This window comes from Anas platyrhynchos, chromosome 2, assembly GCF_047663525.1.
Source record: "Anas platyrhynchos isolate ZD024472 breed Pekin duck chromosome 2, IASCAAS_PekinDuck_T2T, whole genome shotgun sequence".
Lineage (NCBI taxonomy): Eukaryota > Metazoa > Chordata > Aves > Anseriformes > Anatidae > Anas > Anas platyrhynchos.
Window position 1 is genome coordinate 144,919,242 of NC_092588.1, and position 72,089 is coordinate 144,991,330.

A 72,089-nucleotide genomic window follows, 5' to 3' on the forward strand; every position below is an offset into this window, starting at 1 on the left:
CCTTTCACCAGGTTATTTTTCATTTTTGTTCTTGTAGAATAGTGGTGGTTTGAGGCTGGCAAGCAGCTGAAATGTGGTACTTGTCCTGGGGCTAAACCTAGGCAAAATGTGCCAAAGCGACTGTGCAGGGAGGTGGTGTGTGAGCTGCACTCTACTGAGCAAGCCAGAGCCCTGGCAGCAGAGCCAGCCAAAATTGCCATTGAGGGGGGGTCACTGGGAAACTCAGCATAACAGCCACTGCACACCACCAAGTCCTCGGCAGGGCCCTGGGGAGCAGCTAGTGTTTCCTGCCTCTAAAACTCTCCTGGAGGTCCCCTTCCTTCCCTTTGGGTCCCCGAGGTATGTGTCTCATGGCCCTCAGCCACACAAAGATTCAGGCATGTGGCTCATAGCGCCAAGAGGAATGGCCACCCTTGTAGTAAAACAAAGTTCATCTGTGTTTATGGAATTCTTTCAGCATGTTGTTTTTACTGAAGAGAAGCCATCCCAGTCTGTCTCCTCTCCCAGCGAAGGCCACAGAAGGCTTGCTTCAGCCCTCCAAACATTCGCTCTCTCTTTGTTGTTTGTGCACATACACCTCTGCCACCTTGCCTTATGCTCTGCTCTGATTTTAGAGATTAAAAGCAATGGACTGATAAAATGAAAGGGAAAAGGATTACATGTTCTACTGAGGATTTACTTGCAAAATACATTCAAAGGTTTGCTAACACCTTTCATAGCTGTTCATAGATGTTTAATAAGGTTGTAAGCAGTCTAACATGTCAACAGGTTGCTTTATCCATGGTTCATCACTACCAATAGTACTGTATGCCAGAACACTTACATCCAGCTGTGGCATGGCCCCTTGTGTCTATTATGTATTCAGACATCATTAATAATTGATTAACCCTTTACAAACCACTTAGATGTTGAATGTCTCTAAAGTGGAAACGGGAACTGATCAGACAGAGGCTTGTCAAGGAGGCTATTAGGCAGCCTCCTTCCTGTCCAAAGAAACCACATCAATGATCTCATGTGTTCATTCAGGTAAATTCTGCTCCATTTTTATTTATTTAATTTCTATAAATTAAACAGTTTAACATAATAATTATTATAAATAAATGTTTATTAATTTGTACTATTTATTTCTTCTTTGTCCTTTTCTCTGTTTATTCAATAAAGTTCGCAAGTATTGTAGGGGATTTGGGTTGTATTTTCTGTGAAAGGGTTTTCTACCTATGTTATTTATTAGTTCACTCATCCTCCATGACCTGGTCTCCTCATGACATACCAGGAGTTGTGTACATGCACTCAGAGATGAGTGAGTTGTAATGATTTCCCCATACAAGGTTGTTGGTGTGTTCATTTTCAAAACATGTTACTATAATACAACAGCTGAGCTCTAGAGGGAGAACACATGGAAATTGGACAATGGCTTTGTCTGAAGTCCTGTAAACGTGAGCTAATGGAATTTATCACAGGTGTAAAACATCATAGAATTTATAGGTGTGTGTCTACCAGTGACCAAGACTTTGGTGTCATCGTTCATGATGTGCCCAGGCTATAATTCTTCAGAAGAAGTGCAAGGCATACTCATCCCTATAGGTTCTGACAGAAGGACCTCTCACCTCCTCTCCCAGGCACCATCTCCTAGGCAGCATGCCATAACCTGCCAATGGCAGAGAAGGGATAAGCACACATGATTTACAGTAACTTTAATGGAATTCACTTGATGGCTTAAAAGCTTTCTATATAACAATATTAGTTCCTACTGACTCCTAAACAAGCCTTTTTCTAGTTAAAAAACACAAGCCTGCAAACTGGGAGGCACCAAAGGGACTTGGTTCAACAAGAGAGGCTGAGTTGCACAATTGAAAGGTATTGCTGGCAGCATGCTCGGGGGATTTGCTATGGAGGTTTCATAAATTTAAAATAAAGCACCTGCTTCTATGTTGAGTCCTTCTGTGTTTCTGTGCTACTGAATGCTCCTTTGAAACCAAAGATATTGATATATTCTACACTGCAGGGAAATCAATAAAAACTTTAATCAAAAAATTAAATAAAAACCAAAGCTACAGACATTACATGGTAGTACTTTTGGAAGGAGCAAAATGATGTTTTATGGTTCCGCTGCATGTGGACTTATTTACAAAATAAATAAATAAATAAATAAACATTAGCTTCTTTAGTACTATTGAGGTGGAGAATAAGGACCTTCCCATCACTGTGAGTTGACATCTTAGTGGACTTTACTGCAGTTGCAAAGGAAGAGTAATGCCTAGGTCCTTCAGTGATTTAAATGGTTTTGACAGAAGGAATTAGCTTTTAGATCCACCTTTATTGCGGTCTCTGAACTTTGTTAAAAGTTTGTGCCACCATCCTATTCCATTCATCACTGTGAAATAGCAAAGTATATTGTACAATGAAGTTGCACACCTGAATCACATATACATTGCAGTAATGGACATGAAACTGAAGATCCTACATTGTATCAAGCAAAATTTATCTATAAATACTTTTTGGCAAGTTCTCATATAGAACTGTGCAGAATAATATCAAGTAAACATAAAGCTACATTAAGAGTCCTTATTTGTATAAAACCTAAAAATGTTTATATGTGTAAAAAGATTAAATCCAAGCATTTCTTAACAAAATGTACCTGTTTTTAAACAAACATATTACTTTGAAAATGTGTTGTAAAAGCACAAAATTGAGTCCTTTTGCATATTAACATGAAAACACTTTCTGAGAAGAATAAAGTTGAAAAAATTCCATGTCCATGTTCTTCAGGAAAAACTTCACCTCAGGTTTCCTTTTTCTAGCAAATATGCTTTTAAATGTGAAAGATTTTTCTACAGAATTAAAACCAAAAATAAAGTAAAATAAGATAAAATGCATTTGTACATAATTCTACTGTATTCACCAAAGATTTTCATTTCAATTTCTGCAAGAAACCAATGACTTTATTGATAAAGAGAGAGATTTTCCACTTATAATCTTCATAATACTTGCTATGATTACAATTATTTGCAAAATCAGAGAAAAAATCTGATTAATCTGAAAATTACTATGAATTTGACCCATCAGATGACATATCTTCTACAACAACAGAAATAACATAACCCGGATTCTATGAAACTATGGTAATTCTTTCCAGTTCTGATCTGACAGAAACCTGTGGAAAAGGAATAAAGGGAAAAACAAATATATATATATATATTTATATAATATTATATAATATATAAATAAAATTAAATATTTATACATATATAAAACAAGCAGAAGCAGATATTTCTTCCACCTTAAATGAGTAGGCGTATACAGGTAAATGCTGTATACAGGTAAAACCAACAGGTAAATGCTGCTAGAAGAATGAAAGGAAAGATCATTTTGTATTTAAGACTATTTAATATTTTGTAAGATAGAAATAAATACAAGCGCTCATTCTAAACATAGGAGTTTTTTGTTTTGTTTTGCCTTTTTTTTTTTTTAACTCTTTAGACAATTACTTCAAAAATATGAACAGTCAAATTAATCAACAGTGGCAGCAATTCTTCTCCAAGGAGTGTCTTTAATCTGTAGGTTTTATAATGGGAGAAATGGGAACTGCAGGTTATAGCCTTTTTTTCTAAATTGGTTTTGGACTTACTCTAGAATGATGGACAGATTCCTAGTTCTTCATATGGATGGGATTTTTAACACCAATTCCTTCTCATAATCAAAGGCAGAAGGAGAGTAGTGCAACACTTTTAGTTAAGCTTACTCGTGCCACATTTAGGTTCATTTATTCTGAATATGTTTAGAGATATTATTCTTTTCCTAATTATCACAATAGTCAGCCAAGAGTTGTTCTTCAGGGGTTACTTTGAATTCAGGGACAAAGAGCAGGAACCACCTGTTGAGAGATATGTCCATGCAGCCATTTCCAGAATGGGGACTAGTTTCTTGAATGTTGCTTTTCATGGAAGTAACCTTAAGGGCAGAACTTATATAAGAATCCATTAGGGACAGACACAATTGGATCTATCATAGCATATAATGACTTTCTGGGCTACATGTCACTTTGCTTTGCATCTTACAGGCAATTTGTGAATGGCAGTTGGCGAGACAAGATCTGCTATATATATTTTCCCGTAGAATATTGAACGTGACACAAAAAAAGTCTGATTTTAAACTCAAGATAAATAATAAAAAATAACATAGAAAAGCTGTTAGTAAATACTGCAAAAAGGAAGTGCTTGAGGGTGTTTTCTGATAGTGTAGTTATTTATAAACCTTTCCCTTCTACATGCTAAAAGACTCATTAAGGATGGGGATTCTGGATAAGAGCAATAGAATGTATTGTGCAGTGGGTAGCATGAAGTAAATATTCAATAGGCACTGGAGAGTCCTTGTTCAGGGACCAAGCTCGGGAAGTGATGTAAACTGTTCACAGAGCACTTAATTTGATTCTATCAGAGATTTATTTCAGCATGTGATTGATGGAAACTGACTAAGTGGTAGTGTGGCAAAAGTACAAAAGCTATTGAACTATTAATGTTATTTATAAGGACAGGACTAACTGTGATAAGCAAGGACCAATATGAAATGTTTGCTTGCTTATTTAGAATGAAAACCCTTCCTTTGCGAGGAGAAAGCACTATTGCACGGGCTTAATGGAAACTATATTAAAATGTAGACATACCGGAGTCAACATAGACTCAACTCCACGCTGTATGATGGTGTGAAAAGCAGGTTAGGGCTGAAAGTTTTTGCAACAGATTTTGGAAGCACATTATGGTCAAAATGGTAAAAAGCCATTAGCACAAAGATGCTGAACTCTCTTGGATTCAGAAAATGTTGTTCTTCATCTGTGACCTGTCAGCTGCACTGGGCTTTGCCATTTTATTTCTCTGTTAAGGATGGCAGAAATGGTAAGCAAAGTGGAGCAGCAATCAGTATTCTTTGTATTTGACAACTATTTCATCTCCCAAAGAAATCACCCCTTCCTTAGGTCCACATTTCCTGAGTGCTTGGAAAGCATGACAATATAAATATATGCCAATCAAGTGGTTAGCATAATAACATATTGTGAAATTATATGTAAACATCAAACTACATTGATTGGGCAATTTCCTATCCAGTTATTCTTGAATTACCACTTCCCTGAATATGTCTTTTAGGAATGTCTGGGCTAAAAAGCAATCTGCAATGTTTTATTCTCTTTAGACCTAATTTATTCAAAATATACCAACTTCCACGTAGTGGTCGATATATTGCAGGCTGCTGGGCCAGCAATAGCAACCTAAATTGGCAACCGACTGACCAGCTACAGAACTCAAGGAAGAATACGGGTAATTGATTTTTAAATATTTGCATGAAATAATTCAACAACATCTTGCATGTGATTTACTGCATGAGCTCAATCTCTAACCCATTTAAAACCATTTCCCTGAACTCAAGCAGAGGGATCAGACATACCAGCATTCCTAGTACTGGAATCCTCATGGTACCATTTAACTTGTAGAAGGAAGGAAGGTTTAAAGTCGCAGGTGGCCTCACAATTCCTGGGAAAGGTCCCACTTCCCATGCAGGTCTCCTCAGCAGCTACACAAAGCCAACCAAACTGTCAATCAAAAAGTAGTGATTAGAAGTTAGTCCAAACATCTGCCTTTCTTGTGTGGTTTCCCTGGGTGTTCTGCTTAGATTCTGTTGCATAGAAATACATGACATGAAAGAGTTTGTTCACTTCACAGAAAAAGGCACAGCAGCTTCTTGGACTTCTGTCTTATTTGCTTTAGCCAGCCAATCGTCTGCATGACAGAGAACATTTTTTAATTTGATGCTGGCGCACTGATTAACAGCTCAGGTCCCTTTACAGATATATATTTCTTAGACTTGCCAATCAGCAAGATTAAACAGTAAGCTTGTAGTAATTTACTTATAAAGAGTGAGCGGGTGACAGCCTCATATCAGCTAATGTTGGCATATTATCTACTAAAGGAAAAATGAAACCAAATATTTTGTCTCCTAAGAATCAAAGTAGGAAAGAACAGGAGGAATGTGTGGCATTCTTCCCCAGTGGATAAGGCAGTCATTGCCCAGATAATAATTAGATCTTTTTCCTTCATTGACATTGTAGGCTGGATTTATGCAGAAAATAAAGTATTTGAAGTAATGTGATATCCATGATCTACTTTTAAGTTTATTCAAAGTTCATAGAGGCCAAGGAGAGTTTTGTCTTAACCAAGCTTTGATTTGAGAGCTCTTTTGCCCCAAAAAGTCTGCATGACTTGGATATCTGGAATAGTTTTTTTTCTTTTTTTTTTTTTCTTTTTTTTTTTTTTTCCTGTAAGAGCAGGCTTTCTGACAGTTCTGGTAGGCAACAAGGTCAGAATAACATCTAAATATCTTCCAACTGGCTAGATACTGATTCTGACAAGAATCAGGATGTGTAGAGACCATTTAAATTTTCATAACATTTTAACCATATTTTCTCAGAAGCATCCACACAAAAAATCCTGGGTTTGTAGTTCAGACCCAACTGTACCTCATCTGTCATTAGAACCACATAAACTCAGGGATCTCTGGAACTTAGGGAAAACACTTATGACAGAAGGATCTCCAAAAGGTTCAGGTGTACATAGAATTAGTTCTGACTCTCCATTTTGTTCTGTATGTCCAGATCCCAGTCACTAGCTGGAACACTGAGATCTCTTGGCCATGTCTGTTGTATCAGAAGAATGAAATTGTAAAATAGATAAAAGTACCATGACTGTGATCTTCCTTTCCTCACTGTTGGCTTTAATTGGACTATCGACCAGCCTCAGTGGGGCCACACAGTGACCGAGTTCAGACTCCCAGCTGTTGGACATGTCCAGCCCTGCCTGTATCCAATGCATCCAGCATGAGCATGAACCCTACAAACCAACAAACCTGCCTAGGCTTACCCAGGGCAGCCCCAGTGGCTCAGTGTCATATCTGTTAACAAGCCTCAACAGGCAGGCTTGGTGAGGCTGGGATGGATACCTACATGACAGTTTGAACATTTGACTGTGACTATACTGTAAAATCGACAGTCATTGAGAACAGGATCAAGACTTGGTCCCCACTGTTTAGAGGTACAGGATCCCTAGTGCTGCCTTGACCTGTACAGCAGCAAGCACAGGTCAGGTGCTTGCACTGGCTAGCATGTCTTTCCTGCAGGCACTTGTAGGAGGATATCTGGCTTTGTGGAAGAAGAGAGCACTCTCTTCCTTGTTTTGTATCCTGCTCCTGTGGCTCGTACTGTTTATGTATACACATGTAATGAAACTTCATTGCATGGTGTCTGAAATATAGGTTTGATGCTAATTTTTCTTGTCTGGTCTGTATTTTAATTTGACCCGACATATTTTTCCCCTTGCAATCATACCATCTTGAGTGTCTGTTATAGTGATAAAATGTCCCATGTGCTCTGCCAGAAACTGTCATGTTCCCATTGTTTTGTGATTACAGGCAAGCTGAGTCATAGTGGCATTCAAAACAAAACAAGAAAAGGAAAAAAATGTCATGTCTTCAACACTTCAGGCAAAAAAGAATATAATTTAGAAAGGTACATCATAACATTACAGGAGGTCAGAAATAGATCTCTTGCCCAGTTTTTTAAGATGAGACCTGTATGCAGACTCAAATTACATTTGTCAGGAGTGCCATGCTTATTGAGCGATAAGTAAACTGGAAGAATATGAGATAAAGATAATGGACTAGTCACATATCTTAGGCATTTAAGTTTGCTATCATTTTTTCCTTTTATGGATAATATGATTTATTTTCTTGAGGTGCTGCACTCTGTGTTATTTGTTGAACATTGCAGCTGCTCGCCCTATCTTGGCTTTTTAATTTTTCTAATTGGTGAGCCAATAATATAGGGAAGATGGAATGTGCTACACAAGTGCAAAGCACTGGCCAGGCTCATTGATTTTAGTGGAAATTAAGGCCTACATCTATATTTTATGCTTATATAGCACATTCCTTTTTCCACACTTTTCCATTTATGGGATAACATTGTCACTGGAGGGAACACATCACATTCACTTCTGTATTATTTAGCCATGTAATGTGATAGTGATAAGATCAAGATGTTTGGCACTAAAATCCCAACTGTTTCAGCAAGTGCTTCATGGTTGCTTGGGGTGTCATATCTGTTAACAAGCTTGTTCATCATCTTTGCTTTTTCCTTGTGGAACAGGTAATGAGTGGTAACTTGTTCATCTTTTTCTCTAGTCATCCACTGCCTTGTTACCAAAACAATCATCCTTCATTGAATAGCAGTAAATCTTTCCATAAACTGGATTTTTTTTCTTCATGCTAAAATCTATAGACTAATTCACATAGTAGATTTTCATGCAGAACTCTCTGGTTTTTAAATACAGGACAGCTGGGAATCCCCAGCCCAACACATGCTATTATAATCATAGATCAGTCACTTTACCAGTCTCTTTTTCCATTTCTCTCTCTATAAAAGTGGGACAATCTGATATTTACCCTCCTTGTGGCCTTGTTGCATGACTTAAGAAATGTTTACGGCACAAGACTGTTACTAGCATAGCATTATTTACTCCTCCAAATGTTGATTAAGGACACTGAAATTATCTGGATTATAACAGTACGGTATAAAAGGAAATGAAAATGAGTCTTTAATCACTCTCTCTGTGCATAAAGGAAAACAGATAAGACCATCCCCAAACTCAAACTGTAAATGGGACCTTGCCTACTGAGTACAATTTTGTCACACATTTTGACTCTGGATATTGCATTGTGGCAAAACCTCTTTGCTGCCTGCTGCTGTCAAACATAATGAAAAGGATAAAGACAAGGAAAGTTAATGGCCACTATATCTCATATGGGCCTTGCTTCCACAGATCTGGTAACCTTGTCTGGAGCTGCTTTCACTACATGCAATGACATGCTGTGGCTTCAATTACATGGATGCTGCTGTGTTGCTGCTCTGCCTAGTGACACTAAGATACTGCTTGGATAAATATTGTCTCCTGAAGGATTTCACTGAGTCAAGAGTGATGAAAATTTCTTCTGGATGAGACAAGTTAGCATTGCTATTGCTGACTCAAGCAGTGGGGGGATCCTTTGTGTGGTGTAGAAATGCTTCTTTGTCCAAGTCTGCAACTGTTCCCCTGCTCAGGAGGCACAGCCCCAGCTCTGTTTCTCCTAATTTGGTTGGTGTCTATCTTAGCTTGCTGTGATACTAGCACATCAACCCATGTTTCTTTGTCCTCTCTGAGAAACTGTGCCACTGCCCCCACTTTCATTCACTTCTTAAGAAGCCCAACAATTCTCAGAAATCTCAGGAAATCATAATGAATGTGAAAATGTGGAAAGCTGAGAAATAGTGTCTGTGATGCCTTCATGAGCCTTATAAAAATCATACATTTACTGAGTGTTTTAAAAATCTTCAGTTCATTACTGTTTATTTCACAAACTGTGTTGCTCCTCTCCCCCCCCCCCCCCCCCCGCCCCAGTCTTCCTGTTATGTATTTGATCCTTGGGTCCCTAGCAAGTGCATGTTAACAACGTGCATGTAAGATGCTTCATATTACAGATGCAGCAGTGTGCAGTGCAGATCATAAAGCACCATTAATTGAGTACCAACTCTCTTTCATTCGGAGTCTGCCTTTGTCAGCTTTTCCCCTCTTGCAGCTCAGAAAAAGCAGAGGAAAGTTAAAGGTTTGCCATGGGATCTCCATTACTTCCCTACTCAAATTTCCAGTTATTATGCTAGACCTCCATAAAAATCATTCTTTCTACTCCTTTGTGCCAGATCTGGATGACCATAATCTCTTAAAATGTTAAAAGTTTCTAGCCCCATGAAATACGAACCACTCATCTATGTAGGCTTCAGCAGCTGGTAACTGAATCTGGTTTGCCTCTCTATATCCTCATACCCCTACCCTTTTTCTGGGATGCTACAGCTACACCTATGTCAGTAAACTGAGTACGATTAGGGCATGCCCCAAGCACTGGCACACACTATCCATACTGTAAAACTACTAATATGGTACGTGACATGTCTTTGGATCAGACAATCCAACATTCTCTCAGACAAGTAGTGGGCATGACTCAGCATTCAGCATGGGCTAGAGACTGTTCCCATTTCTCCATGTAGATACATTTACCCTGCCTGGGAGTTAGACAGAGTGAGAGAGAGGTTAGGTAGACATGAACTGTGCTGTATCAGTTGGCTACAGGTGCATCCACATCAGTGTTTTAGTTCAGATATGAAGCGTGTATTAGAAACTAATTTCCTGATTAAAGTTTCCTGTTACCCAAAATCCCATCCTGAACAAAATACAGGGTGCAAATATTCTCTGTCATTGAGGGCAACACTGCACCATGAAATAAAATGATTGTAAGTTAGTGACAGTATCCTAATTTCCAAGCTACTAGCTATGGCAAGTAAAACAAAATAAAATGTTACTGTTAAAAAAAGTATTTCAGTGTCTCAATCTACCTTTGAACATTGGAGGCGACCTTCATTACCATGTTGAGCTTTGGGGCTTGAATACAACATTTTATATTCTTTTTCCTCATGTTCCTGTAACAGTGCTATCGTGTATAAAATAGTTAAGGTTTTAAACGCGCCATCTAAAAACTCAAGGCTCAATATACTAAACCTTTGTGCTCCAAACAAAAGATGTCTAGGTTAGATCCACAAAAGATGCATCAAGTTCAGCATAAAAAAAAATCATTTAATAGCTGCACAATAGTTCTCACTTGGCCACAAAGATTAAGCAACCTTCAATGGCAAGTTTGCAGTGACGTCACGGTCCTAATTGGTATTGCTGGTACTATATCCTCTAGTCACTTATTTGAAGGATCTACTGCTTAGAACAAAATTTCCATAGTGTATTCCAATGGGATCTCCTCTCCAGATGTTATTTCCAATTCACACCATTATTTAAAGTCCCATGTAATCTCTGTGAGGTTGTAAGAATTTTTCTTTGAAATATTGCTGCTGTGTTTTGTATAATGGACAACAGTCCTCAGGACAGAGAAATATTGATTGAAAAAGAAAGCTTTCTTAGAGGATTACCTGATGAATGGATATCTACCTAAAGTTTGGTAGGTCAGTTTTAGGGACAAGTACCATGCTTGTCCTATGCCCAGCATGGGGAACAATTTAATTCAAATGCATATCTCTGGGAGGCCATTGCAGAATTTTCCACTGCTACTTTGGGCTAGCACTAAGATCAATGACCCTGTGCCAAATGCTTTGTTTTTCTACAGTTCTTCTGTTGCCAGTCCTTATGTGCCCTCACAAAGGATATTGGACAACCAAATGGGAGTATGGAAATGAGTACTAGAAGATAGGAGATACTTCATGCAATAGATCTAGAAAAAGATAGCCTGGAACATGTCTACAAGACAAGTCATCATTTTGCATTGTACAAAGATCAGATATCTGTTTGGTATAGTCTGTACTCTGAGGAATTATCACTTAGGTCCAGTCCTGGACCATACATACATGGGACTATGAGAACTCCTTCTCTGGCTGTCTGTCTGCCCAACAGATGGACATGATAGATCTGGCTTTTTGTCTTTTTTTCTTCTTTTTCCATATCCAGTTGGCAGATCTTGTAATTTGCTGGGATGACCCTTCCAAGGGCTTGATATTGAACCTGCCATCTGTCTAATAATGTGGCCAGCTGGACACTAACACCAAGATTCAGTTCCAGACTCACATTTTCTTTCTCTGGCCCCATTTTGATCTGTTTGTTCTTACTTTTATCTGGACCCAGTAGACATGATGTTGTGCAAAGTCTCATAAATTCCTTAGCCAACATTTTAGTTTCTGGGTATACTTCATGATGGCAGGGGCATTGTTTTCCTGTCTCCTCAGACATTTTTTCATTGGATGTGGACCACATAGGATGCCAAAAAGGGGAAACCCTGATGAAACTATTCTCTCTGTTAATAAGCAGCAATATCTTCTGGTTGAAGCAATTGGTTTACATAAATCACTTGATCATTTCCCTCTGAGTTTAATTGAACCACTGCACTAACTCATCAGTTTGATTCACATGACAGCACACACAGATTCTTGATTCATTAGAAGCACATACTATTTTGTTGTTCACTTACAGATCATCCTTTAGGACGTTCAGAACATTTGAGTCTGACAAAGACATTGGGTGTTATTGGATCCAACTAAGTTACTGAGTAGCAGGTCTGACTTCAAAAGACCATAAAAGAATTGTATTCTGCATAAGCTTGCTACAGGACCCCATCACGTTAAGGACACTGCTGTTAATGACATGAGAATTACTGCATCTAGGTGTCTTTGCTGGGTACACAGAAGTGACCACACAGAAAAAAAAAAAAAGACCCTAGATGTCAGGGAATGAGAGAGTGGACTGCTCAGTAAAGGAAGGCAAGTCAGGAGCTGAGAACAGCAGCAATGCAAGCAGGGCATGGCTCTCAGTAGCCTAGACCTGCAGCACCCCAGCAATGTGGGCAAAGCAAGTCCAGGGACAGAAGCTGGTTTCAAGTAAGAGTTAAGATTACCTGACAAGCCTGTAGTGACCAGGAAGGTCTGAAATCAAACAAGGAGACCAAATCTGTTTTTCAGGGTCAGAACCTACATCAGTATATTGTATGGTCAGGAACAGGCATAGCTGAAACTTTGCTCAAAACAGGACCAAGGCTTTTGTGCAACAGATTTAATGGTTCCTGTCAAAACACATAGGGTGAATCAGATCTGTTATCCTTTACAAGTTTAATTTTAGTAATGTTACATAACAGATGTCTCACTTTCAAATACAAAAATATGAAGTAGCTATCATTTTTCATGAATATACCAAAAAAGTCTTTATTGCTCCATAAACAAGTGTTTCGCTTTATTAACATGACTTTCCTTGCTTGATCCATGAGAGACTGTAAAGTCAATGTCTGTGTTCTGATAGTTTCCCTGCTTCTATCCAATAACATGTCTGTGCCATGTCTTCTCGGAAGAAAAAGATCATTCTCCCCCAAGAGGAGAATCTTGTTCAACATTTGTTCTATGTCTTCTGCAGCTCCTGCTGCTTCTTCTAACACAGATAATGCCACTCTTAAGTGTAAAGACCTATGTTGAAAATGATCAGTTTCTTGCCAGCTGTTAAATGAAGTACAGTACAAGGACAGTCCTCCACATGTCCATGGAGATAAGTTAATGATACTATGCTAATCAGGTGTGTGTTGTCCCCATTTAGCAAGCTTTACTGTGTATAGAGGAAGGTCTACTCACCCTGAATCCACTGAAGCTTGTTGTGGCAGACCATTGATTTATGCTGTTGTTGTTGCCTTAGAAAGCACAGAAGGGTTCATATTGGCAGGGAAGTGGGATCAATCCTGTAATTACAGTCCATTAGCAGGGATGCCACTGTCAGGGCTCTCTTACATTAGAAATAGACCATCATTTCTAAAACTGTCTAAAACAATGAGGTCTATGAAAATAGCTCCCACTTGTGAGGAAGAGGCTTGTACAATCAGCTGCAGAGGTAATTGCATTGGAGCACAGGTCAGCATGGAGGGGAGATGGTCCTTGTCTCCGTGTATTATAAGCACTATGGCTAAGGCTGGTTCCCTTGGTTTCAGAGTGATTTGCAAGACCACATTTGAAAGCAATCTGCCTGCAGGTGGTTTTCCCCAGAAAGATTTCTCACCAGACTTCTAATTAGGGCTTTACACTGTCTTCTTCTTCAGCTGGCAGAAGTTTAAGGAATTGCTTTCAGATTCCCCGTTCAGCTTCTTACAGACACTTCCAGGCCTCTGCCTTACCAGCTCCATCTGTGACTTTAGTTTTAAACCAATGCACAGCCACTCCCCTCTTCTCCTAACCAAATCTCTTCTTGATGAATTCACAGTTGGTATTTCCCACTGTTTAATTCCAGAAGGTGAAGTATGACTGTAATTAAACATGGTGCTACTCATGGTCACATTGTCAACTGCTGTTGCAGAGTGTAATACACTAGTTGTATTATTTTTGTGAGAACAGGTGCCAGCCAGCTGACATGGGGTGCTGGGTACTTGTGAGCTCAAACAGTGAGCTTATCAGTTGTAAATCTGGCTGCCATTGGCTGTCTGGCATCTCCAAACACTTAGGATGCTAATTTGGAGATACTGCTGCTGGTAAATTATCAGCTCTTGTATCTACAGTTGACAACTGTCGAGCATCCACATTTTCTTCTGCTTGTGCTCCACCCAGAGAAGTAGTAGATTGAGGACCCTCTCTATTGCTGTTGTTCCAAGGCTCCAAACCCTTTTAATGGGCCAACAGGAGGATCATGTCTCGCATTATCCAGATTTTATTTTTTTTGATACAACCTACCTGTGCATTGACTGAAATGCAACTCCATTTCTGTGAATTGTGTTCAGCTGAATGTGCTGAACATGTTCAGCATTGCCTTCACCACCTGCTTTTATCTCAGAGCTGGAGAACAAGAGAAAGCCTCAATGAGAGAAGAATATTAATAATCTTTAGATTTCTTTCAGTGTCTTCTTCCCTTCCGCATTCTCTTTGGCCCTGTGTAAATCGTTTAGCCATGCCTCCGCTTACCCGATCAGACCAATCTATCTTTTTATCTGTCAGCTTCCTGTCCGAGTGTCAGCAGTTCCAGGTATGGTGGTGCTCAAGCCCTCCAGCTAGGTGGGGCTGAGTAATATATCCTCGGGGTTACTGGAACAGTTTATGCTAATTCAACTCCCTGGATTTTAGCCCAAAGACTGCACATAAAAGAATTGAAATCAGCACTCCCTAGTCTCTAATTCCTAGCTTAGTCTCTACACACTTATTGTAATCTTCCTGGACTGTCTGGGCAGTTCTTCTAAAGGAAGGGCAATCTCACTCGCTGACCTATAGCTTTTTTCTCTTAGCTAGGTCAGCAAGCTGCCCCAGCCAAGAAAGAGTTTAACCCTTTAGCAGCAAGGATTGCACTGCGTGACATTTCCCTGACTCCTCTACAAGAACAATGTCAATGATCATTAAGATCATCATTAATGATCATTTGTTTAAAAACTCAATAATGCGATTTCTTGGCATGAAAGTACAGTCCAGACCTTTGGGAAATTCAGATTCATTTGCAGAACTTCATTCTTGCAACCTCCACATAACATATGCACAAATAGGTTTACAGAAATTTGGAATTATCTGCAGTTTTTTATCCAAACTTTACAATTTAAGCCTATTTCAACCTGTATGTTGAACAGTACCTGAGTAGTACCTTAGGAGCACTGGCTCCTCTGAAGCACAGTACTCACAGCAGTTCCCCACTTTGCCCCATAAGTTGCACTTAGCAGTTGAGGAGTTTCTTTTACTTGGTCTTGGTACAAAAGTATTAAAATAAAAATCTAAGGAACCAGGAAGCTGCAGGAAGCTGCTCTTCTATTAAGATAGCAACTGTTCCTCACTTCTGTTGCTTCCCTCACTTTTGTATCACCCTCCGTGTAAAAACTGCTTGGTTACACTGTAAATAATTGCATTTTATTCCTCTCCCATGTTCTCCTTCTTGTCCCAAATGACCAGTTTGAGTCTGGCAGCAGCTGTCTTTTGAAGAGAAATTGACAAGAAATATCAGTGACAGTCAATATTTAAGGTACATCTTCCATATATCCCTATACCGCTGCACACAGATTTAGGGGCTCTTGTACCACCTGTCTGAGCAGCAGGTACTGGAAGGTGTTGCCATCTTTCTGTGCTGTTTTACAGAAGAGAACTGAGCAACTGCCCTACACATGCTTCATAAAGCCACTCATTCTCCAGCAGGATCAACAGATGTCTTTTCCATCAGATGTTTGAGCAGTATAGATGCATTCCTGTCATATGGTCATGAGGTATCTGCTGTCCCGGGCACCAGGAACAAAATGGTAGTCAAGAGCAGATCAAAGCAGTGTGACAGGGGACAGCCACCTGGGTTGGAGAGGACAATAATCTAATTCTCTCCAGAGAAGGCTCACATTCAAGGGAGTCCTCCTGCACCCTTCTCAAGGGCACAAAGGAACCAGGATTGACTACTTCCCCAAGCACACAACACACAATAAACACGAACACTTTTTGCTTCTCTACCTCATGCTCTCGGCTCTTGCTGTGCTCTGTGGGTGACTGGGCCAAGACAAGCCCACCCTGAGGGACTGTGCACAAAGACACTCACCTGCAACAGCGCGTCATGGGAAAGTGAGAAGGGAGCTTGCAGGGTTTTGCATGACAAGTCCATGCTACACAGTCCCTGCCACCCCACTGCACCAGCATCACCGGAGCCATAGCCTTCAGTCCGTGTAGGTGCTGCTATGACTTTCCTTCAGGTCTGGAGGCTTCTGTGGGAGCTCTGCTGTGGCATGTGTAAACAGGAATGCATCTAAATGCTTATTTTCAACCAAGAAAAAGGCCATATTTGAATCCCTCGGGAACAGGAAGAAATTTTCAAAAGTGACTTGCAAAAATCACAGGAGAACCTTTGTTAATATTGCCCTTCACTGGCTGCTGCACAGGTACAGAGACAGCCCCATCTTAAAGTGCTTCCACTCCAAGAGGAAAGACAATAAACGGGTATGAAAAGCCATCTAAGAATTATGAGGAAACAGCTAGAAAACTGGTCAGCACAACAAACACTAGTTTCAGCACAGCAGCAGCCTGCCAATTGTCACATCTTTTGCAGCCATCACAGCAAGAGAGAATTTTAAAAATGGATTTTAAGGAGGGGCAGCCTCCATGGAGGTGCTTGTTTGAAAATTGAGAAAGGAAAGGAAAAGAAAAAGAAATAATAATTGAAGTCCAGAGTGACATTGAGTGTTCCTTGCCTTTGCTTTTGAGACTGAGCTGTTCTGGGTTGGGGGGGTGGAGGGGGAGCTGGTGGATGGGGAGAGCAGGGAGGGAGTGTTTCTTGGCGGAGAGAAAGAATCTTTTTGAGTATGTGAAAATACACACACGTGCACACACACATACAAAAAAACATTTCCCTGTTAAGATGTTTTCATTGCCTATATCTCAGAACCTTTGTTACGGTTACATTTGGTTCTCATTTAATCTGTGCTGCCCCCCTCGCGCCTCTGTCTCTCATCCCTCTATTGTTGTGCTGAGGCTTTTTTCTAGCCTCTCTCCTCACAGTGCCACCAAGGCCTCATGCCAGTCTTTCTTCTCTTCCCCTCTTACTATTGTTTCTATCTCTCTTTTCAGCATTACGAGTACCCACTCTTATTTTAAGCCTTTTTCTTTTTTTTTTTTTTCTTTCTCTCTGTCATTATTCCTGTTTCTTTTGTCTGTCATTTTCTTGTCCTGTGCTTTAAGCATGCCCTTTGCTTTTATTTATCCTCTAGATCATTTCTAGCCTTTTTTTTTTTTTTTTTTTTTTCCCCATCCTTTCTCCCTTCTGATTGCTTCATTCCCCTTCTCTCTTTTTCTCTTTTTCATGCTCTCTTATCCCATGGGAGCCTGTTGTTACTTAGTTATTTAAACAACTCTTCAAGAAATAATTTTTGTTCATTGTGAATCCACGGGTCAAAGTCCACCTTGGCAAAGGTACCTCCACTGATTTCAGTGGGTCAGCCCAAGTGCTGAAGCTTGTATGACTTCTTTTCTTCCAGAAACTGAATTTCTGAAGGCTTTGATTACAAACAGAACTATTTACATATTAAGCATGTTTGTGGCCAGAATTTGCACTCAGTGTACTGCAGTGAGATCATTTAATTCACAACAAAAATATTTTTTTTCTGCTACCTATTTATTTCTTATTAAAAACACGTGAAATTTTGTTGGAGAAACATGGTCTGAGTTGGGGACCTGTTAAGTGCTCCATTGTGTTTAAAAGGAACAAATTTTCCTGATAAAAGCAATGCTACAGCAACCTTGTGCTTGTAAAAATATGTTGATGTTAGCTTTTGGGGTATTCTAGACTCTATCTGCCATGATGCTCTGGAATCATCTTCACTGAGTGAAGACATCAGATTATCTGACTTTTTATTCTTTTAAACAGCGAAATGTCAACTATTTCTGACGACAATATTTGAGTATTTTGCTGCCTTCTGACGTTTAAACAGCCACTTTTTTGTCACCTATTTATGTTGGTTTTTTTTGTTTGTTTGTTTGTTTTTTTCCCTGATGAGAAGAAGTACAGATCCAGAGGAAGACACATGGGCTGAATATGTGGGAAGCAGTCAGAGTGATCTTAATGTGAAAGGTCAGAAATGCTCTTTATTAGTCATATGAGTTTTATGGGTTGTAAAAGGAACCATCAAATTCAAGTCATGTTCCTTGAATTGCAGGAACTATGCCTTTTCTCCATTCTGGATAGTTAGGGAAAATGAAAAACATGAAGAAAAAAAAATACGTATAGAGGACAGAAGATTTCTTCAGCTGAGTATGCTTTTAATTAAATCTCAGCATTTGATGTGAATACCCATCCTGCATGAAAAAAGGCATTGGGAAATTTCTGAGTGCTATCACTCTGCTGAAGTTGTTGCCTGCTTCTGACCAATGGTCTACTTCCCTATTAAAAATATTAATCTTTTTTTTTTCTCCATTTTCATGATGTTATTTCTTTTCAGCATCTTTTCTTTTTCAGTCACAACCAGACAAATTCCTTCTCATAGTTACATAAGTGTTTCCCTTTTCCACTTTCATCTCTCATGTTGCAGGAACCATTTCCTCTTCCGCTGCCATTATCTGGAATGGGCTTCTCTGTATCAGTGACTCTTTCATCTCCTTTCAAACATCATGTACATCAGTCATACTCTCCCTTAGATAGCCTGCTTAGGCCCCCTGTCACTTTTACATTTAAATTATGGTTTAAATTATAGCCTCATTGTATAAGCATTTAAGGGATATAATTTGTGGAAATGACTACAATAAGACAGACTAGTTCCGTTTCATACAGCAGCCAAAGTGCACAGGTTGTGGACATGTTTAGCCCATATCTCAGCTTGATTAAAAAAAAAGTAAAAGAAAGATGACTGGTTAGAGAGCTGAGAAAGGTGATCCTGTGACCTACCACCTGCAGGAAGAGCACTACTGGTGCAGAACCATCCCCTTGCTTTTGACATCTCACCAAATCACCATTTGGAGCTCAGTCCTCCAGCACTGCATCAATAGCCAAACCTGAAGTCAAGGCACCAGATCATAGCTGATAGATAACCTCTGAACCTCCCTTCATCAATGATATAGCTTAGGTCTCAGGTGCCTAAAATTTAGTTTGACGAATCTGGAGCCTAGCCCCTTGCCTAAGGCATTGCTTCCTTGGAAAAAGTCACCACCATTTCTACCCAGTTTCCCTCCCCACAAAGAGCAGGCCAAAAGCACAGTGGCAGCTTCAATCCAAGAGCATGCCCATGGGTTGCAGAAGATTATTTGTATGAATGCTGAATGAAAGCCATCCACATAAAGAAAAGCCTCTGTGCTTCTGGAATCCAGCAAACCTCTAGCGATGGCCACAGATCAACGCGCTTTCTGCAAAGCTACCTGCAGGTGTCAAGCTCATGCCTGAGCTCTGCAGCAGCAACACCTTGAGTCACAACATTCCTGTGCCCTGCAAACCTCTGGCACGCCACTCTGCTACATCTTTTTTTGCCTGAGTCTTCCTCTGAGCTCTTAGGGGCAGAACAGAGTCCAAAACATAATTGTGCAAAGTTGCAAGAACAGGTAAGAACACATCTTATATGCCCATCAGACAGGCTTGAAATTAAAATCTGGTATAACAGACAACTACTCTCAGATCTAACTGCAAACGGTAAATAAATCCAGCTTGTAACTTAATGATCCTTATGTTTGCAACCAGCATTGAAAACTGCCTGGGGAACAAAAGCTGGAACTGTACGTGGAAGACAGAATGAAGTCATCGGCAATTGTATACCAAAAGCACCTGGATTTTATCATTCTGACCTGGAGATACACTCACGTTGGTTCTGGCCAGAAATCCACCAGTCAGGGAGGGCTGGGCTTCAGGATCAGTCCCCTGTATATTAGATCTGTGCTGCTGCTCATTTCACGTTCATATCCCGCGTTAGACACCCTGCGCTGCTCAGAGGCTGCGTTACATTATCCTGCTGGTCCCTCCTGCTCCCCCCTCCTACAGCTCGGACCAAAATTGTCTGCCTTACTTGGAATTCATTTCAAAAACAGATTCATGTGGCGCCTGCTATTCCCCAATAAACAAATAAATTAGCTGCTGTGATATGGAAATTTGCATGATTCACTGTACTTAAAAACTGTTAGCTGTGAACTTATTAATTGAAAACCACAGGACGATAATAAGTGTGTCCTTCAGTCTGAACATGAGTCCCTTGTTATAATGAATTTGTAAAGCAATAAAGATGTGTTTTTCCAGGAAAACACCACCGCCTCGGGACAGTTGAGGCTCAGTCAAGCCTCACAGAAGGCAGAGGCACTTTTGGGGAGGGAGGCGCAGGGCCCCCTGCCAAAGCGGCAATGCCCTGGCTGCAGGGCACGGCAAGGCGCTGGGGTGCTGGGGGGCAGGTTTGCTGCTCTGCCTCTCAGCCCCTCCAGCAATCCTGCCCTCGCCTTCCTGCTGGTTATTCCCTTTTCACTTTCCTCTGCTACCCCCAGCCCTGGGGGCACTCCCTGCTCTCCCTCCTCTGGCATCCCCACAGATGGGCGGGGAGAAATGATTTAGCCCTCGTGAAACATCACCTTTCAGCTGACTCTGCTTTCCCTGCAGAATGCTGCGTGTATTGATTTATTCGCTCTGCTTTAGTCGTACGTACTCAGATGGGATTCTTCTGTCTTCCATTTATGGCAGAGAGACCATTTATTCTCTATCTTTTTTAGAAAACTCTTAAGCAAACCATTTATTTTGCAAATGAGACACAAAGGCTAAAATCTGGCAAGCCTATGTTCTCTGAAGTATACGTAGGCAAGGCAGATCCCACATGTAAACAGCTACCCAAATGCATTTGTGTGTCAAACACAGGGAGTCCGGGCCCCCTTCTGAGTGGCACTCTGTGCAATCCCAGTGCAGCCAGTAGTAACCACCAGTCTGAATTAGGATATTGTACCATGCATTTTCACAGACACTATGGTTTTCAAACACGAAACGTTAAACCCCTATTGAATAAGCATTGCAATATTTGGTGTGAATCTTGGCAGAATCATCCATTGCTTTGTTTTCTGTATTTTTCCTTCTTCTCTGTTTTCCTTCATTTATTCAGCAAGAAAGAAAGAGACTGCCTCTAGTGCTTGAATTTTAATTCTTTGCTGCACTGTCCTTGGGCAGAGCTGAGTGTTTCTGAGAGGTGTAATGCATTGTACAGAAAAGCATAAATGTGGTGCCAGTGGTTCTAATGCCAGGATTCATCAATGCTTTCCTTATCAATGGCTGTTATATCTTATTTTTTAAATACATTGAAAAATACTCATATTTAAGCTAACTTGGAAATTACAACCTTCACAAAAACACCGAAACAACTGTCAAAGAACCATAGCATTTGTGGGATTTAATTTAAATGTAGATTTATATTTCTGTTGTTCTTGACAACAACAGTAAACTATCGTATGTATTGCAAAGCCAGAGTTTTGTTTTTTTCAGAAGTATGCTGTAACCACATGAACCTGCTGCCAGTATTGGCCCAAAAAGGAGACCCATATGCATTGCTGAAGATATTGTCCTGTGAAAGATCCATTTTATGGGGTAAGACAAGGGCATAAGGCAAATTACTAAAACTTTTATAGGCAGGAATTGCCAAAAAATAAATAAATAAATAGTAATTTAGAAAGATTTTCCTGCCATGAAAAAAAAAAAAAACACAACTGTTTTTACCCTACCCCAGCTATCTCTCAACTACCTGTTGTTTCTCAATCTAACATGTTATACCACTGTGATTTCTCATCTACTCATCTACTGTTAATGTAGACAAATTGCTGCAGTGGTCCAGCCAGCAGGGCCACATCTGTGGGAGGTTCAGCAGATGTGCAACATCCAGGGATCTTTCTTCAACAGGGATTCCCCATCATTAGATTCTCACTGTTGTTGGTAAGGTCACGGCCACAGCTATTACTTGTTTTTAGCATAGTAAAATGAAATCAGGATATTTCTGGCTCATTGAAATGTTAATTTCCAGCTTACTTTTAATTATATATTCCATAGCTGTTTTGTACTTTGCATCAAATGGACAAACTTAGTACTTGAAAGTTCACTCACTCTCCCCAATCCTTCACTGAGGGGAATTACCACATTTGTGCTTTGAAATGTAAAACAGAGTATCTACAACAGATCTAGCCACTGGGTTACTAGTGTTCCGAAGCTGCTGTAAGAACAATTGATTTCAACTCATAGTCCATCCACTAACCATCAGTACATACCAAAAACAAAAACAAAAACAAAATGAAACAAAAAACACTTATATGTACTATCAGTATCTACACTTCCTCTCTAAAATTTATAAAAAATTCAACTCAGAAAAAGTCAGGAGCATGGCAATCAGATTTCAGAGGAAAAAAAAAAGTACTAGTCTGTCTGTAAATTTTGGTTCTTGTTAACTAAGACTGCTATTTGTCTAAAGGACACCTTTTAAAAAGGCATAATTTAACCAGAAAGGCAGGAAAATTATTTGAGCTCACTAAATGAATGCACATGACTAAAACACGAAAAAATCAAGCTTGACATTCAAGATACATCTGAAGTTAAAGGGCAAGAAAATCTAATAAATCAAAAGAACACTTTTATATCAGAAAAGCAAAAAAACCTCTTACATGTCTTTCAGAGCCACAGAAGCATGGCCCATGTTATGATTTCCTATTTATTTTAAACTAAGTAATATCTCACCATTATCTCATAGAGTTCAGATAAAATTGGCAATGTAAGACTTATGAGCAAGTACATGAACTGCCCAACTCTAAAGACACCTTTATTATATGATCCTTAATGCCCGATTCTAGTTGCTTAATGCAAATTAAAGAATGTCTTAATGAAGCGGGAAGGAGACTCAGGAAATGAACAGATAAAAAAGGAATCCGGTAAGACACTAGCCTAGATCCAGATCAAAAACACAAATATTAAAATAATGTCTCTTTTTGAAGCATTTTATCTCGTTGTCCTATTTTATCATTCTGATTGGCCTATCCAGTTTTGCATTAAAATATCATTACTGGGTATCAACACTTTTAAGGAGGTAAAAAAGAAAAAAATCACTAGAGATAAAAAGAATCAAAACAAAGAATAAAAATTTGACTCTTACTTATCCAATACTCAGGCATGTTGCAGGGATTTTTGTTTGTTTATTTGTTTTGTTTAATCAAAGGTACTTAAATATTAGCTTTGCATCTATCAAAACCAGCTTCTCAGGCTACCTCCCTTTATCAGCTCCAGTACTGTTATCAGGCATTTTTTACAATAATCCTTCTTATCCTTCTTAAGACTTTCTTCGGTGATAAAAGGAAAACAACTGACTAAATAGCAAGGAGCCAAACACAACTAAAAAAAAAAAAAAAAAAAGTACTTCTCAGATCATTTAACATGCCAGAAATAAATGGTTGCTACATGACTAGGGTCCCCTTGGATTAATCTGGGTATATAGGCAGGGTTGTAATGCTCACTTTACGAATCAAATCTTGAATCTGCAATTCTCAGTAGGAAAGAATCTGTAATGTTTTTCTCCCAGAAATATTAAGGACATGCACTTTTCATCCTGGCATGCCAAAGGATGAAAACCAGCAAGTCGAAGAGGAGACGGACACAAGCATCACATGTTCTTCCCTACTGGAGAAAAAGGGGAAAAAAAGACTAAACGCATCCCACTCAGACAGACTCTTGCTGACAACTCCTTAAGTTAAATATAGTCATCTCAGTTAGTGTGTCTGCTGCACTGCAGCTGCTGCTAAACAACATTTCCCTGACATGGGTGTGCAACTCACAGGCTGCATCAGTGGGTGAGTCTGCAGCCAGCTTTGGGGATGGCTCTCCCTGAGCTGAGGGCACTGGGGAAGTGACACATATGTACATCTCCTGTGCAGGGCTAAGTCATGATGAATTGTCACTTCACAACTATTTACGCAATGGAAGCCATCAGAAGCAAACTAAGTATGATTTATTTATTTTATTTTTTTTTTTGTGACCAGCAGCAAAGGAGAAAATGAACTTTTAGAGAAAACTTGTGCCACCATCCTACTCATCAGCGTTGTTTTAAAACCACTGCACTACGTTAGTAGCAAGAGGTCTCCTTGGAAGAGTGAGTCATGTACTTTTTGAGACTTGTGGGCTTCCTTTCTTCTGAATCACAGCAAGTTTACTGTTGGATAGGGATACCTTCCCTACAAGAACCAAAAAAAGAGGTGAGGGAATGAGAAAAGTGGCTTGGATTAAGCAAATAAATCTTGTAAAACAGAGGATAAAGTCAATGACCTTCATTCCTTTTTTTTTTTTCCCTCCCAAACTTTAAGAAACTGAGTGAAGAAATTGCAGTGTATACACTAAGGGTTTTTACAAAGAGCACACCATGTCCTACACAGTGGTCATTATGCATTTGGAAGTGAAAACCATCCTCTGTTTTTCTCTTAGATCAGCTTCGTACATTCTCATCACCTGCTTATTTTATGTCTAACAACAAGTAGCAATAGGTGAACTGCAATGAGTTCTGCTTTGTTTAGCCTGAGAATTGCTATATGCTTATCTAAACCTTATCTGCGTCCTCCTACAAATATGTGAACCTATGGGCATTAGAAATATTCATGCACCTGTTACTGAAGTTAATGGGAGCTGCAAGCACAGAGTTCCCAGGACAATCAGATATCTTAAGTCCGCAAAATTAGGTTGAAAATCTCCCAGGGACAATTTTTCTCTCCCATCATGTTTACTACTTCCCAACAGGCAGGAAATATTTGAAGCACAGGATCACTTGTGGTATGCTGGCAATCCTGATTTTTTTATGGGAAGAAACCAGGAGACAGGGAAGGCCATCACAGATAGATAAAAAAACTATATATATATAAAGTAACTGAAAAGATTCAGTGTCTGAAAATGCTCAGTTTGGGATTGTCTCAAGATTCTGGGTGGATTTTCAGTTGGTTGTAATTTTCATCCCAACAGATTAAGCACTCTTTACTAAAAGGGAGGTTCCTCTGGAAAGTGCAAGGAAAATGGCTTCTTAGGCCCCTTCTTATAATGGAAAACACATGGGCACACTGCTAAGCTCATGCACTGCCTTTGTGCATTCAGTGGGTCTCTTTGCAGATGCAAGAGTTTTGGGAAAGAATGAGGGCTGCAGGTTTCAGGCTGGTAGGATCAGGATAGCATTTTACACACTCTAAATCAAGAGAAGAGGATTCTTTTCCATTTAAATACTGCCTTAGGAAAAATGGCTTTAGGATGACTTTGGTGGTTTCTAAAGCTTAAAATGATCCCCTGGAGAAAAAGGATACAGTTATGAGGAAGAATAGGTACTGTAAAACAGCTTGCTGCAAAGGTCCTTAGCAGAAGAGAGAAACTGGCTGGTTTGCTTGTAATTCTGCCTTGTTTGGCTTTATGATTTTGGTTGCACTTTTTAAAGTAAACCTAATTGGTGGCTCAATTGGCTGTTTCCAACACTGATCAAATACTGCAAAATATAAAAATACACACATATTTTAGTGGAATGAAAATATCGTACCGGATCATATCAAATACGCTACTACACAAACATTCCCACAAAGTCATTTTTTTCACAAATTTTGACATGCCTGAAAATGCAGCACATTCACAGCAACCAGGTCTCATATAACTCAGGGCAAAGCTGGCTGCACACAGACCACTCCGAGCCTGAGTCAGCCTGTCATAAGTCCTTCCTGCCCCTTAGCCTCAAGGCACTGAATGTAGTCCAAAATGCAACATCTCGTGTACGTAGATGGAGATGATTCACAATGTGCCCCACCATTTTATGAGCCTATATGGGGCACCTTGAACAAGATCTATTGAACCCAAAAGTTGAAGTAAGCCTCACTTCATCTTGTAGAAAAGCTTGGGCACTGAGTCAGCAGCTGAAATTCGGACATTGGAAGTTGTGGTTGTGGAAAGCAACCACAACCTTCCCAAACACCACTACTGCATTTCCTCAGAGGTTGTGCAGCATTTATTGTTCCAGTCTTTGCAGAGGCTGCACAGGCTAGAAATGTCCTTGGGGAAATAAGAGAGTAGTACATAACTGTAGTTATGGCACTCTCCCCAGGTACGTTCCTGTGGTGCTGACTGGCATTAGGAGAGACTGACAGGAGCAGCTGCCTTTTCTTTAATGCTCTCCAAACAGGTGTCCATGGTGGCTCTGAGTAAGTTTTCATGTTCCCAAATCCTCTCAACCTTATAAAGTCCTGTCTAGGTGGTAGATACAGGGAAAGAGAGAGGTCCAAAGAGACCTTTCTGCTTTTGCATCATGTGAATTTGGAGCTCTGTTAACCATCTGTAAATGTAAGCTGGCTGGTGATGAGCAGAGTATCCCCATAAAGTTGCTTTCTTTTAACCCTTGGGGGTTTTGTTTCTCAAAAGACCTTCTGCAGCAACAACACTGGCTGTGAATTCTTCACCAACCCAGATCATTAGCCAGGGTTCCTTAAGATTAAATGGAGCTCTTTGCACTCCTCACATTTGCAGATCAAGAATGTGATTTACGATGTGTGTGCAAAGGGACTCAGTCTTGCATAAGCACAGTGAGATCAGACAGCTTTTATAAAGCATAGTTAAAACTATGGAACGCATATTTTTAGGCTGTTGTTGATAGGAGATATTTCTGGGCTTAAAGAAGTTTTTAGGAAAGTGCTTAGTAAGCAACACCAAGGTCCGTCCAAAACAAGAAACCTCTTCTGATTCTGAAGTACCCTGACCTGCAGATTGATAAAAAGTGGAATACTATACAGAATGTCACCATATACTCACCTTTGACTGACATTTTCATCCCTACTGGCCATAAGCCGTTTGCCATTGTTGGTGACATGCTGACTGACCTAGACAGACATTTAACCTTAATTTTTGTAGTCATTTTCATTTTCTTTCTTTTTAACTAGCTTAGCTCTGTATAGGTAAGTATATATGTTATTAATTGGCGAGGGGGCCCTTTCAAATTGACAGCCTGGGTTATGGGACCAAGTCATAAGACAGGAATATCCTAGAATCCATTTTGAATAGCTGCTGTTCTAGAACCAGAAGGTATTATTGCCATAGGTCAAGGTCTTAGGTTTTCAGCTTTTATGCAGAAGTGGGCATCAGTCAAAATCCCAGGTCTGAATAATCCAAAATGGAGATTTGAGGTTTAATGGGCTTATGATGCTTGTAATCATTTTCTTATACTGCCTTGCAGAAAGACTTGTTAGAGAGTAAGATTTACATTTTCTTCCAGTACAGCTCCCCAAAACACATTTAGCAGTGTGTAAATTAGGTGGTGTAGGTTGCCTGTCAGCTTCACTGACCACTGCATTCACCTCATGGGCTAGAAAGTCCCTTGAAGATCTGCCACATCCTATTGTTCTGAAGATGCATATAGATAGATACACTGAACGTAATAAGTTCTGTTTTCCATGTGTTAATAATGCTAGAAATGCTTACAAGGACGTATAATAATGAATATAAGTTGAAAAGAGTGGGAAGCACATGCTCATGGGGTGTGTGGACATAGGAAAGAAGATGCTTTTACCTATTAAGTACAAGATATATGGGAAGTCTGCACAAATCTTCCTGGCTTTCTGTCACATAAAGGTAGGCTCACTTTCCCATTTTAAAGATGAATTTAATAAAGTGAACGATAGGGCCAGATTAATTTTGTTTTCATCTGTAGGTATTGTACCAGTGGGAAATGCCATCTGATAAAGGGTCTGATTCAGCTACCAACCTTTCTTGAAAAGGCATAATAGAATAAAAGCTATCTTCAAAGGACATTGATGTATTTATGTACTGAAATTAAAAAGTAGATACTTCTGTCTTTGCTAAAGTTGACTGAGTTTATGCCACATTTCTCCAGCAATCTAGCAGCTTGGCTCGGTGTGAACAATGTTCTGCTTTTGTGTCTCGGGGTCAGTGGCCCTGCCTGTTATTCTTGGAGACTTTTTTTGGTGTGTAATAAGCTAACTATGTGAGTTACCAGTTCTGCATAAGGAGATGAACACTGTTCACAGAGAGAGAAGAGACAGTTTTGAATCTAAGGAAATAAAAGGCAGTGCAGTATCTTTATTTTCATTCTAGCCTAACAAAGCTTGATGCTGGCATGCTCAAATCTAGGCAGAATGCTCAAATCTTGACAGTCTTGGAATATCAGCAAAATTAAAACCATGAGCACAGAGGGTTTTTCTTTTAATTGGGATTACTGCCTCCACTAACAAATTGCAAACATAGACTCAATATAGCTGTAAACAAAAACCTGCGTGTAGAACCCCATGTATTGTTCAAATAGACACCAAATAAACTTCTCAGCATAAATGCTCCTTCTGCACTACCCCCTACACTCTCTTTACCTATATACGGATATATAAACAAAGCCACACATTTTCATTGGCTTTTTTTTTTTTTTCTTCTTTAGAAAGTACGGGCATTTATCCCCACCAGACTGTTTATAATGATGCTCTAGGTTTAGCTGCATGTCCCCTTTGGCTTTTCTCCTGAAGCGGAGAAACATTTGCACAGAGCACACCAGGTGTTACTTTCATATCCTCAGACATACTGGAATATATTAACACAAACACTAAATCAAAACACAGCAAAATTAATGATCACGGCTAGGCTAGAGAAACCAAACTCCTTATTACCAAACAAGACTTGTGTATTGTTTCTGTTATCTTAGTTCCCAGATTATTATAAAATCAGATACCAATATCTAATTAGCTGTTCTAATTGTTGGTTTGAGTTTGCATAAATTATGCAGAAATGCCCAACTTTCTCCTGCTTTAATCAATATAATATGTCAGAAGGTTGCTTGGGGTTGTAAGATAATGAGATAACTAAAGCAGTATCCTGTACACTTCATTATTATAGGCCACAGCCAAAAGAAATATCAGTATTTCCAAATTATCCCCACTTAAGGCATGCAGTCTGAAGCCTACTGCTCATCAAGCAACTGCTTATCAGCCCTGTTTTCTTGTAATACTGCATGACTATCAAATAAAATGTAGATTGAATGATGTAAATGGATATATCTTTTCCAAAACCCTCCAATTCCTGAACACTATAAACTGCAGCATCGTTTCAATGTATGTATTTAATCTCTGTATGGATAGACCTTTAGAGAGGAACTTTTAAACCTCTGAGGGCATAATTTTGTCCAAAAATAACTCTCATTTCAGGTATGATCCCACTGTAATCCAAGTTCACTTCCAGGGCACTGTAACCTGCTCTTGCTTGTAACGCTAATACTTTAATATAGATGTAACTTCTATGAGTACTGTGGTCATTTACAAATGAAGCAAATTATTTAATTTCCTACAGAGCTGACATCTCTCTTCCACTTTCGTCTGCTGCATTAACACCCTTAATTATGAACAGATTCAAACAGTTTTGGTATAGAATATAGTTTTATGTATTAATGACATAAGTGAAGGATAAGAGTCAAGAAAAATATCATTGCAGTGGAAGAGGTGTGAATAAGTACAGTGAAAGACGTGAGTATTAGTGTTCATATATTCTACATGCTAATCTTCATAGCATTAGGCAACACTAGCTCTTCAGCTGTACAAATAAGACAACTATTCATCACAAATCCCCCTAAATTACCTAAGTACCCAAAGGGTGATTTCAGTGGAATTTAGGCATCTAAGTCCAAAAATTGGATTCTCAAAATGAATTATGCACATTTGTGTGAATTAAGTTCCCTCAGAGACAAAGGTTTTGTCGGTGTTCAAAGCCTCTTCCACCTTGGCCATCATAAGGCCACCACACTTAAACTAATTAAAGGTCTACCATTAAGCATTCCCTAACTAGATCCTAAAAGGAGTGATCCCACTGATATCATACACTGGAAAAAAACAACAACAGATTGTACACAAAATATAGTGGCATTGACAGTTGATGGCATCCATCAAAATTAAGATGAAATTAAGACCCAGAGGAGGAAAAAAAAAGAAAAAAAGAGAGGAAGAATGATTATTTCAGTGAGAGAAAGGTTCATTTAGTTGGGATATTGAGAACTTGGCTACTAAACACCAGATTCCTACCATCTTCCCCTTGCCCTTTCTGTTGATTGTTATTGATAAATTCTGCTCAGCTTCTTACTTAGCTTCTGACTGTTTTGAATTCCACTGAAAGTTCTTGCCCCAGCAGCAACAGAAGTCCAGCTTGAGCTTTGGATTCTACAAAAAAAAAAAAATAAAAATAAAAATAAAAATAAAAAAAAAAAACAGGTACTTAGGGTGGTTGTGGTCACAGAAAATAACACACAAACAGTGGCGGCAATGCAAATTAAACCCTAAGTTCTGAACAAACTTTTGTCATCAGAAGGGATGAAGGAATAGAATGCACACCCAGATCAAAATTTCACACCAGCTGTATATTTACTTAGGCCAGGATTTTCCTCATATGTTTCTCATACTATTAAACCATTAAAATGAGAAGAATGTGAAAAAGAAGATGGAAATCAGGATCCAGACTTGAAATTTGCTATTGCATTCTTCCAGTAAAATCAGAATGTTTACTTTTCTAAATAATCATGGGTGTCTTTCTATCTAGAATGAGTGGAATTGAAATTATTAACAATCTCAGTGAAAGATCAAGGAATGGGATATGGCTGTGACTGAACCACTCCTGGCAGCACTGAAAATAAGCTTATCCATTGACATAATGTAATGGAAGTAGTTTCTGCATAACACCTTCAGCTATGACCTTGAAGACAAATCCCTCTGGATTCAAAAGCCATTCTTTCCCAGTGAAAAACATGGAGACAGTTAAGGTAAACTATGGAAGAGCACAAATATAAGAAGTCAGATCGGAATGGGTGCTCTGAGAGAAAGTCTGGGTCTTTTCTTGAAAGAAGGTGAGGATACTGTTGAAATAAATACATTAATTAGTGCTTTGTCATAGGGCTTACAGAGGGGGATGGGTGGCAGATGTCAGAAACACATGGACATCTCCCAAGTGGGGAGGAAGAGATATTAAAAAGAAAAACAATTGAGGGTCATAACCTGACAGGTAATCAAGAAATTGAAATGTCTGAAGAATGACAGAACTTTGAGGCCAGATGGGATCCAGCATTCTGGAAAAATATGGCATTCAAATACATGGGGGAAAGAGTAATCACTTTAGTGCCCTGCAGATTTATAACATACATCCATAATGGCAGCACCTGTGTATCCAAGTACACTGTATGCACCCATTTCATCATTTGTGACTTTTGAGTGCATAGCATATCTCCTTTGTGTTTATTTTTGTTTCCTGCTAAAAAGCTTACTTTAGATGGAATTTTTTAAGTTGCTTTTCTTCCTCCAGCTCCTTGGTCTGTATTTCCTTGCCCTCCTCTTTTGTCCTGACTTCGACTTCACAACTGAACAGCAAATGAATCCACTTACTGCCTCTTTATTTCTTCGTTGGTACAGAAAGTGAACAAAATTGATCCTAACACTTATCATTATCCCCTTCCTCAAGGCACAGCCCTCCATGGTAAATTGTTCTCATTCAAAATGTCTGTCTTGGTAGCCAGACTAATTCTTTGCTCTTAAGCACCCAAACCATTTCCTAACCTATCTGTTTGATGAATGACCTTTGCATGTTTTAGCAAAAACCCTGGTATCTTTGGAGCAGATTAGCAGGTTACAACTTGGTATTAAAATCAAAATTGAAAAAAAAAAAAAAAAAACAAAGGAAACTTCTTGAATACTGTGCAGGAGATGTGGGTTGAGGATGAGGAGTTTGCAGCTGCTCCCCCACTATGTGATCAGAAATACATACAATGCTAGCCAATGCTCAAGAGGAAGATATGGTCTCTTTTGTCCATGCCTGACAAATTCATTCCTGGTTGTAAATGAAATTTAGAGTTGAAGAAAAGAGACAAAATCCAGGATTCTCAGCACAGAGCACTTTCAGGTATCCTAAGAAAGACACAATTTTACTTCTATTAAGCCAGGCCATCTGCAAAATAGACCTAATAATGTTATGTATTGCTAGTGAAGGATTTTTTTTTTTTTTTTTTTTTTTTTTTTTTTGGTAAGAAGCTGGAGACAGGGTGTCCTGCCAGAGGAATGTTAGCTGTGGGGTGACTGGGTGAATGAATGTGATACAATAGCAGGCATGAAGACTTTTTTTTTTTTTTTTTTTTACTTTATTTTTCTACAGCTAAAGCCCCTTCCTGTTACTCCAGTATTGTACATCTTTCTGAAAACCAGCCAAGGAGATTGAGCGGGTCCTCAGCTTTAAAGAGAAAGGCACTTGTTCTGTCCTCCTCAGGAGGCCGGGAGAAAGGGAGCAGGAGCCAGTGCCAAGACAACATGGGAACCGCACCCCAGTGGAGCACAGTGCCTGCCAGCAGCCCCTGCTCAGCTCAGACTGTGTGACCGCAGAGACAAGTCTCTACAAAGACATCTTCACTTACAGTGGAGCTACAGCAGCGTCAGCAGTTACATCGCCAGCTCTGTTTAAAGAGGCTGGACCCCCTGTTAAAACCAGTCTAATGATGTAAACTTGGACCCAATGCCTCAACAGTATTTGCTTAGATGTCTAATTCCTGCTGTAGTTAGATGCCTACCACCTTTGAGGAGTTCCATCTTCAACTGAGATCATTTGATAAAGAAATTAAATTGTCATGACAATCATTTAATACTTACTTTTTCATGCATCTTAGTGCCTTACAGTTTGTGCCTTACAGCACAAGATTCCTGAAAGATAGGAAACTATTATCTCTGCTCAGAAATGTGGTGCTAGGACATATGGTAGGTCAGGTCCATTGTCTAAATTCACACAGGAAACCTGTCTGAGCCTGGATTTAGAGCCAGGTCTCCAGAGTCTCAGCCCAGTGCACTAGATGATAGGCTGCCTTTCTCCTCTGGAAAGGTGACTGAAAACCCTCTGAAGCAAGAGACTGCATTCTTGTCTAACTGCAACAGTAGGAAGAAATTTAAATGCTAGTCAGGGTCAGGCAAGGGGGAAATTATGATTTAATTACAAAAAGTCAGCATGGATTCACAAAAGCAAGCCTGTGCTTAACAATCCACTGATGGGATTTTTTTTAGGTTGGATAATAAAAATATCTGATAACAGGAAGCTATACATTCTGTTTAACTAGATTTTTATGTAGAAAAATATCAGGTTCTTTGTGTTCTATGTCTGACTACAGGGATGCAAAAGAAATCCCCTTTTAACACCTACCGATGACAGCTTTCTGTTAGAAACTACAAAGACTTCTCTCTCACATCACAGAGATGGGGATGAGAAGACAGTTTTAAACCTCCAGAAACTTCAAAACGTGATCGAGAACATTAAAAAGGAGGGAGTCTCTCATCGGGCCATTCATAGTGAGACTCACCAAGGAGATGTAAGCCCAGAGCAAGATACATATCAGTCTCTGCTCCCCACAGCCAGCTTGCCCCTGGCTAGAGAGGTATATGGAGGTGTGAGAGGGATAGAGAACCCTGTTTGACTCCGGTACAATAGAGAAGTCTAAGAGCTACCAGGTAATGCCCCATCTTCCTATTCTATTTCTCTATATTTGCCTTTTCTGGATATCTAAATTTAATAAGCTACAAATTAGCATGAATATTTTTAAAGATGTATCTGTGAATGTTAAAAGTTTAACATGTAAGGATGTGACTAAAAGAGAGTCACAAGGATTAGTATGAGGATCAATTTTCTTCACTTTCTATATCAGTGACCTGGAAGAAAGAAGATGCAGTAAGTGGATTACATTCACTGATGTTATAAAGTGAAGGGGCAGTCAAGGCAAAGAAGGAGGGCAGCAAAATTCAGAATACACAGTCTAGGAGCCACAGACAGATAAGTAGTTATAGGTTTCAAAATACATGTATGAAAGGTAGTAGTCATACATTATGAGACATTAAGGAAGTGCAATATATGGGGTTAGTGGTGGATAAAAGTCTAACATCGTTAGCAAAAGTGCTGAACAGCAGCAAGAAAGTGGGAAAAAAAATCTCTAAACTGTAATATAGAGAAAGGTAACTGTAAAGCAGGGAAAAAAAAAATCATTCAAATCGTGCAAATGAGGCTGGTTTTGTGACAAAATATTGCATATTTCTAACCAGCTATGAAAAACATGTTGTTGAAAAAAAAAATGGTAGAATAGGCTTCTGCCAGAAACTGACAGCTGTTGAAATATCTTGATTATCCAGGGACTGGAGATGAAATCCAGGTTTGTATTACTGAGGATAGAAGATTAAAAGGAGGCCTTGCTGCAGTACACACAGTCCTAAGGGGAAAAGAGGAGAAATGATACCAGGTTCTTGGAGCCAGTGACAACAGCGAGGGCAGGGAGGCTTGGACTTCAGCGAAGGGCAGGTCTTAGAGGGGCTGGGGGGATTTCTTTGCACAGGCAATGAATCAAGTAGCAGACCAAGGGTAACAACCGGGACTAGGAGCATAAAGAATTTTAAGAAGGAGTTTGGGGTATATTGACAGAGCAGGACCAATATATGGGGTACAGTGGTAGCCTGTACAGGAGGCCACACACTGACATGACTCCCATACCTGCTGTTCTCCTCACTGTCTGTGGGGCTGACTGGGAGGTTGTAGAGATGTGTAGGGATTATTGTGAACACTGGATTGGATTCCATGTGAAGCTTTTCTGCCCTCTTTTTCCTTCCAGCAGCCGCTAACTAGCTCGCTTTTCCCCTTTTGCTGGCTGCTCTACAGTTCCTAGGCTGGGGTGGCTGCTTTCAGCTGCTTCAGGAAATGACTGCCCTGACCACCCCCAGCACTCCTTTCTTTTTCTCTGTGTGATCTGTGCTTGCTACTCATTTGTCACAGCCATTAAGTTGTCTCACACCTTCCACGCTGGTCTGCTGACATCTCTCCCCTTCCCAGTCCTCCCCAGCCGCAGGAGCAGCCATGTCCCTCACCTCCTAGCCCAGGCCCAGCCTGCATCTTCTCTTCCCACCACCCTTTCACAGCATTTCTGTGCTCTTTCATCCGCTCTGGTAATTGCTGCCTCTGAATGGGACCTTCTTGGCCACCCCTGACACACACCACATTCAGCAGACTCTTGAAGTCTGTTGCAAACTGCCTCCAAAGCTGCTGCTCCATTAATCCCATGTCATTTGATTTGCTGGCCTGGTGTAATGCACATTCTTTTGCTCACTGCTTCGAAAGAGAAAGATCCTGGTACATAGTTTGTGTGATTTTTGGTCTTAAAAAAATTTCCCGAGTCCACAGTGTCTGAGTGGGCTGAAAATTTCCATACTGTTTTCCTCTCAACCTTGAAATAAATGTTAACTGAACTGTGAAAAGCAAACCATTGACCATGTTTCTGTCTGAACAGATTCGTGCTAACAATATTCAACCTTGCACTATCACCCAGCATTTCTTCTTTGCATCAAAGCCCTTAGCAGACACTCCACAATCAATGTTGCTTTCCTAAACCATGATAATTATCATCTGAGCCAACAGATTGGTCCTGCAGTACAGATGAATGTTCTAGTCACTGTAACCAATTTCATGAAATCAAGCCTTGCTGTGGGCTTGCAGAGAGGTCTTAGAAACCCTATGGTATCATGCCCTACACCATGTGACTAGAGCAGCAGGGAGTCCTGGTGAAGCTTAGGGACAGACCCAGATTGTTCCTTCCCAGCATCTTCTGAATCATCCTGAATGCATCAAAAACTATGGAGTCAAAAATTGAATTTGGTTATTTCTAATATTAAAATAAATGGAATAATTTGGCTTATGTGAATTTCCTTATGACATATAAGACCAGAAACAGCAAATTCCCTAGTGGGTATATATGATTAATGTATGATGAATTTATAACATTTTTGCTTCTGACAGACATTCAGAAGTTGGGGTCTGGTCTACTAACACTCTCTCTAAATAAAATTTCACTTTTTCTTTTTCTGACAGCAAACTTGCTGGCAAGCCAGAAAATATCAGAGAAATAGATACATTTGGGAGAAGGTTTTACATTATTATTGGGTCTTTGTTCCAAGCAATTTCTGCATCTTAGGGATCAAGGTGAGCCTCCCATAATGCACCTGCTAGTAAGCAGGTATAAAAAGAAAGTATTTCTAGGCATTTATCTTTGAGATATCAGACTCTAAGATGAAAAGACGACTAGGGATTTACTGACCATCATAGACAATAGCTCGCTATGATTAAAGCTACGTATGGTTACCTGGACAAAACTACATCAAAGTGCTAATTAGGGAACATATGCTCCTGACTGGATCGCCTCTGAGGCTAATATGCTTTCATTTGTGTTAAAACCCCTAGCTGATGCAGAGAATCAGTGTGAGCTAGAAAGATATATCCATGTAATGGACAGTATTACTGCACTCTACCATCTTCTCTGTGATATATTCGCTTTATGCAGAGAAACAAAATTTGTGTTTATCTCAGTGCCGAGACATCCAATTAAAGAGCCTTGTCCTAAAAAATCATCTGGCTGAAAGTAAAAATGAAAGAAAATTGGTCTGATTCACTTATTCCCAATGATAGGTACTTAACTGTCACTTCTCAGGAGCTCCTAATCCTATAATATTCCCAAAAGGCTTGCTATAATCAGGATAGAACATATTTATGTGGAGAAGAAAGGAAAAATACCACCCACATCTTATACATGAATACAGAGACATTTGAAAAACAAAAATAAACAACAAAAAACATGAACACACATATATATAAACTAATATATAACGTATAAAAACATATCTATATTTATATATAGAGAGAGAAACTAAAACAATGGATAGGTGACAAAGCAAATGGAGGAAATATATATATTGGCAATAGAGCAGCCAAGAGTACATTATGCTAGAAAGATTTGAATGTCCCTCTGGTTGTGGAGGGTCTATGGGGAGCAGAGCTGCACCTGCTCTCTGGGGAACACTGTCTTACTCTCCAAAACTGACACATAACAGACAGTGGTACAACAAATCAAGTCATACTGAAGGAAGGATGACATTGTTTAACCTGAAAAAAACAGCATCCAGCTAGTCTCCTACTGAGCCAGAAAACTGCATACACTTAAATGTAAAAGAAACCAGACCTATCTCTACAAGTCAGACAGTCTTTGATACTCTTTTATCTAAGAAAGAACAGATCCCCATTGTTTCCCAATTGGACATGGACCATTTGGAGGCCATATGGACATCCAAGTTTTACTGCACATGCGAAAGATATTTTACAGTAACAAGTCGACATTCTCAATGCTTCTTCATAGAGTGAGCATGAGTCTGTAGGGTAGATCAAATTCTTCCTTAAGGAAGAAAACAAAACAGTAGGACTAATGCTACTAAGTGCATTACATTTAGCGCTCCACTTCATCTAGTATAAAAGTAGGTAAGGGTAGCAAAGGTGTATTGAAAATGACTGCAGAGGTGCTGACCCTCCGGAAACTCAGCCGCTTTCATTTATTGCTTACTTGAAGAAGTAATTAGGGTTCTCACTTCTTGGCTAATGCCTCCTAATGGTCACTTTATTCTTGAAAATTGTACAGTACCATAACGGTTGGAAGGTAAAGTAGTTGTGTAAAAAGGTTTATTAGGAATGGCCCAGTAAAACTCTAAAGGGGGAAAAAAATTCTCTCAGAACTATGAAGGCTTTTGGCCTTTGTTTCTGGAGAGAGGAAGAATAAAATAATTTGTTTGGTAGTGTGCAGACAATACAGGCAATAGGAATACATAATTTAGCCCAAGTGCTGTGAATGCAAAAGGCTGATCTTGTGGACGAACAATGCCCTGTCAATATGAGCTCCTGTTTGTCCTTTGGATGTTTCTATCAGAGAGCAGAGTTTCTTTCATCCTTTACACAATGTAGTTTCAATTTCTATGTGAGAAAACTAGAGGCAGCACTCTCCTTTATTCAGTTATTTTATTCTACTTACCCACATGCTGCTTCCACTGCAGTGGTGTTAGTTAAATGCATGGGCGAGTGAGCAGATCTGGAGCCTTTTCCACATGAAGGCTGTGCTTCTGCTCACAGTGAGTGTTCAGGCTGGTGCACCTTCACATGCTGGAGCAGCCTCATGCAGGACAGCAAGAACTTGCCAACCTGACACATGTGAGGATGCTAAAACTGTAGTTAGGCAATTGCTCTCAAAAACAGTGAGTGCCCAGCACTGGAGGGATGCACATACTCCTAGAGGTGACAGGGCTAGATGGGTGTGGGACAGATAGCAGCTTTTATTTTGTCAGTGAAAGCTTGACTGGACTGAAGCAGTACTGGCCTGGCTAGGAGATAAGTTATAGCTGAGGAAGGGTTTCTGTACCTGGTCCATCATTTGTCTTACAAAAATTTCATCTTATTCAGAAATGCATCATTTCCAGTGCATGTTTCTCAGAAATCCTTGGCTTCTTTATTATGCTTGATTCCCTACTTCCAGTGACGAAGCAAAAGAAGCCTTTAAATCCACAGACTCCTGACTCAGCATCATCAATAACTGAGCTGTTAAATCAGCTCCTTCTTGCTGAATGGCACTTTATTCTTGACTAGAGCCTGTTGCATGAAGACCATGTTTCTTTTAAAAACTAGGTTGTTCTGAGCTAAAATTCTCCCAATATAAACGTGCTTTTCAAACCTCTGATTGGCTTTGTCAATGTGTAAAATCCCATTTTTTCCACATATTCACAGTAATTCAAACGTAGATGTCAATCACTTTTTCATTCCCGGGAAACAATTTTGTACCATGGAATACATTTCATTCCTGTCACGGCACAAAGTGAACTATTTGAAAAGGATAAATATCACTTAAGAAAATATATTTTGCCCTGCTCCTGCAGTACTGCTTTTAAAATGTTATTTCTTATTGTATTTTCTCCTACAACCTGGCTTTGTGATGCTGCTGTTTGCATGCAAAAGCTATTTAAGTGGAACGTTGCACCTCACTTGTTCAGAGCTTATAATGAAGAAAAATGTGCAAAAGCATTACTTTGTGAAAACCGATAAGTAAGCATACTGACTGTCAAATGATGTCACCCATGCTTGGCAGACAAAAAAATAAATGACTGCATAAGCCCAGTACAAGAGTCTGTGATCCACAGAGCATGAAATGTCTTGGGGACTAAGACTCTGTATTCTGCGTTTCTTCATACGTCTTACTGATTCTCTGTTTCTTTTACTGCCATGCAGATTCTGCAGCGCATTGCAAAACAACTAGCTGTGAGACCCCTTAAATGTATGTGGGATCAATCCCTTATGAGATATTATCTCATTAAGACTGGCCCAAACCCCAACCTGCTCAGTGATATTTAGGTTACTGCATTAAGTTGACAGAATGCAAAGAGTCATTACACTGAGGTACTCAGCAGAGAGTATGCATTTCTCCATTAAAAAAAAAAAAAATGGAGGGGGTGACCATTTTTAGCTTAACTGTTCTCATAAACAGACAGAGGTAACAAACCCCATATTAAAACTATTCAGTTACTCCTACCCAATATCTGCCTGGTGCTAGTTCTGTGCTACTCATGGCATCTGGCAGTGTTTTCGCTTAAATAGGGTTGTTGTTTGTTTTCCTTGCCAACTCTGCAATCCATATCTGCTTTTGTTTGGGGAAAGTGAGACTATTTGGTGATGCTTCTGACAGAAAGACAATAAGCAGTTTGTATGCATCCTATGTACGTGGGCTCAGTCCTCCGCTGTGCCTGGTTAATGGTGCTGCGCTGCAGAGGGGAAGGGCAGCAAGGTAGCTGTGCCATGTGGGAGCTCTTGAAATGCTGAAACCAGGACAGCAGCTGCCTCGTGCTCCAGGCTGTACCTCCAAAAATGCTGCCTGGTGATATTTTCTCCCAACAAAAATTCACTGAGAGTTCAGGCTGCTCTGACTTTGCCCTCTCCTGATCTGACATGTCCCCTGTCTCCAGAGATGGGGAAAAGGTGGCTGAAAGCCAAAATGGGGAAATCTCAACATAATATCCTATTTAGAGGAGCAGCTAAATTGCAGAAAAGAGTGACAGTATCCTCCTTTGGAGGGCTCAGAGTAGGGACAGGGGTCTTGTGTGAGATATTTCACTTGCAAAAAGGAGCAATTTAGGCTCTTCTGTTAGCAACCAATTACTCTGAGTAACAGAAAAAAAATCATAGCCAGAGTTTTAGAGCTGCTTCCCTACCTGGCCATGGAGGCACAGCAATGAGGATCTCATGAATCATGAAGATCTGTATGACACAGAGCTATAGATATGACTAGATATTTCCTCTAATGTTATCTAAGTGCAGTGATGAGTTCTTCCTTCTCGTGCCTGTCTGAGCAAGAGATGTGACAACCCCAAAGAGAGAAGAGATAAGGGAAAGTGTAGAAAATAAATTAATACGGTTATAACCATATGAAGGTACACGAAGCATGGAGCAGAGCTTGAAAAGGAGAACATTTTGCTTTGTAAATTCAAATCAGAAGAGCCGATTCTTTCTGCTTTCAAGAACACTGCAACACCACTTGTCTCCCACAGCAGGCTGAAAATCAGCATGAGGGAAGGAAGTGAAGACCAAAACTAAAATAAAAGCTTGTGGCATCCAGGTGCTCAGGAGAGACAAATTTGCCTTTGGTTGTGAAGTTACTAGTGTAATTTTTGAAATAAAAATGTTGCTCTGTTAGAAAAGAGCTTCTATTCTATACCATTATTTCTGAGATTTGTCCTTCCAAAATTAAGCACATTTCCTGATGAAACTGGAAGCTTCAGGCTTTTCCTGCATTATTTTTCATGTGTTTTGAAAACTAGGATGACCGATATAATAATTTAGATTAGGTAATAGTTGTCTTTTTAAAGTATATCTCTGCTTGCAGCAACTTCCCATTGCTATAGTGAGCAAGCAAATAAATGCACAGATATATGATAATGGAAATGTTTTCTTCTTTTGCTCATTGCATTTTTCATTAACAAGCCTCAGGGAAAAAAAAATAGTCATCTCTAGTAGCACATTTGGAGATACTTTGTCCCTCATGGTCTTCAGAGAGGTTATGTACAGGTGCAGAGTGGAGATTGTATGCCAACAGTATTCTGTATGCTCTAGCATGTATCTCTGAACAGCTTCTGGTGATTTAAGATACTATAAGGAAAAAAAAAAAAGAACATTATGCCTTTCTGTGGCATAGCTATGGGAGAGAATAAGGAATATCAGCTCAACCGAATAAATTTGTTTTAATCACTAATTTGCTGGAAAAAAAAAAAATCTTTCTCCAATCATATGATGTTCTTTTAAGATCTTCCTTCTTCAACACCCACTGTGCCAGTATTCTTTTGTTGCTCATTCGTGAGCAGCACATTACTGACATTCAATAATCAACATATTTTTCCTAGAAATATTATGTGCCATTTACTGAAAAGCAATGTTTAAGGGGTTGTTTTGATGAAATTGCCTTCCAGGAAACTCGTTTATACACACCTTCTGAAAAACGAACAACATGATCTGACACAGATAATGTTAATGTACTCATAAAGGTGAATAAGAATGTGAGTAGCCACACATACAAATAATACTACAATATTAAAAACTCCATATCTACCTCCACAACTTTTGAGATGTATTGTAGGCCATATGTTAGACTGCAAGATGTCTTTTTGTACATTTTTCAGCAGCAGCAGAGCTTTCCAATGCAACAGGCTGAGTCCTGGGGAAATTTCCCTTCATTTCATCCAATTTTTCCCACAAGTGTACAAGTGAGATAACTTGACTTAATGATGTCATTTCAGTGCCAGCCTCTTCAGCAGCAATTACTGAAGGGGGAAAAAAAAATAAAAGAATGAATTCCCTGGGTGCTTTTGTTAGTTCTTCATTATTTTCTCTTTGAAAATTATTCTTCCATACTTCATCTTGAGCTGCCTTTTTTCAAGCTGAAAAGCCCTATTGCTTCCTCTGAATACATGGACATGACCACCCACACTAGAAAAACCTTACCTCTTGCTGAGCTTCTCTGAAATGGTAGGCAGCAGGGCTCATGCAGCAATAGAACTTCATGATCACAGGGGAAGGAAATAGTGCAAGGCTAGGAATCCTCCTGCTGCTTCCATGTGATTTCCTAATTTCAAAATAGGTTGAGAAATAATAGGGGGAAAATATATTGTGAGAATTTCCTCTGTGTTCTTCTGTGATTTCCTGCCTGGCCAGTTGTATGTGGAAGGAACTCTATTAAACTGCTACCCCAACAGCAGCAGCTTTGTACTTGGTCTAACAAGCAGGAAAACTTTATTCTCCAATATTGTTAAAAGGAAGTTTTCCTCTTGAATCAAGGAAGTGGAATCACAGGGGTTATTCTCTCTGGCTTTTGATTTTTTCCTGGCCCCCAGCATGAATGAGATCTTGATTTTGAGCATGTGAAAGGTTATGATTGTTCACACTCAGTGCTCTGTTTTGGTCCAGTATTTTACGTGAGATCCAGCTGTGATGATTTTGATGCTTGTCACACAAACAGTTAGAATGGCTCTGCAGTTTGGGATGCAGACACTTTGTGTGGGCTACATACTAGGAACAGTTACTGGGAACCACCTTTCATGTGACGTTTTGGGGCGGAGATAGTTCATATTACTGCTTTACTTCCCTCCTTCCTTGTAAACCTTTTTCTGTAAAGGGTCAACCTGTCTGTTCCTACCTCAGTCTAAACTTAGAGTGTCAGATAGTATAATAATTTTTTAGGGACACAAAAGGAAACCTAGGCAGAGCTAAGTCTCACACTAAAAATGCCATGGCAAAGTGTCAATGCTACCTAGAAAAATAATGATCTTGAATTTCCTTTTTAAGAAAAATAGCTAAAATAAACAGTATTATAAAACGTATTGATTATAAAACCCAGGGCAAGCCCCGATTTACTCCTCCACCCAGAGGACTGTTGGCTTTACACTGTACATGTATTATGAACAATCACAGCAAAATCAACCAGGTACTAAATTACCATTTCTGCCATCTACCCACTTGAAATATCTTTATTTCAGTGTACCATTTTCCACACCTCAGTACAGTGAATTTTGTCAAGTTGTCCCATCAGCCACAAATCACCTTTTTGTGTGTATATATGTCTGTGTCTCTGTCTGTGTGTATGGTGGTTTGGTTTGGTTTGGTTTGGTTTGGTTTGGTTTGGTTTGGTTTGGTTTGGTGTTTTCTGTTTTTCAATTCAGAAATTTTACTTCAGTTGATTAGCATTATTTGAGCATGCATTTTTTTGTGGTTTCTTTTTCCTTTCCTTCTCTAAATTGTTTAAAGAATAACCCACTGAAGGAAGTGAATGAAAACTGACATCACACTGTGTCAGATGATTAAGCATTCCAGAATTTTTATTTCAAAATATAGTGGATTATTGTCCCTTTAGACAGTGGATTTTTACTGTGCTACCACCTAATGAGAACACATGTGGTCTTCAGAGCTGAAGTCACAGAGGGGCACTGCTTTTAAATCCCATGAATTGTCTGGTAGACTTGTTATTTGCTTTCCCCTCTCCATCCCCAGAGTTTCATAGCCTTTGAACACCTCAGAAGAAGTGCTAATGCTCTACTTCACAGAAAATGTCCTAGATACAAACTGGCCCACTACAACAACAGCCTGAGTCCCATTGCTCTCCAGTGCCGGTCTGGCTTCACTATTTATTTTAAGCCAGATATGGGAGCGAAGAGGCAGTGAAAGGTCAGGAGAATGGCTAAAATATGTACTTAGGGGGGTCACAACTGCGGGAAGAGGAGCTCAGCCACGCCAGGCTCCTCCACCAGCTCCCCCCATGTTCTGATTTCTCACTCCGAGTCGGTTGGACTCTCCCACCGCACATTTGCTCAGGCTGAATCCCACTGTGGGACTGTTGCTCAGCAACAGCAACTAGAACAATTTGTTTTTGGACCATTCGGAAGATGATTACATTTGCGGCATATTCCCCCCCCCCCCCGACCCCCCCTTCACCCCCCCCAACCCCCCCCCCGTACCTATTCCTGGATGTTGTAAATATTCATCTGAGTTTTGCATATACAGTAGTTTCCCCTTTAGGTAAAAAACATACCATCTAAATGAGCTTTTAAGAGTACTTTACTCTGATGCATGCCTACATTTCTTCTCATTCAGTAGATATAATGTTGCACATGAAATGGCTTTGTTGGGCTTCTGGGGGTTTTGTTTTGTTTTGTCTATGTCAGACGAATTTCAGCTGGAGCAGGGCCGGCCTCTTTATGACAGTGCTGCTTCACTGCTTTGTTTGAGACACATAAAACAAGTGAAGGATTTAAATAGTTGTGAACACCTGAATGACTTTAAAGCATTCTACTAAAAGATAGGTTCAGATCTCCAGATTTCCAATTTCCTTCCTAATTGTTTCTTTATCTACAAATCTTTCAGCGTCCCATCAGAAACAGATTTCCAATGCTTTTATCTTAAAAGAATTTGTATAAGGACTTTAATGCAATATTCAAATCTTTGTCATAGATTTCCCTGTGCTTTCACCTGCAATATTAATTTATTCTGAATCTTCTCCCCTTCTGACACAGAAAATACAGTTGCAACGGTCACTTTCCAGTACTGCTACCCTGACCTGCCACCCTTTTGGCAGGGCATTCTCTCATTGCTGGAGAGCAAATAAAATGTGCCTACTTTTATGTCTTTATGTGCTTGCTTCATGCCAGCATATGGACATCCCCCCATCCCTTCCATGCTTGGTGAGGCTAATTTAGATATCACAGCTACAAACATCCCCTACAGCCACCCCCTAATGTCTTGCCCTCAGACCTGATGGAGTACAAGAAGGAAAAGAGAGAAAAGGTGAGGGAGGAACCAAAAAAGAGTTCAGAAATCAAATATTACTGGCTAAAACAATGATATGGATGTGTGCACGTGTGTGTGTCTGTTTTTGTGTGTTCAGAGAGGCTGGGTCCCAGCCCACTGAAGCACATGGACATGCTCCTTTGTTTACCTTCAGTACTTTGTTTTTAGCTAGGCTTATGCTCCTGTACCTTACCACCTTGGACGAGGGTAGTTTGCTTTCTGCCCATGTAGATATATGTTGGGAATCATGCATTTTAGCACAGCCCTTGCTACACTTATCCTGCCTCAGCACCCTCTTCTGGGCTTCCAACTTACAGGTAGGGAAAAGGAAGAAGGCAGCAAACATGGCATTGCTCTCAGGTTTTCAAGAGCTTTGTTGTCAGGGGCACTGTTCCCCTTGGGCTCCCTGAGGAGCAGAGGATGCATCTGTTCCTCGTGGGGGCTGGCTCCAGAGACAGCAAACCATGTCCCAGTGCTCGCACCACTTTGGAGGCTCCAGCTAATCCCTCTCTGCAGCACAGCACGGCTCCTTGCTCCTGCAGCCCTGCCCTGAAACCTCTAATGGGGAGCTGCTCTGCACAGAAGAAATCTTTTATACACAGAAGCCCACAAGATATGCGGGGAGGAGGCAGGCAGGTACACAAACACACAGAGTCAAATGGCACTAGGATAAGCTCTGTTTCAGACTCCCCTCTGTGCATGCCCAAAAACAAAAGCTATTTTTTCTTCCTAATTAGTTGTGTAAGAGCAAACACTAATGCACAGTTGACCTAAATACAAAATCATATTTTTTCTCACTTTCCTCAGTGCATGCTATGTTTAGCTTTTAAGTGTACATTTTATTTCTTAAACTTTGTATTATTATTATTTTTATAAATGCAGGTTAAATGTTAATCAATGAGGTAATCTTCATTAAAATTACTAGATATTGATATTCAGTTCAAACCAGATATTTCCTCATTACTTTGAAGGAACAAATTACCAACTCCTGCTTCAGTGAACTCCTTAATACAACACGCATTTATCCATGCCCCATGGGGGTCATTACAATGAGATTCACCTCTCTGTGTGCACATATATATATTTAAAAATAACCCTCTCAAAACTTCCCTTTTGTCTTTCAGCAGGAAACATATCAAACATCAACTGCAAATTTCAGACAGACATCAATATCATGCTAACGCAGTTGAGTTTCACTAAACCCAATGCCAAATTAACTTTTACAGGGCAATTACAAAATCTTATAATCATGCAAATTAGTAGTAAGCAGCTTACATCTTCCAATTAAATTGCCACCTGCTATTCCAAGATCCAAGTTAGTCATGGTAAACTTTTTCTCCTTCCGTTTTAAAGAAAGACTCTTAATGTGGAGAGGCATCAATGTATGGATTAGCCTTCCCAGGGGCAGGGGGTCCAACTCCAAGCAAGCATAGGCAGGTTGTTACAGCAAAAGAAAAACAAGTACATACCATAGTGAGAAGAGAAAAAGGAATTAGCCCTTCAGTCTTTATCAAATTTGAATGTCCAGATGTATGCAGTGAACTCAGAACCACATCCTGGCTTCATCATAAGTCCACAACCAGGCATGATCTGCCCCCTTCTTCCATCCCCTCCTTATATGAAGCAGAAAAGATGCTGCTATTTGGACAAGGGCTGGCCTCTGACTCTGGAGATCAGCACAGTATTACCCAGCACAGTGTCTCCCTTTCTGCTTAGTCCACAAGCAACCAGATGCACTGTGCAGTTTTCCTTACAGCACAACCACACAGCACATTGCACAACTTTCTCTTAGTTGTCTGTAGGGTAGGCAGTGGGAAAAAAGAACCAGTAGCTGTAGTTCTCTTTGAGGTGAGGCAGTAAGGTGAGGCTAGGCTGCTTAATGGATTTACAGAAGCAAATTAGGGTTTTAAGAGTTAATTTCATAAATTCACCACAGTGAAAGTGTCATTGCTTATTACTCATTAAGTATGGGCTTTGTAGAAAAGGAGAGATTTTTCTTGCTAAAAGCAGACAAAAAAAGAATGAACGTCTTGGGCTCCTAAAGCAGCAAAGATGCCAAAGCGTACTGTGGCCTACAGAATTAACTACAATGATGCAAATCAAATGTCTCAGAGTAAAAGTCAGGCATGAAACATAGCAGATAATGAAAACCAGTGTCAACTCTGGAAAACATTATGGAATTAAGTGTTTTTTTTCTTTACTGTCATCTTCTCCTTACCTCGCTGCTCCCCAAAGGGCACACAGCAGATATGATTTGTGCAGCTGGGACAGGATGTGTGCATGTGTAGCGCACTGCCTGCAGTTTCCAAGAGGTCAATTATCAATGGTTGTAGCCAACAGTGCTGTTCTTCAAAATCAGTTTAGCTGACATCCATCCTGATGAGATTCATGCAGTTTTGACAGAAAGCTGTGCTCATACAGAGAGCTGCTGCTGCTTAAACTTTCGAGGCGTCATGAACAATTTGCAGCCAGCAATCCAGGTTCTTCTCAGGGACAGCTTTTCAGGCCAGCTTGGCAGATTCCCCCAGGAGCTCAGCATTCCCTGGGCTGGACTCTGATCTCAGGTATGTTGCCCTCCTGGCAGTGTGAGGAGTTTGATTACTTTGCTGGAGTGGGTCCTAATTTATGCAGCCCAGTATAAGTGATCTTTCATGACGTGCAGTTCATAAAGTTGCTTGTAACTAAAAGGAGTTGTTTTTTCATTTTGTTATTTTATGTGAAAACTAAACTTCTAAAGAGAAAAAATAAACAGCTACTAAGCTGTAAAAATGAACTCATTTCTTCTGCCACCAACCTCACTGCAGCTGTACATAACTGCAGCCATACAGTGTTAAGTCCAGCAATAAATAAATAAATAAATAAATAAATTTAAAAATAAAATAAAATAAAATAAAATATCCCTGCAAAGGATAACAAAATCCATAGACATTTTCATTCAGACTCCACTGTCTTCTCTCATCTGAGACATGCCAAATGCAGCAACATCAGAGGAAATGTGGATTAGACTTCTTGTCTTTGGATGCATCAGTGCTTGAAAACTCTGAATATTTTAAAGCATCTCTTTCTCAAGGATTTGCCAGTGGACTTCCAGCGTGACAGAGATTTTGATTCATGACTGAAGACAAGAATGTTTTTGTTGTTATATGGCTAGTTTTCACTGATGATCAGAATACCAGATGACTACAGAAATTCCTATCTTGCCTTACAGCCCAGCATTTCTAAGGATAAGCCAATATATTTGCAATCAGTAGCAGTTACAGTTTGTTTACAAGCAGTGTATCAAAGCACCTTTTCATACATGGAAATTAGGGAGAGAAAAAAAAACCAACACATGGTTCTTGTGCCAAATAGATGTGAAAGATTACACAGCTGCAGTGTCTTGAGGTTACAAAACTGCCAGTTTAACAAGCAAGATAAGCAGCAATGCTGATGTATTTATAGGAGTTTAGACACTTATATTGCTTTTTAAAAGAAATGTAATGAACCAATCCATAAATAGTATGGGGATCATAGGTTTATTGCCTTCTTAGTGTAATGAAAGCCTACAACATAAAAACATGCCAATAAGAAACTTCTGTGATAATGTCATTGGCAATAAGCTCTTTGGGGCGGGGACTTTGCTTCTGGTATATGCGTGCAAAGCCTAGCACAAGGCAGCATCTGGTTGGGACCTCAAGCTACTATTATAAAGTAAATATTAGAAAATAATGATATAACTGAAATCTATACCACGTTGTGATAGGAAACAGGTCATAATCTGGAACAACAACAAAAAAATCAATTAATATCTGTTTAATATTTGGGGCCTAATCTAAAGATCTTGTACATCAATAGATTTTGGAGCAAGTCCTTGGACATTACAGGTGGCGGATGTGCTGGATGAAGCAACTGAAATCTATAAACTGTGCTGTAGGAAAAGCAGGAAAACACAAGGCTCTACAGGCTCACTAGCCTTTAGGGTAGTGAGATATTTTCTTGTTTATGTTAAGAAAAGGTATGTCAAATAATGACTTAAATTCTTGCTTGTATATACATCCAGCAATTTACACTGTCTGTTTCACCATTGACTGGGAAAACAAAAGAGATGTGAAATTTCATTATAAATTCTTTCCCTGTCCTTGGTCATATGTAAATGGCAAACATTTTCATTTTTTTAGTGTTGTCATAGGTTATCGAGTGGGGTGACTTTGCCTTTTCCTATCAGCCAAAATGGCTTTGTGCCATTTCTTTCATAAGGGGAGTGCTGAGATAACTGAGCTGTCATCACTGAATTCTCACCCCTCTCCATGTCATGCAGCTCTCTTCTAGAATAAAGTTATTGACTTTCCCCCTTGACCAGCCTGTGTTTTAGCAGCATAAGTGAACAACATACTAGAGGTTAAAAGTGATTTCCCTGCCAAGAACGCTTTTCTGACTGGGGACTTCCTTTTGAAAATTCTGGCTCCAAGAGGAAAGTAGAAGAGAGTATGCTAAATCTTTTACTACTTAATTTTGAAAGTATCAGGATGATTCTCTCCAAAATAAATATTGGAGAGGTTCTTAAGCAATATATGCATTAGACTGTAGCTGTAGGCTGGCACTCAGCCACAGTTAGGTGGTGTTTGGTTATGGTTTCCCAGCCAACCTCTCATAAGTAAGTGTTAAAATGTGGTGTGAAAGAATGATGAGGGAGAAGTGATGAGGGAGAAGTTGAGATTACCTCTCTGACACAAATTGCCCTACTAAGGTCAAGGGAAATGTTATTAGAAGGAAAAGTTGATCAGAATTCAATGGTAAATGTAATCTGGTGACATGGAATTTTCTCTTTCAAAAATTTCAAGCCTGCATTCAGATGAGTGATGTCCCACCTAAACTGCTCTTGCTCATACTCTTCATCTAAACCCACTGCTCCTCAGTCATCTCCTCCTAAAAATGGAAGCTCAAGATTTTCATTTTTGAATCATCTGATTTCCTATGAAGTCAGGGAAAGCCACTTTGCCCACAGTTCCTGCATGGTACAACTTGCATAGCTATGGAAGACTCCCACTCAGCATTGCTGCCGCTCTGTCACTTCCATCTCTGAACAGAAGCCCAGGATCCCCAAGATGCCACTGCTGTTACATCTGCATGGGACTTTCAGATTGCTGTACATCAGTACACATGTGTTTGTTTTCAAACTCAACAACAAATGTAACATTAAACACCCTTGACTGCTCCACTGAACAGCCTTGTCTGCCTCATGTTGCAAAACAGACCTAATTCTTAGTGTAGCTGGTTTGTGATTGAACTAATGGTGCATGCAGAATCATAATTCAGCAAAGTGAATTAAATTATCAGAGAGTCTTTTACACTCGACACTTATCACTGCCTATACAAAAACCAAAACAGTGTACTTGTGGGAGGGCAAATTTTTTTTCATGCAGTTTAGAGGTGGACCACCAGCTGTGGGCAAAGAGGAGGTAGAGCTGGCAATTCACAGAAGAGTTGAGGGGCTGGAAATATGTAAATGACAAATCTAAACAAATCAGCAGCCCTCCAAAGGAGAAGCATCAGTGGATTGCAGGAATAATTTCTTCTTGCAGATCCCATCTGTAAGGCACTGACTGTCATTCATTATCGATGTAGTTTAATAAGGGACATGAATTATTTATTTGGGATTATATTTTTTCTTTTGGGATCAGGGTTCTCCTGTAGTTCCTGGCTCTTTCAGGCCTTATTTTTCCGAATAAGAACCTGACTAAGGATCTCTGCGTGGAAATTGAATTTTTCTTCTTTCAACATGTCCCCAGTACACTCCAAAATAGCTTGCACTGTCACCTGGTCCAGGTGCCATCAAGGTAATGGAGCTGCATTCTACCCAACTCACCAAATGACACACCTTCACCTGACAAAGGAAAACTGTTGACTTTCAGGAACATGCAGAAAGGCATGTCTATGGAGCCTTTTCTTTCTCCCCTAAGGAAGTTATTTGAAGATAGCTATGAAGTTTTTGTTTGTTTGGCTGGGTTATTTTGTCCTGCTCAGTAGGGAAGTTATTTTCCTTACAGGATATGCTTTGGCTGATCTTTAGGGCCAGAACACATCCCAGGGGACACACAGCTGACCGATCCCAAATAACACTCTGAGTCCAAGACAAGCACTAATCTTCAATGGGTTTTGTACAGCAAAGGAGAGTATTGGCTTAGTAAACACTATCTCTTACAGAAAGTTAGCTCTGGAAAGCGTCTAACCAATCCCTCTATTTTCACGGGTTTAAAAAGACCTTGTATTTTCTCAGCAAAAGAAACAGGTCTGCACTTGGTAAAGTACGGAAATGTAAGGTGCAAGAGAAGAAGATGCAACTCTGCCCTTCTGCCTCTGTAGAGTCAGAGACAATCTCATCCATCTACATGTGAAATAAATAGCAACCTCAGCTTCCATTGATCTCAGATTCTCTGTTCTTGAAAGATTATCCTGTTTTTGAAATCTTAATTCACTTCTTTTATTTATTTATATTTATATTCTTATTTTTGTTTTTGTTTTTGTTTTTTTGACAGACTTAGGACTGGACTTGAAGTGCAGCAATCAGAGTTTTACTGCAGGAAAGCTGCCATTCAGGACTGTTGCTGAGACTATGGCCAAGTTACTCCAAATTGGAAAGATCAGAGAATTGGAGGCTTCCAAAGCAAGATCACTTTAACTGTATCCTATCTGAAATCGGTTTGTTCCCCTTGTTTTAAAGATCTGTACAGCTGGAGATTTCACTGCCTCAGCAAATGATCTATTTCTTTCTTATCTCTACAATTTGAAGGTTTTTTTCTAAACGTCTGGACACATTTTTCTTTGTAGCCATTTATCCTATTACTTCATGACCAAGACACAAGACTATATTAAGATACCTAAGTGACTGTTTCCCCTCCGCTGTCTCTTGTTCACACTAAGCATCATTTGTTCCTTCAGTTCCTTCAGCTGGTTTTGCTATAGCTCTGATCTTAGTTCCTTTCCTCTGGTGTCTCTTCCTTTGGTCACCATCCTTCTCACAGTGCCTCAAACTGGCAAGTATGTTGCTGAGTCCAAATTGAGCTGTGTGGAGTGTGAAAGACAGCTTTACCTCTTTCCAGCTATGCTTGCTTGTACATTCCTGTAAAGGAGGAGAACATCATACAACAGATTGATGCTATTAACTCATGTTCAGATGCTGATCCACTGTAATCTCCAGCTCTACCAAGCTGTCTGGTCCCCATTATATATCTATGCAGATGATCAACCCTGCCCAGGTGTATTACCCAGTGCTTCTGAGATGAATAACATTCTGGCCTCCAGTTTTTCAAGACTATTTTACATTCAAGGGCTGCCCTGCAGTAAATATACTTGAAGTCCTTTCTGGGTTTCTATAGTCTGTATAATCTCTATTCTATCATCTGTTAATGAAAATACCAAGCCAAGAGCAGCCCCTGTGGAGTCCCATTTGATGCACCCTTCCATATTTATCCTGCGTGTGGGATTCAATTTTGGTCCGTATTTTGTTGACCTCAGGCTGCTGATGCTGGGCAGGAGAGAACAATTTGAAATTCTGACACAACTCCTATTATTTTCTGCTTCTATTGTGTCCTAGAATACAACTAATAATAAGGCAATGAAATCATTGCCTCCAGCTGTTTCCCAATGGAATTTACCAAAAGGGTAGTGAAATGATCTCATTTAAATCCCTTTCCACACAAAGCATTGAACCGTACCAGCCAACACCAACACTGGTTCCAGTGTGGTCATAGTGCAATTTCCTTGACAGTCCTGGACAGTTTCAGGGAGATTACAGATGGATGGGGCCCATTTGGTTCCAGCTGGACTGGAGTGCAGATGGATCCCAAATGTCAGAAAAAGGATCCTCACAGTTGAAATACTTGTGGATACTCAAATTCCCTTCGAAAGTGACAGTTCTGGAAATAACATTTTCAGTACCAGTAAATTAGCCCCAGAATGGCATTTCCTGGCATGTCCACAGTCTGGATGTGGTTAGCTTGAAAGAGATGCAAAAAAAATATTGAAGCAAAGATACTATTGAACTCAGAGGTGCCCCATGGGAAAATATCTAGGCTTGTTCTCTCACATTTTAAAGCCCTTCCTTTTGTTTAAATAGCGTTAAGATGGATACAGGTAATGAAACTTGTGGAGGCTGCTGGCTTGTGTGAAAAATAGGACAGCTATTTGGATGTGATAAAGCAACTCAGACAGACAGCTAACATAATCTACTGTGAATATTTTATTTCCTCACAGTGGAAGGATAAGTCTATTTGGACAAAGCTGTTCAGCCTCTGACTCTGGTGGTGGCGTGTGGTAGGAGCACTCAAAGAATTAATTGTCCAGCTAAAGCCCTGTGATATTCAACAGTGCTTAGCATTTTACAGGACTGGATAACAGCTGGTAGGAAGAACGTCTTGAAGTGAAGGGTTAAGAAGATAATCAAGCATGTTTTCCTAAATGCAAACTGAGCTCAAATGCACTGAAGGACCTGAAGCCGGTGCTACCATCAGAACGGCAAACACCAGCGGGCTGAAAAACCTGTCCTCCCTGGGGTGTTCCCGAGCACCTACAAAATGCCTGGCAATCTCCAGCACTGGTGAATGCAACCATAAGCACAGCAGATTCAAGCCAGGATTTTCCACACAGGCAGAGAAGAAAGAAAACTGCTAAAATTCCTGCTGATATCAAAGGAAAATCCTCAGAGATTTCTGCCAGTTAGCTCATTCTGTACTGTCCCTTTCTATAATGAAGCCAGGAACAGAGATATGCATCAAATATAGACCAGCTGCTCAGAAGTACATGCAGATACCAACACTTTAATCACTTTTATAGGTAATGTTTCATGTCAGTTCCCAGTAGGGACTGTAGCCTGGACTATAATTTTGAATGAAAGACCACAAATTCAAGATTAGTTTTGAATGTGTGTGGGAGAGAAAACAAGAGATATCTCCTTTATGTGCTGTCCAAATTGTTTATATTTGGGCTGAGTGATCTGCTGAGCAGATGGCTAAATAATTTCCAAGCTCCCCATAGGAGGCTGAATCCTCTGTGTTTGCAGGTATGCACGTATAGATACAGTATACCTCCCTCTACTTTAGCACTTACTGTGAGATGCTTCAGTAGGTCTCTGAGCTGCACACAGGGCACCTCTGTGTCCTGGCTGCCTGGCTACAGGAGACTTCCCTGGGTCTTCTGTGTAACAGGCTGGTGAAATTGTCTACCACACAGAAAAGCAAAATATTTCAGTCTAAAAATTGATGCATGTTACCTGTTATGATATATGAACTATGGTAGTCCAAGATGCAATGCATGCATTGCTTTAAGTTCATAAGAACATCAGTGGATATTTGATAGATTTAACTTTTTTTTTTTTTTTTTTTTTTTTAATTACATGAAAGGAATGTTTTTCTCCATTCTAATTTAAATACAAGCATTAAGTAACATTTTCTCTAATCTGGAAATAAAATATGGTAGAACCAACTTGTGCATAAGAAAATGTATGCCTTACTCCTGTTACAGAGGTAAAGCATGGCGTAGTAAACTATACAGAGGATATAATGTCACTGAAGTAGTTCATCTACATCTTTGTGGTCTTTTCCAAGACTACTGCTACAACACTAAAAAGGAATTTAACTGGTAAAAAACACTGTATTCTGTATTTATCTCTCATTTTGTGATTAGACTCAGCAAAACCATACCCAGAGAGTGGTGGTTAATGTGTCTATGTCCAGGTGGAGGCCAGTGACAAGTGGTGTCCTAGAGCCAGTACTGTTCAATAACATAGCAAGATGGAGGGCACCCTCTGCAAGTTTTCAGGTAACACCAAGCTGAGTGGTGCAGTCAGTACAACAGAAGGAGGGGATGCCATCCAAAGGGACCTGGACAAGCTTTAGAAGTGGGCCCATGTGAACCTAATGAGGTTCAGCAAGGCCAAGTGCAAGGTGCTGCACCTGGGTCGGGGCAATCCCAGAGGAATGGTTTTAAACTAAAAGAGGTTCAAACCAGATGATACCAAATGAAGCCATTCTATGTTTCTATGTTTTATTTGCTTATTTTTAGCTTCAAAACTGTCTTGTTAACAGTACCCTGGCACATGAGATGATCATGATCTTGAACTTCAGAACTTGGGAAATCCTGCACTGGATCCTATGCCTTCTTCAGCAGCAGTTTGCCAACCAGTACCCTAACCCCATATTAACTAGACACTAGACTGGTTTTACAAAAGGTATTTTAACATTTTACTTTCAAACTTCCTTATTGAGGATGCATGTTAAATCACCATTTTTTATTATTAATCTATGTATTTTTCTTGCTGCTAGAAGGGATTATTTGCAGATGTTAGCATTTTTTTTCCTTGGGTTTAGTTTTATGTTTTGAACCTGAAGTTCCATAGCTAATTCCATGAACATGATTGCCACAACATACACTCCAGTTTTAGCTGATTATTTTCTTTTAGCATTGTCATTAATAGAGCATCTCCATCTTATAGAAGTGAAGTGTCTCCCTTAGACCTTTCATAACCTAAGCTGTATCCCATCAGAAAGCACTTCTCCACCCTCTTATGTTTCTAGAAAAATGCCATCCATGTTATAAATATCAATAGAGCTGGAAGTAAGCAACATCAAAATCTCCAAGACAACACAAAGATACAACAAATCAAAGGCAAAATAGTAATGGTTCGATTAGACTTTTAAATAGGATATTAAAATGAGGTTTGTAGTTAAGTACAATTGTCTCTCTGAATTTGGCAGGGAAATCATTAACCAAATGATGTTAAATTTGCACAGATTGTTGAATAAATGAGAAAGACTTGCTCTTCATGGCAGCAAACCAACCAAAAAAACATACACACATAGAATTGCTAGCAGTCCATATGAACAAATAGTTTGCACTAGGATGAGACTGTTTTTTAAAGATTAGTAATTGAATAGCTACTACTGTCATTAGCTAGCCCTCCACATGAAGCAGCCCTCCAATAGTCTGTGCAATTGTGTATGTGTGTGTTGAGGGGGAGCACATGTTCCTGTGTAATAGTCTAAGGTTTCTTGATTTTTAAGGAATGGTTGCCATTAACTGTATTGATATTATTTAGAGTTTATACATATATGTTCAAGATGCCACATCTTAAAAGCTACATAATTTCGCATACTTGTTTATCTTGTTATTTTGGTATAGATACTTTTTCTCTCTGCTAGAATATATCCAAAGAAGTCCAGGTGCCTGGATACACAGATACAAACAATGTGGGGATTTTTATGAAAAACAGAATCATTCAAAAAGTACTTTATAAAGTTCAGTTTATGAGGCATTCAACAACAGCTTTGCATTTTATCATTGATTTGGCTTTAGCTATGACTAGCAATAAATATTCAAAATATTTTTATAACTGAGCTGTGATTTCTTTTAATGAAAAACTTATTTTCTAAAATCCTTCAACTTCTGGATATGTATCACCTGGAGGTAAAGATTAATATATAGTAAGTATGTGTAAGAAAGCCAGAGGAATAAAAAACATCTAGGTATAACCTTTCTTCCAAAGGTGAAATGTAATTTTAATTAAGTCTTAAAAATAAGAATATTTGTTATCATGTATTACACTGGTACTCATTGGATTAACACTGTACAAAAAGCAGGGAAAAGGCAGTCCTTCATCATAGGCATGTGCAGCCTAAAACTGAAATGAGATTCCAGTTCTCCTCTACACATACGTAGTGGTTACTTATGGGGTAGTCCCAGTCCAGGTAATCATCTCCCAGTCAGAACAGGAAAATTATGATCAGATCCTCTAGATATTTACAAATCAGCTATATGTCTGCTAATATATAAAACAGGCCAGGATGGCAAGAGACACATAACAGCTGATGTGCACATATCAGAACTCCTTGAAAATGTTGCTTGACTTTTGTTGCCCACTGGGAACAATCTCCATCCCACTCTGTTCTCTATATCTCCATCCAAAAAAAAGTGATGGCTGGCATGGCAGAAGCAGTCTAGTCATTTAACAATATCAACAACTGTGGATGACTGCTTGGGCCTTATTCATTGGTACAGACATGGCTAAAATAGGCAGAAGTGGGAGATGGTGATGACAGATGGGCATGAGTTAAAGTTGAGACATGAAATGAGAGACCTTGGTGGTAGGCTGGTGAACACATGTACATATACAGAGGTCCATGGAGAGATGTTTTCATTTGGAAACTGTAAAATCAAAGAGAAGTATGAGCTGAAGCTAATGGTGAGTGAATGGAGAGGAGAGTCCAACAAGCTAAAGAGCAGACTGGACCTTACAGGTGGGTGGGAGATGTAGCACAGAAATACACTTAAAATAACAAATTCTCAAAAGTGATTTCCCCCAAGTATTTCCAGCAATGAAATAACCACACTGGTCAATGCCTGTGATGTGATCTCATTCCCAGAAGTACAGTTCCAGTTTCAAATACCCTCATAAAGTGGTTATGTCATAGAGATGCTTCCAACTTTACAATTGAAATAGAGTCAAAGAACAGCCTCTACCAGCATAGACTAATGAAGCATATTGGAGAAAAGACCTTCCCCACACAGTAATAAAACTAGAATAATGCCCCTAGAGGAAATAAAGGAGTTAGGGTTATAGTTAAAGTTGTGCTATATTGAAAAGCATTGATATTTCCATTCCAAGGACTATAGCACATCCATTTAAAATATCTAGGTTCACAAGGCGACTCAATAAAGCAGTTCAACTCCAGTGAGTTCAGTGGAGTTGTGCCAGCCATGAATTTGGCCTCCTGATTGTAAAATGTGGTCAGTGAAGGTGTGAATGATATGAAGTTTCAGATCCAAGTAAATATCAGACAACAGCAACTGTATTCCAGAGTTCACCTGCAGACTCTGCAAGAAGAGAAGACCCTTTTCTATTTGAACAATACTGGGATGATTGTAATATCTGAAAATTAAAGAGAGAAAAAAAGGCAAATAAAATGCTAAATGGCAGAAGAGAGAAGAGACAAACCACACTAGGAAAATGACACACAATGGGCCAAATTTATTGAACAATACGCAATAGTATGGGAATCTGATATTTATTTTCAGTGCTGAATATGCACGATACATCTAATATGCTCAAGATGCATTATTCAATCTGCAGCAGCTGTCTTTGTACAGAACTCTGCAGAAAAAATCAAAAGGAGCAATGTACAATAAAACAACCACACTAGGCACCTTGCTATGTCCCTGGCTAGCTGTCACAACACTCCTTCCTTCTATTCAAATATATCACGTAGCTGATTTTTTTCCCAAATGACAATGTTAACTGTTTCACAGGAAAGAAAAGACAGGCAAAGGAGAATAACCCCTTTGTGTGAAATGATCTGTACCTAATAACATTTCTACAGGAAGAAATAACTATTTGTTGTTAAACTATCAACTCAAAACAAGGAAACATCAAAGATTCAAGCCTAAGTGAATTGTTTGGTATTTTCCCCAAGAAGCTGGATCCATTTCAGAACTAGATCTGCGCTGACACCCTACTTCTGGAAAGCATCATTATTCATTTGTGTTTTGCCTTGGAGTAGGAATGGATGTAAGCCTGAGTTTCCGTGACTTAGAAGAAGAAACTATTGTGACACAGGCCATAAAAAAGTACAAAAAATGAAAAAGAAGCTGCAGCTAATGGCCACTAAATCTGCTCTTGGTTGCAACCACTTTGCAGTTGAGGAGAAACAGCATCCTTTCCAATCTCTTATTTCTCTTAATGCCCTCACACTGCCCTTTCCTTATGACATCTTTGCCATTTGTTCCATTTCTGCATTTATGAACTTAGTTTGACTGTCTCCTCTAGTTGCATTAGATGTATGTACTCCTGCCTGTCCTATTAAAAAGTCAAAAAACATGAACCAATGGTCAGAGCATGTGTCAGATTTTCCAGGTGGTTTTCTTCTCTTTCTGTCACCATGTTGTTGTGTCTTCCTCTGTATTGCCATCTTTTATGCTCATCACTGTTAAGAACATTGTTAAACTGAAACACAATGCTTGTTTACAGGGAGACATACAAGAAAATTAGATACAGATTAACCAAAGCAATGCTTGTTTACAGGGATACATGCAGGAAAATTAGATACAGATTCACCAAAGTCAAAGATCCACTTCTGGAGGTAGCAGTGCCACCTACAGATGCTGCAGCTCCCAAAGGCTCCCAGCTGGTGGTAAGAAATAACCATACCGCTCAGGGAAAACATGATGTGAAAACTGCCTAACCCAAGTGAACATAGATCAGATAGGTTGTCTCACCTTCAGGAATGTTCCATCATTCTCAGAGCATTTCATTCAGGGAGCACAAAACCAAGGGCTTCTAGATTTGACCATAAACTGGAGGGAAAAGATGCCCTCAGGTTTCAGGGATATACGTGGAGAGGAGCACCAGCTGCTTTGAAGAATGGGGTGCACAGATAGGAGCTGGGTTTCTGACAGGTAGTAAAGAAGGATTTTTATTGGGGTTTGTAGCTGAATCAAGCTACCACTGGACCAGAGCTGTTGAGAGGAGTTTGCTATCTCCTTTTTTGTAAATGGTTTGCTAACTCTTACTGCTATCTCCTCACTTCACAAGGTGAGCTCACTGTGAGTTCATCTGTAGTTCTGCAAGGGAACCATTTGTTATTGCATCGCAGGTTTCCGTAAGAGGGCAGCACGGCAGAAGCCTTCTTGCTTCTTTTTCTCTGGGTCAGAAGGAATCTTGAAGAAGAGAGGTTCCAGTTTACAAACTGTCACTTTTACTACATTTCATTCTAGACTTCTTTCATGGTAGGAAGCTTGTTCCTTCAGCTTATGTTCAAATAAAAAATCTGGTTTTCCATTTTGAAAAATATGGTTTTGGTCTTTTGGGCAGCTTACTCCAAGGAGAAGTTACTGGAAGATGACGAGCAGCAAAGAGCTGAGGGAGCAATCATCTTCAGCTGTCAGAGCTGCCTGTGATGAACATTTGTCTGTGACCTAAATTGCTTTCAGCTCCTGTGTGGACTTTCTTATCCAGAAATAAAGTCTGGAAGATCAAGGGACCACCTGGGCACCCATGACATGCTAAGGTAGCAACACTAAAGCTTGCTAGCTGCCAGGTATGCTGTAGTAGGCATCACATCTGCTCCTGCACACACTGCAGTTGGAGTTAGCAGATAGGCATGTGTGGCCAGGATAGCCCCAAAGAAAGGCACTGCTCAAACTGCGGGCTTCCCCTAGTCACCAGGCACTGCATTCAAAATCCCCATGGGCCAGGTAAATTAGGATGAATAATGTCACATCTGTTCTAATGTTGAATTAGTGTACCCATGCACTAATTAAGAGTGTTAGCTAAATCTCTCTCTCTCTCTCTTTTTTTTTTTTTCCTTTTTTCCTTTTTCCCTGCTTCTAGTTAATCTTAACTGTTTTGTATTTTCAATTATTGTGGGCAAAAACAAAATGAGTGTAAGTTTGAATTCTTTTTGGATATATATTCTATATATATTAGGAGAAGCATTTCATTTTCAGCTCTTTCAAAAACAGGAAGGATAAAATCACATTGCTGCAGCATTTTCACTTATTTCTAATGAATTTTATGAGTACCCTTTTATACAGCAAAACAGAGCCACAGAAAATTCAACATTTCATCCTTGTACTAAGCAGGAGGAAAAAAAAAATTACCAGCTAACTTAGATTTGCTGAAGCTCTAGCTTTTGTAACACATAAATGACTGACACAGTAAAGAGATTGCACAAAGTTTCACTGAGTTTCAACAGAAGGACAGATTTATTCCTGACATAACTCAAGCAAAGTTAAGGGAAGAGTCTGGCTTGGAGACTCTGAGTGGATTTCTACAATTTATGGTTTACAAATCCACCCTAATCCTTGTCCTTCCTATCAGTTATGGGCTACTCGCAGGCAATAAGTATCTGTCACATTGCCAAAGAACAGTTGTTTATCTAGTTTTAACTGAGTTTTGGAGCCCACTTGTTTGTTTTTACAGGAGGTATGATGGATGCAATTACAGGAACAATAATATGCATGGTTACAGTATAACTGCTCTGCGGATCAGACAACAGAGAAGCCATCCATCTTCCATGCATGCAACCACCGTGACTGTTACCTCCAAGTGAATAAGATCTCTCCAAAAATGTGCAGAAATTTATCTTTACAAAAGTTTGGGGTCAACACAGATTAAATCATACCCCAGCATGCCTGTGGTATTAGAGTAGCAGGAAGGGAGAGTCAATTTCTACTTTACTATAGGATGATTTATGTCTCGGGATTTCCCTCAACTCCCCTGTTCACCATTTGGGCATGAACATTTGGTATTATTGTCAGTACCAGGTCTCTGTCTAGGCAGAGGATGTTGCGCTCCTCCATCACAAGACTCAATATTTAAGCAATCAGATCTGGTCCTTCTGCATCAAGCAACAAATTGATTTTGATTTTTTTTTCTGCACATTCACCTGTACACAGCAGATAAATTTCCCCTCTGTATCTCCCTCCTTTATAAGATGTGCTCTGCTGGGCACTCTTGCACTAGATGTGTGCAAATTCTGATTTGTCTTGTCTTCAGTGACATATTCTCTCTCCCAGCACTTTTAGGGCCTGCAACCTTTTCTTCTGTCTAGACTCTATTGTTTGATTTATTCCCCAATTTGATTTCATTTCTGATTTAATAGCACTCTCACTTGCACCTGCCCTTTTATTTTGTTATTTTTTTTCTCACCTCTTTACTATTTGACCTTTCCTAGACCTTATTCAAAAGACATATATCGCACTTGCTATTGCCATATTGCTCTTTCTAGTCTTTTTTCCCAGTCTCTCTCCAACCTTGCAGTTCACTCAAAGAAGAGACGTAGGGAAAGTGAGGCTGACAAGGCTGACACTGACTTCCATGAGACTTGATTTTGGCTCAACGCAGTCTTGAAAAATAATGGGAAGCTGTTTAGGGATCAGTCCTGCAAAATCTGGGGAACAGTGAGAAGCTGCACAATCCTGGGATCAGACACAAGCAGAACTGTATTATGCATATTCATACTCACTTCTGCATATAACATTCTGTAATGTGATATGATCAAATTTAAGGTTCTTGTGAGTTACATTATACTGTATAATACTGTGTATTAAATTGAGTGAAAACTGAAAACATAAGAGTAGAAAGTATGGGTGGGTGTCAGGATTTGGCTCAGTGTTGAAAAGGAAGACTTTTTTCCAATAAAAAAATAACCTTCACCCTAAAGAGGTTCCACCACATTTGCGGAATTCCCATTCTCATTGCTAGCCCTGCTGACCAGCACATGAATGAAACAGACTTCCATAGACAAGAAAGGCATTGTACACAGAAATAATTGGAAAACCAAGTTCTGTTACCATGTTAGATTTGTGCAGTAACAGCCAAAGATGATAAATTTCACAAGTTAGTCAGGGATAAATTGGTAAATCATGCAATCAGTTATGGGTTAAATATTAACAGAAGATACTTTCTGAGAAAGGACAAAGTTGATTACATTCTTTCAAATTACTCCCAGATGTTAAAATGTGCTTTCCAATGAAAATAATTATATATTCTACAAACCTGAACACCAAGTTAAAGGAATTGTAGTGAAAATTACAGAGTAACAATTTAGGCCCATGGCCATTTTTTCTCTCTAAAGACAAACAAGAAAACTTCACACATCCTGAGAGCTGTTGAAGTGAAAAATTCTGAATTTAAGAGATTTCATACTTAATGCATTAACTATAATCTTTTCACTGTAGGCTAAAATACGGTAATTTTTGCACTTTTTGTGACACTGTGATTTATAAGAAACATTTCCTTTTTCTATGGCTTGCAATGTATGCCTTGGAACTAAGGAGCAGAGTCTCAAAGCTGTTTAATGCCATAACTGTAAATGTCAGTGGCATGGAGGCACATTTACTACACACACCTTACCTGAATATTGTGGAGCAGCTTCTCCCTATTTAATGCACACTTCTCATTTATTCTTCTTTAGTCTTTGAAGAAATGACAACTCTGTGTGCACAAAAACATATCAGGTTATCACATAGCGGAGACTACTTATAAATGATATGACTAAAAATAACATCTACCTCTTATAATTTAACTTCTATAAGAAGTCTGTAAGAATTCTTAATGAATTTTTGTAATACTAGTCCTGGTTTCAATATTTGCTTCTTTGTTGATTTCCTGTTCTAAATTAGAGCTAGAATTCTCATCTAGTTCCAAACTAAGATTTTCAGAGAATATCAAATGAATGGAGCTTCTGGGAACTGGTAACATCATAACCATTTCAAAACTGAATTAAAATAGACATTTTGTCATTCAGTAGCTTCCATATTAAAGCTGCGAGAATTACTTTTGAACTGCCTGGTTAACTAATTAATGGACTCATAGGTAAATGTTTGTCCAACAGTTAATTTCTTGATTACTTTTCTTTTTTGTTTGTAACAGTTATATGAATCTCTGAGTGACTTCTCAATAATGAAATTTGCTGGCAAATGTACTTCTTAATTAGATGTCTGAAGAAGACGTACTGATCACATCTCAGATAGGGACCCCACTATGTGACTGAGCATATGCAGAGTTGTGGTCAGTGCTTAAAATTGTTTTTGAAGAATGTGAGAATAAGACTTCTAAAAACATTTTTTACTTATGTGTAGTAATTAACGGCCTTATCAATAGTGCAGACCAGATTTAAACTTCAAGACAACCAGAAGACCACAAGACAGAAAACACCACACACAATTTTTCATCTCCAAGTAAATTTCCTCCTCTGATGTTTTCCTTGTATATCATCCTTGATGCCATTGTTCTTATGAAAGTTGTAATGCCAAGAATAAGTAAAGAAAAGATAGAGAAGTGTAAACGCTCTTTTGAAAAGATAAGATTGCTCTTCTCAGAAATGTGGTTTGCTAAGCATGCATATATATTTCAAATACCTCATACTGACTACAGGCTACCTCACTGAATGTCAAATAACTAAAAACTAGCTATTCATATCAGTGTTAATGACTTCGTGTCTTCTTTATCCTTTCTTTGTCCAGGCCCCTCACCAGCTTCTGATGAAGCTGGTGAGGGGCCTGGAGAGCAAGTCCTATGAGGAGCGGCTGAAGGAGCTGGGCTTGTTCAGCCTAGAGAAGAGGAGGCTCAGGGGTGACCTTATTGCTCTGTATAAGTACATTAAAGGAGGCTGTAGCGAGGTGGGGGTTGGCCTGTTCTCCCATGTGCCTGGTGACAGGACGAGGGGGAATGGGCTAAAGTTACGCCAGGGGAGTTTTAGGTTAGATGTTAGGAAGAATTTCTTTACTGAAAGGGTTGTTAGGCACTGGAACGGGCTGCCCAGGGAGGTGGTGGAGTCACCATCCCTGGAAGTCTTCAAAAGACGTTTAGATGTAGAGCTTAGGGATATGGTTTAGTGGGGACTGTTAGTGTTAGGTTAGAGGTTGGACTCGATGATCTTGAGGTCTCTTCTCAAGATCTCATAAATCACAGAATCACCATCTGTGATTCTGTGATTTATGACCAGTGGAGAAAAATGGGAACCATCAGACAGTAATCCTTTGGATTTCGCTTTGGTGTCTAAAATGGCTTAGATCTTGGGGATCTAGGAATGAGATGAGACACATCCTGAGGTAACTCTTCTCCTCCCTTACCTACGAAAAGCACTAGCTAATGCTAACTTTTGATGCTTGCCCTGGGGCAGATGACCCCACTATTGCAACTGGAGCTACAGATAGGAGCTCCATGCCTGCCCAGAGCTTTGGAGGCCACGGGGATACCCCCAAAGCTACAGAGTCTTTGACACCACTGGAAGGTTATTTTCAATTATATTAGGTTATTTTGAATCAGCTGAATCAGCTGTTGGGTGTCCATGCAGAGTCTGCGAGCAATGTGGAGAAATTACACTTAGCTCAAAATTCTGCTAGCTTGTTGCAGTTAAGAATGTGTCATGTTCAAACTGATGTTTTCAAATGAACAGATAAATTAGTGGTGGTACTTTTGAAATGGTATCATCTTCACCAGTCATAAAAATCCTGTTAGTTACCTGACAGAATTGCTTATATTTTTCTTTAAGTGCTGACAAATATATTTTCTGAGATCAAAATGATATTGTTTTCCCTTGAGTGCACTAATGTTTTATTTATATATATAGATTTATTTTTTTAAATCTCTCTGATATTTAAGGAGTTTATGAGTTTTGCTTTGGGTTTGTTTTTTTCTTAGTAAAGGTTTCTTTTAATCAAATGTGAGTATTAACTATTTATTAGCTATGGTCAAAAATAAACTTTCAGATCTGGAGGGCAAACACATTGTAAAGCGCTCACAGTTTAATCCTGGATTATGCAAACACTCAAATACAAGGAAGCTCATTTAAGCAAGAGGGGCCGCAGGCCTGGGAAGGCTTGGGGCAGCTCTCCCTCAGCTCAATTCCCAGACATCTGCAAATCTGTATCTGTGTTTAGGCAAGGGGTGCCCAACCTTTCACAGACCAAGAGCCAAGAAAAGCAAATGTACAATGAGCCCCTGGCAGCAGTACTGGTACCATCACTGGCAGCAAAGCTGATTTTCCATGCCAGAGCGTGCACATGGACCAGGGAGCTCTGTCCTCGGTGTTTCCAGCACTGCCTCACCATCCCAGCTTATGCAACAAGCCTATGCCCCCATTCATCCTCATTGCCCTTCCAACAATCCACAGACAGGTAACGTTGACCATGACACCCATTGTCCCCTGTCACATCACTCACTTCTCTCAGCCCCAGCTTATCAAGTTCCCACCCCTCCATGCCATCCTTCATGAATCATAAGACCATAGAATGTTTTGGGTTGGAAGGGACCTTAAAGATCATCTAATTCCACTGCCTCTGCCATGGGCAGGGACACCTCCTACCAGAGCAAGTTGCTCAAAGCCCTATCCAACCTGGTCTTGAGCACTTCCAGGGATGGGGCATCCACAGCTTCTCTAAAGTTGAAGACCACCATGTCTTCCACAAATGTTTTTGCCTCCCATCAGCCCAAATCAGACCCTGTTTCTGCTTCACCCTGGGGTGTGTTTGTTTGTTCCTTTGTTTTTGGTTTGTTTGTTGGGTTGGTTGGTTGGTTTTGCTTTGCTTTGTTTTTCAGCCAGAATAGCAGAAATTGCCAGAATTGTCAGAATGGTGGAATTTTTCTTTTCCTAACTTTTAAAAATATCTTTAAGGAGCTTAGAGGAAGCAGTTATGAAATGTTAAGTTTTTGTTTACTGTTCAATGGACATAACTTTTCAAGAGTATATTGTTCAGAGTTGCCAGCAGCAATACAGGCAAGGAAAACAAAGTGTCATTCTCCATAAATGCATGTTGAAGTGAAAAGTAAACTTCCAGTGATCCAGATCATAAAAATGCAAGACAAAAGGCTGCCATTGAAAAAAAGTGGTCTATTAAATTAAGATGCTACTAAGTGTCATTTTGACTCTGTGGGTAGCATGTCTGCCTTACAGCCAACTACTTGCGGGTTCAAGTCCCATACTGGGACCTTGGCTCACATCCAGGGTGCTGCAGTAATAAGCAGCATGTGACACTTTCAAAGGTGTCATCCTTCAGAGGAAATGTTAAACCTACTGTCCTTCTGCCAGCACTCCAGTTGGAAATTAAAGATCCCCCAAGTACCTTTTGAATAGAGTGAGTAATAACCTTGGGGCCCTGGCCAAGATTCTCTCTCTCAATAAAAAGAATTTGTAATGGCCAGGGCATATTTTAAAAAAATAGCAGAAGTCACATAAACCAATGGAAAAGCATCATTAAAGATGGTGTGTCTCCTTTATGTATTTTTTAAATAGAAAGTCGCCTATTTGATTAACTGTCAATAGCATTTTTAAACAGCTGCCATAAATTGTCTATACATGGACATTCAAAAATCCAAAGGTCAACTTCCATCTACTACATAGCTTTAGGAAACAGCTAACTCCCATGCCCATCTTTGAAAAACTCAGCCGAGGTTCATGAAGGTCCACGAAAAATGTCTAACAAGACTGTATTTCAGAACAAATCTTCAGTGCAGAGCACCACAGCAACACTTGTGGACTATTAAGTGTGAAGATACTGAGGAGTGGTGCTGCTGCATTCTCAACGTACGATAAGCTGACACACTTACATGTCCAAATATATTTTTGCACTGGGGACTGTTAACCTGTCTTGCTGGTATTCACATGTCTCAAATCTCTCTTTGAGACATTTTCTGAACAGCAGGAATCATAGCAAGGTTATTTAATGGCAATGAGCAAATATTTACCGGTGGTGTATGCATGTGAGTGTGAAAGAGATTGTTAGCATCCCTTGTGTCGGTCAAGTAAAGCAGGACAGGCCCTGAACTAGTTCACCTATCCCCCACTAGCCCTGAGAAGGTAACCTGAAATACAGTAGTTTACTGTGCCAAGAGAGCATAAACTATTTGGGAATAGTTGTTCCCAGTTGTTGAGACCAACCTTTCTCCCAGCTGATTGCCTCTCAGCAGCTCCACTCTGAGCAGGGGCTTCCTCTCTCCTTGTGATGTGCCACCCAGCTAGCACTCAGGTGGGCAAAGCAGCAAAGAGACGTAGGACCTTAATCCCAAGATTTCTTGTCAGGAATCCTTATGAGAGCCATGGGAAAATCATGTTAAAGGGTAAGAGCTTTAATCTGCTTCTGTCCTCCATGCTTTCTGATTGTAATAGGCTTGCAGCTCTGCAAAATGGCTTGATGATGCCACTCCTCACAAATCGTATTCCCTAACTTGGGAAAATAAAAATTATCAGCCTGTTTTTCAGTCAGCCTGAAGTCACTGCACAATGGGCAGGGAGAAAGTATTTCTAGACAGCAATTCATCTCCTGAAGGATACACCTAAAAGAGGTCAGATGAATTTGTTCTCTTGACTGCCAAGGAGACAGGAGTGACTCACACAGCCTTTGAACCGAGACAAAACAATTTGACTCTTCCTTGCCAAAAGCCTCCTAATTTCAGGTGAGGAGATTCTGCCTATACAGAGGGAGGAAGGATTGCCAGGGCACAAAAGGCTGCAATGGTGCACCAGGCTCTCCTTTGTGTACTTCACCATTGATGTATTTTACCACTTTTTTCTTTGGAAACACAGAATAAACAGTGAGGCCCTGAATTCCTATGTATGTTACGGAGATCTTGCCTGTACTGTCAATCATATAATTTTGTTGTATTTTTTTTTAGCATTTTTTCTTCAAGAAGACAACAAAATAAGTTCCCCTGATGGTGTCTGGACTCAGCAGCAGTCCTGCATAGTACTGGGTAGATGTGTGCCAAAGATTTCCCGTCATCACCCACTCATTCTCAAAAATGTATTTTTGATACAGCTAGAAAGGTTGGTTGTTGTGGTTTCTTGCTCCGAAGTTTCCCCTCTCTCTGATCACTGGCCTCTCATGAAAATGAATGGTAGGAGCAGAAAATGGCTTCTCTCTCCCTTATACCTTTCTTGTTTCAGTTCCGCTGTTCATTTCTCATACTTCCAGTCTCAAGTGCTCTTCTGAACTTACTTTGGTGACCTCCTTTCTTAATTTAATCTGGACAAAGCACCAAGTTGATTTCAAGTCATAAAGCCTGATTTGCTGTGTGCTCTTGGCAAATGTGAATAAGCTCCCTTGCTCCTTTTAATCAGCTATCATAATCATATTTTTTTTTTTTAAACTGCAGCAATTAGGTCACCAAAGCAAGTAGTCTCTTGTGTTGTACTGAGAACAAATCTGTCCTCCTCTGACTCGCTTCATAATTTAATTATTAAAGCTTGATATCATTTTGGTTTCCATGTAAGGCAACCCCATAAGAGCAATTATATCCTTTCGAAAGCAAGGTTACTACTGCTAGAGCCAGTACTCAGAGCGCCTGGTACTGTGCTGTATATGGTAATACTACTACTTCCTACCACTCGTATTGCAACATTTGTCTACCTACTCAGCCAACAACAGCATTCTGCTGGCACCCTCCCTGCAACTCTGCACTGAGCTAGCATGTGGAGGATCTGGGATCAATTAGTTAATAATTTAGCAATAGTTTGAAGATGTAAAGCAGCTGCTAAAAGCTAAGCCTTATTATTATGTTAACTAATTATTTTGTATTTTACCTTTACATCTTTTATGTTGTTTGTTTCAGAAAACATCATTGTGTTATTAACTACATTTAGCACCTCCTCATCTTGACATTTAAATGTCTGAAATGATTCAGTGTAATTACACTGTTTTGTATCACAACACTTTAGGTACCTCCCTCTGCATGAAACTTTGCATACCTTCATTTTGTTTTAAGAACCCTAGCTGTTTCTATTAGCTGCTTTCAAAAAGACAAGAAAACACTGTGCTATAACATTTTATTCATCTGGCTAGAGCAGCCTTCCAGATTAAATGATTTAAGAAGTTTGGAGAAAGCTTTTGGCCACTGGGTTGATTTTCAGTTCCAACCACTGCTTTTCCTGGTTCCCTCTCAGTTTCCCTCACCACCTCAGCAATATCTGATACTTCTGGTGCACTGGGAGAAATCTCTCCTGAGTCACATGTTTTGAGAATCTGATTGGCACTCAGATTGGACTGCTAGGCACAATTAGAAATCCTGAATTTCAAGAATGACTTGTAGCAAGCAGATGTAACTGGAAATCTAAGAGGCACAGCACAAGAATACTGTAAGACGGTTCCAAATGCTTTTGGTCAGAAAACCAATACATCTCCACATTCACCTTAATACACTGTGTAAATTACTCAAATACAAACACATTTTTGTCTGACACATGCAGACACAACAAGATCTAGCTGTAGCATATTGAGAATAATGGACCCCTGCTCACTAAGTAAGCTGTGTAGGTGTTGCACTGCATATAGATAATAAATTGCAATTATTCTAAAACTCAAATTAGAGCAATTGTACCATTGTATTTATAATGTTGATTTTTTTAATTTTTTTTTTTTTTTGTAGGACTGGAAGATGCAACCAGAACAATTTGAACCTGCAGATACTGCCCTACCCCCAAAATAGGAGCTTGTTTAAAGGCTAAGATGACTTGTAAAATGCTCTTTTGAATTTAGTTTAAATTCCAATAATCCCCAGTAAAGAAACTCAAAATGATCTGTCTCATAAATTTCACAGCCTTTCAAGGCTGAATATGTCAAAATTCTTCTAGTGTTATAAATCATTAGATACCTTCAGTCCTGTCAGAAACACACCATTTGTGTAACAACACTTCAGCTCCTTCTGCAACAACTAATTAGATGTCCCTTTTACATACTTGCTGTGTCCTGCCTACAGCTATTAGGACACGTCACGCACTTCCAGTCAGTGTGGGGGCACTGGAATTGGCTTCCTGGAATTCCATCAGAATAAAAATAAACTTTTTCTTAATGTGTGACACATCATTTGGTATGGCTTGTTCCAGACTCACTGGGAGAGGAAAATAATGCATATGTTGTCACTTGGGGCTATGTTGTGCACTGTGGAAATAGTTCAGAGCTCAGTGCTTTTGATGAGGGACTACAGCTAATCCCATTCTCAGGTACCAATAATAAAAAAGCGCGACTAATGTGAAAATCATACACAAAACCTGTGAGCCAGCTTGAGCAGAAAATGAGGATCTTCACAAGCCTCCCTGCTGTGAGCAGTGGAAGCTGCACTGCTGTGCTGTACCTGGGCCTGGCTGAGCAGGCAGCACCAAGCAGGCCTCTCCACCTTTCTGCTCCACCCAGGAGGTCCCAACAGCCCTGTCAGGCAGGACAGACTTGGCCCCAAGCTTAAAGCCTGGCAAAGGCAGTACTTTCTGCCATGCTTTTCAGTGTGGCATAGTTGAGCATGCTCTCCAGAAACATGCAGAGGAGCTTGCTGGGGAACGCAGCTTCCAACGAGCAATCTAGCTGTAGCACCCAGTTGTGCTCTTTCACCCATGGCTAGCAAGAAGCCAGTAGTAGGACTGTTGTCTGAAAGTAGTCTTTGGCCTAACAAGTAACAATACAGCAACCATTAAAATCTAGTGCTAGCAAAGGAAGAAGAGGCAGAGCTGCCCAGCTGCCTTACGTTGCTAGTATGAAACTGAGTAAAAGCAACTAAGTTTGCACATGCCAGGGTTGTTAATTAACAGACATAAAGCCAGAACTACAGTGTTTTATCCTGTAGTATAGTGTCCTTCCTGCACTCGTTAGTACCTTCCTCACGTGCCTGTTTTGGTGTTCCCTTCAGGACTTCCTCTTCCCCACGGCTCTTTCCAGCTGCTGAGGGCTCTGCACAGCCTTCTCAGATCCTTTCCAGCCAGTGCCACACATCTCACCATGAACCTGCCAGTCTTTTTCAGTGTCAGCAGCAAGAGCAGCAGTCAGCAAGATATGTGCATTTACCCTCTCATCCCAGTCAGTGTATCAATTCTGCTTCAAGCCCTCTCTCCAGTCTGTGCTGGGACTTCAAAGTCACAGTCTGATGCACTGCATTGATTTTGCCTCCAGAGACCATGAGGATATTTGCTTTCTCTGGGAATATTATTTTTTTTTTCTACTATGGTAGAAAATGGGCATATATATAAACAAAGAAGTCTGGAAGAACATCTGGGACAGCAGACTGCCCAACAGAGACATATCCTAGCCTATTTCCACTCTTTTGCCTCTTGAAACTCATCCCTAGAGCCATAAACAAACTAAAGAACAAGAGCATCAAAATTTTTCAAGGAACTCTCATCTTGTGTCTCATAGTAATTGCTACGTGCCTTCGCTTGCAACCTTATTTTGTGCAGAACCTTCATTTGCCCTTCGACATCAAACACTCCCAAACTTTGAAGAAGTCTGAATACAGATCTGGTCTTTGCAGTTGAAGCACACCTCTAGCATAATGATGAAAAAAAAAAAAAAAAGGAAAGTATTGAAGTAGAATATAGACAAACTTCTTCCAGAAATCAAGCAGCTGCCTCCAGCATGAGATCATGCCAAAATGTTCTCCAGCATGATGAATATAGTTCTGATGCACCTTTATGAAAAGATTATCTCTATTAGGCTCATAATATTACTGGATCCCTACACTGGTCTCTTAAGTCAAGTGCTGGGGTGTTAAGACATGGGTTGGTTTCATGCTTGAAGCAGATCTTAGATTAAATAGCAAGTTGTGATCAGTTATATCTGGAAGCAGCAGATCCACAGAGAGATTTTTTCTTAGTAAAGTAAATCAGCTGTACACTTTGCACTTCAGCAGTTGCCCAAACACATTTTAATATACTGCTCGGTAGGTTTAAAAAGAATAAAACTGTCATTTGAATATCAAAGTTGGTGTAAGAATACTATTGTGTTGTTGTCATCCAGACATCTTAACCATTCATTAGAAATCCAGTGGTTTAGGCATTGCATAAATATATAACAAGGAAGATAGCATAGCATAAGCATAAATAA

General features: G+C 39.8%; 1 long non-coding RNA gene across 2 annotated transcripts; it reads right to left on the minus strand.

The window, feature by feature from the left end:
* Positions 1-1,701: 1,701 nt before the first annotated feature.
* LOC106020161 (uncharacterized) lies at positions 1,702-46,530 on the minus strand. Of its 2 annotated transcripts, XR_005263793.2 has the most exons (5): positions 46,223-46,530; positions 41,919-42,039; positions 30,095-30,229; positions 5,440-5,584; positions 1,702-3,154 (listed from the first exon to the last, which is right to left on the minus strand). It is a non-coding gene; the product is annotated as an uncharacterized lncRNA (long non-coding RNA). The 2 variants fall into 2 exon arrangements; XR_001195574.5 differs by lacking the exons at positions 30,095-30,229; positions 41,919-42,039; positions 46,223-46,530 and adding an exon at positions 13,241-17,225.
* Between the last annotated feature and the right edge of the window lie 25,559 nt (positions 46,531-72,089).